The 72,089-nt window shown below is 41.0% G+C and overlaps 1 protein-coding gene across 1 annotated transcript; it reads left to right on the top strand.

The window, feature by feature from the left end:
* The first annotated feature begins 26,434 nt into the window (after nucleotides 1-26,434).
* LOC148010968 (26S proteasome regulatory subunit S10B homolog B) lies at nucleotides 26,435-70,668 on the top strand. The gene is made up of 9 exons (XM_087671633.1): nucleotides 26,435-26,685; nucleotides 27,076-27,195; nucleotides 68,737-69,035; nucleotides 69,199-69,285; nucleotides 69,390-69,476; nucleotides 69,551-69,688; nucleotides 69,768-69,959; nucleotides 70,096-70,194; nucleotides 70,297-70,668. Exons 1-9 carry the CDS (start codon nucleotides 26,586-26,588, stop codon nucleotides 70,369-70,371), a joined length of 1,197 nt encoding a protein of 398 aa, XP_087527759.1. The 5' UTR covers nucleotides 26,435-26,585; the 3' UTR covers nucleotides 70,372-70,668.
* The last annotated feature ends 1,421 nt before the right edge of the window (nucleotides 70,669-72,089 follow it).

Below are 72,089 nucleotides of genomic sequence, written 5' to 3'. Positions count from 1 at the left end.
TTCAGAGAGATGGCAGATCAGGAGCTGTCTCGTTCTTCGTCAGGGCGCTCTGCTAGATCAGCTTCAGCACGATCCGATGCTTCAGCTTCGAGTAAACGATCTTGACGCTCGCGACTTGGGCCAGAGGGAGGGACTGCGACTGTAGGAGGATCAGGGGGGTTACTACTGTGGAGACACGGACGTGGTGTCTCCGTCTCGTCGTTCAGCTGGAGCTATGTCACCTCCAGGATTTGTCACACCTGTGGGAACATCCACTCCAGTTACTCCGGCTTTTGCGCAGCCGTCGGCAGATGGCACGCCTTTTGGTGGCACTCATTTTGGTGGCATCTCTTTGAGTGGCACTCCGGGAGAGGGTACCCCCGTCGGTACACCGGATGTACACGGGTCTCCTGGATATGCCCAGGAGCGTGGACGGAGATGGGAGAGGGCCCATCTTAGGCAGACTCCTAGGGGTTATGGTTACCTAGTGGATAGCAGGTCAGGAGCCATCATCATGAATGATGAGGGGAGGAGGGTGATGGCTCGCATGAGGGAGTTGTGCCAACAAGTTTTTCGGCACAACGTCCTGGATCATTGGAGGAACATACCGGAGGGGAGCAAGGACTACATAGTAGCATCCTTGCACGAGGAGTTCCCGGTGCTAGCCACAGTAGATAGATTCTCTACGGGCTGGATGATGGATTACATGCGTGCATACATGTCACATAGACGATCCGACGCACGTAAGGCAATCAAGAGTGGGGCTCCAAAGCCCGAGTGGTTAGATGCAGACGACTGGCACCGACTGAGGGAGGAGGCTACAAATTTGCCAAGACGTTGGAGTCAGCAGCGGGAGGCGGCGAGGGCACGAATCGAGGCCGGATCGATGCATCATCTTGGGAGTGGCGGCCACAGGACATATTTGGAGGACTTTGTAAGTTTCTCTTTTGTTTTGCTTATTTGTTTTTTTGAGATATTCTTTGTACTGACAATCATGTTTCTAACAATTAGCATTTTGTTTTCTTTGTAGCACTCCGTTACAAATCGCGATCTGCAAGGCCTTGAGACTCGATATGCAGAGAGGCATGGTCTCAGGGCATTGATCGACCGATTGTATAGACGCGGCGGCCCTGTAAGTCACTCATATTTCTTGTCCGTAGTTACCATGAGATATTTGAATGCATTATTGTATGGTGGATTGATATGTTGTTTCCTTTTCTGCAGAATCCGTTTGATGCTCCTTTGCAGCGGGACGAGCTTTCGAGGGACGAGGATTTGTAGCTCGCCCTTGGATCCTTAGAGCTCACACACCTTTAGTTTTTAGCCGTCTGATCTATGTAGACATTTTCTATGTATTAGTGATATCGTTTCATGATTGTACCAATTGCATTTTATGCGATCATGTATTTATTTCATGTATCAGTTTTATGATTTCAGTATACATTCTTTTTGTTTGCAAACGCTTTGTATGCAGCAGTGCAGAAACTATTTTGTATGGCTCTCATACAGCACACAGTGCTATGCTGCCCTGCCACAAAAAAAAATATTCTCTGTTACTGTCGCTATTTGCGTCGCAAATTTACTGCTCGCGTCGCTATTGGCGTCACTATAAGCGTCGCAAATTCTCTGTAACCGTCGCTATATGCGTCGCGACGGTTCTATGGCATCATCAATAACGACGCTTTTTGCGACGACGAGGGCAAATTTTGTTGTTTGTGTTTTCGTCGCTTTAAACGTCGCTATAAGGTCTATATCTTGTAGTGTTTGATAAGAAGTGTTAATGTATAAAGGGTTTTCCTTTCGTTGTATTTCTATATCAGATACAGGTGATAAGTTGGGGTCATGGTTGGATGGACTATTTTTTAAGAGATATTGAAGATCAAAGTTGAGCTCTTGAATGAACTTGTATTCCCTTTTTCCTGGGTCGCGAGGACACTTCCTTATTAAGTGTGGGGATACGTTGAGTGTTGAAATGATCTGTTTTTTTGGCTGATTTTTGTTGTATTTGAGAGTTGAATGGTTGATTTTATGAGATGATTGATTGGTTTGGAAGAGGTTTGAGAGTGTTTTGGATGATATTGATTATGTTTTGGAAGTTCATGATGATTTTCAGTGGAGATATGAGGTTCTGTGATGTTCTGATAGGTTTTGATTGGTTTTGTATACCTTCTGTATAGCTTCTGTTTTGTTCTAATTGTCTTCTGTATGAAGCATGGATTGACGATTGATGAAGATTGAGATCTTGTGAAAGCTTATTGAATAGTTTTTGAGAGTTTGGAATGGTTTGAGTATAAGTTATGAGGTTTTGATGACCTTCTGTAGATCTTCTGTAGAGCTTCTATCTCTGTACTGTAACTGTACTGTAGCTGTTCTGGTACTGTACTGTGACTGTTTTGTAGACCTTCTATAGGTGTTCTGTAGAATGTATGTGTAGCTTGGGAAAGTTTTCTAGCCTTGGAAAGAGGTGAATACAAGTGCAAAAGAGCTAAAAGAAGTGAAAGAAGTAGCTGTTGAAGACTCAAGTAAAGACTAAAGTGAAGTGACAGTAGTGAGCTATGAAAGGACACTGTAGTGGCTCTGGTGACTCGTCATATCAGACATACCTCTTAGGAGGGGTATCCACGACCTAAGAAGGATTATTGTGAGTAATTATGAGAGATTTTAGTGAGGATATGATGTATTATTGATGGAGAGAGAGAGAGAGAGAGAGAGAGAGAGTCAGAGATAGCCAATTCTACTAAAACAGAGTGCTTGTATGTGAGAGATTGAGAGAGAAGACTATGAAGATATTGAAGATGAATACTATGTGATGTATTTCCATTCAAAGATGGTGTATTCCTTTGTTTTCTTTGTTCTATTGATGGATTTTGTGAAGATGTTAAAGAATATGGTTGATTCTATCAAATCCGTGGGAGATCTACATGATGCTGCATGAAGATTTGTTGTGCCTAGTGTTCTTTTCTTCATTGTGATCATATGAACCCTAATAAACAAGCTTGTTGGTGTTACAAGATAGATTTTCTTACAAGAGAATTCCATTTTCCTTGGTGTTCCTCTTGGGGCTTCACCTTCAATGGACTCTTTGATGGCTAATGCTAGCAAAAGGAAATCCCCAAATCCTGCCTCTGTTGCACGTGCATTGCAAGGTGATGTAGCTAGCAATCCTTTGTATGAGGAGCCCACAATGCAAGGTGATAGGGAGACTATGAATAGAAAAAATAAGCGAACTCGAGCAGCTGCAAGTTCCCACAAGCCGGGATACATGATTGAGTCAAGGCAACGTAAAAATAGGGGCAGGCCATCAAGTATAGCGTTTGATGATGGTCAATTGGAAGAGATATATATTCAGGATGCTAAGGAGAATGAAGAGATACCAGTCAAGCCCTTGGAAAGTGGAGTAAATGTGCCACATCCAGGAACATTGACTTATGTAGAAGAGGTAGAAGTGGCATAGGAGGAGTGGGCTTTATGAAGGATGCCACCTAGCTGTGTGAGAAAATGTTTTGGTATGGACGGTAAAAATAGGTTTAGCAACAAGTTACAAAGTCGGCAAGTGGGGCTAGTTGCACCATGCTTTTGGTCCGAGACAGCCTATAAGGACAAGACCATTGGACAATGGATATGGTTTTACAATCATGATGTCACACATACAAACGCTATGCAAAAATAAGTAATAGTATCACCAATAGTTCCTTTTTTGTGGCTAGTTAATATAGGGAGAAGAATATTAAAGGAAGAGTGTAGCAGCTTCAAACATGCTCGTTTCAAGTTTGCTTGCTTTGCAACACCATCAAAGAATGAGAAGAGAAACCCTCTTACTTCTGTAGAGGGTGGTTCAAGTGGGAGGAGACACAAGTGGAGGCATGTAATTTCCAAAGATGCACAAAAGAGAATAGAGGCAGTTGCTTGCATGGTTGCAACCTTCTTGGAAGAGATAATGAAACTTGAGGGCAACATTCAGAATTTTGAGTCTTGATAGAGAGTTGTTATGATGTCACATCAAAGAAGAGCCTAGGTGCACTTGTCCTGATTTTACAAGAGAATCTACCCAAAAGGCATTTCTTACTGGCAAACATATGTATTATGTGTATGTGCACATATTTGGCCTTCAACCTAAGGAGCACATAGTTATCCATCAACCTGCAGTAACTCCCACTAACCTTGCCTTTGTGTTAGGGCAATCACGTAAGATATGCCCTGTCATGTGGAAAGCCCAAAAATAAGCACAATTCATTCATTGTTTTGGCCCACTCGTCATCATGCTCACATCAGTAGGGTGTGGCATGTCCTTTTTTATTGCAAAGAAGATTAGGGTGTAGCAATCTTGGAAAATTTCTAGATATTGTACTCTTTTTGAGAGATACAAAAGTTCTACACTGTTAATTGAAGGAAGGTTGCCCATACTGTTTCTAGATATTGCGCTCTTTTTGGGTGATGCAGAAGTTTTGGTTGTAGCAATCTCGGAAAATTTCTAGAATTTTGTACCGCAACTTCCTCAATTCTGGATAGTATACCTCTTGTTGCAAGCTTGAAAAAGCTCAAAAATTCAATTTCAATTACAAAAGAATGAAATCAAAAGCTCGCAAAAATAACACACTCAACCTTCCAAGCCTACGAATCCCAAAGGTGATAGCCCATCTTAGCTTTATCACCATATCTAAGAAATATACATTTGACAAACTTTAGATCTAGCTTTTTGCACGTCTTTGAAAACATGGTAGAATACCTTGTATCCAAAGGCTTACAAATAGGCATATGATGAAGGTTTTTCAAACCATACCTCCTCTACAACTCTACCACCAAGAATAGTGCATAGGGATCTCTTAATCAAGTGAACGGAAATAGTAATCGTCTTAGCCCAAAATGAATGTGGTAAGCCTACTTGACTAGGCATGTTGTAGAATTTTTCTTGAATAGTCCTATTCATCCACTCTAAAACACCAATTTTGGTGGGATGTAAGGGACAATCAACTAATGCTTAATACCCCTCCTATCACAAAACTGCTCGAAAACACATGAGACATATTCACCCCCCTCCAAATCTCAGGCATTTTAGCGTATACCTAGACTAGTTCTCAACCATAGCAAGAAGTACTAAAAAGTAGACAAAACTTTTAACTTGTACTTTATGGGATAGGCCTAGAGTTTATGTGAATAATCATCAATGAATATGATGAAATACTTTACACCATCCAAGGAATGACAAGACATGGGACCACAAACATCTAAATGAATAAGAGGCAAAAGCTCGCCTATACATGTAGAGCTAGACTTTTTATGCATGTTACAAGTCTGCTTGCCATATAAATAATGATTACATTAATCAAAATATGAAAATTCCAAGGGTGGAAGACATTACAAACAAGTTAAGACTTTCATTCCTTTTAGGGAAATATGCCTAAGATAGTGATGTCAACGGCATACATGTGAAAGATTATTCACAACCAAAACATAATCAGTAATGCTAGATATAAGGGATAAAGACTGCCGGCGGTCTTGGTACCTCTAGCCAAAATGAGGTTGCCACCACAAATGATTTTCCATGTAGAATCACCAAAGAAAACATGATATCTAACATTAGTGATTATGTTTTCTTTGGTGATATCTAACATTAGTGGCTAGTTCATATAGAGACAAATATATTAAAGGAAGAGTGTAGCAGCTTCAAACATGTTGGTTTCAAGCTTGCTTGCTTTGCAACACCATCAAAGAATGAGAAGAGAAAACCTCTTACTTCTGTAGAGGGTGGTTCAAGTGGAAGGAGGCACAAGTGGAGGTATGTAATTTCCAAAGACACACAAAAGAGAATGGAGGTAAATGCTTGCATGATTGCAACCTTCTTGGAGGAGATAATGAAACTTGAGGGCAACATTCAGAATTTTGAGTCTTGATAGAGAGTTGTTACGATGTCACATCAAAGAAGAGCCTAGGTGAACTTGTCTTGATTTTACAAGAGAATCTACCCAAAACGCATTTCTTGCCGGCAAACATATGTATTATTTGTATCTGCACATACTTGGCCTTCAACCTAAGGAGCACATAGTTATACATCAGCCTGCAGTAACTCCCACTCACCTTGCCTTTGTGTTAGGGCAATCACGTAAGATATGCCCTGTCATGTGGAACGCCCAAAAATAAGCACAATTCATTCATTGTTTTGGCCCACTCGTCATCATGCTCGCATCAGTAGGGTGTGGCATGTCCTTTTTTATTGCAAAGAAGATTAGGGTGTAGCAATCTTGGAAAATTTCTAGATATTGTACTCTTTTTGAGAGATACAAAAGTTCTACACTGTTAATTGAAGGAAGGTTGCCCATACTGTTTCTAGATATTGCGCTCTTTTTGGGTGATGCAGAAGTTTTGGTTGTAGCAATCTCGGAAAATTTCTAGAATTTTGTACCGCAACTTCCTCAATTCTGGATAGTATACCTCTTGTTGCAAGCTTGAAAAAGCTCAAAAATTCAATTTCAATTACAAAAGAATGAAATCAAAAGCTCGCAAAAATAACACACTCAACCTTCCAAGCCTACGAATCCCAAAGGTGATAGCCCATCTTAGCTTCATCACCATATCTAAGAAATATACATTTGACAAACTTTGGATCTAGCTTTTTGCAAGTCTTTGAAAACATGGTAGAATACCTTGTGTCCAAAGGCTTACAAATAGGCATATGATGAAGGTTTTTCAAACCATACCTCCTCTACAACTCTACCACCAAGAGCAGTGCACAAGGATCTATTAATCAAGTGAACGGCAATAGTAATCGTCTCAGCCCAAAATGTATGTGGTAAGCCTAATTGACTAGGCATGTTGTAGAATTTTTCTTGAATAGTCCTATTCATCCACTCCAAAACACCAATTTGGGTGGGATGTAAGGGACAATCAACTAATGCTTAATACCCCTCCTATCACAAAACTGCTCGAAAGCACATGAGGCATATTCACCCCCATCCAAATCTTAGGCATTTTAGCGTATACCTAGACTAGTTCTCAACCATAGCAAGGAGTACTAAAAAGTAGACAAAACTTTTAACTTGTACTTTATGGGATAGGCCTAGAGTTTATGCGAATAATCATCAATGAATATGATGAAATACTTTACACTATCCAAGGAATGACAAGACATGGGACCACAAACATCTAAATAAATGAGAGGCAAAGGCTCACCTATACATGTAGAGCTAGACTTTTTATGCATGTTACAAATTTGCTTGCCATATAAATAATGATTACATTAATCAAAATATGAAAATTCCAAGGGTGGAAGATATTACAAACAAGTTAAGACTTTCATTACTTTTAGGGAAGTATGTCTAAGATAGTGATGTTAAAGACATACATGTGAAGGATTAGCCACAACCAAAACATAATCACTAATGCTAGATACAAGGGTTAAAGATTGTCAGTGGTCTTGGTACCTCTAGCCAAAATGAGGTTGCCACCACAAGTGATATCCATGCAGAATCACCAAAGAAAACATGATATCTAACATCTTCCAAGTGTCATAAGGCTTTTAGTCAAAGTTAGTACATTGTGTGCATTATTCAACACAAATGAAGCAGAAGTAACAAATTGCAAACAAAGATCCTCAATGCCAACAATAAAATATGATCATTTCCCAATCTCATAGGACCTGTCACATCGAATAATAGGTATAGAACCAAGCATTATGTGGGGTCACATGAAAGGATGCCCTTGAATCAAGCAACTAGCATTGAGAGAAAAAAGGTTGAGTATCAATTAGGTGAACATTTGGTGAAGATGCAACCAAAATATACTTATCAGAATTGTACTCCAATGAAAAGTCTTGGCATTATCATGCACTTTCCCTTGCCTTTATCTCACCTATCACGGTGCATTTTACGGCGTTTAGTCGAATATGGCCTTGTTCCTTGCAATAATGACATGTAAGAGATGACTTGGGCCTGCTAGATTCATTGTGACCCTTCCCATGGGATCTAGACGATGACCTACTATGCATCTCTACCATGGTGGTCATTACCATATCTGCCATCATTATAGCCTCTAATAATGAGTGTATAAGAGACATAGGCTACATTAATATTATTTATATTTACTTCCTCAATAAGCAAGGCACCCTCTACATCTTTGAGCTTAAAACCACCTACAAGTGCATTAGTACTTATAGCAATGTGGAAAGTTTCCCAAGACTCAGGGAGAGTGAAAAGCAATAACATAGCCTTGAAATTTTTCTCAAAGGTAATTGCTTGCAAAGTAAGCTAACAGAAAATGGAATGAAACTCGTTCAAATGAGAAGACATAGTAGTGCCTTCCTTCATACAAAGATCCATGAGTTTTTAAGCTAATGTAATTGTGAAGAAGTAAGGCTTTGCTTATCATAAAGATTACATACTTTCTCCCATAACTCCCAGGCACCACCCTCAATCTTAATGATATTAAACCTACTTTGACAAAGACAGGATAATAGCGAGCTTGCATAACTCATTAAGATCAACCCAAGCCTCTACATCATACTCTTTGAGCTTTATCCCTTTAGTCTTGAATGGTCTTATTTGCTTCTTTTGAACTAAAACTTGTCATATTTGGGTCTTTCAATAGTTAAAAGTTATTATCATTGAACTTCTCTATGTTAAAAATGACACTATTTCTAGAAGCACTTGAAGTAAATGTTATGATGGTTGCAAAGCAAAGAGTGAATGGGTTGTTGTAATAACAATAAATCTACCCAAAACTGAATGCAAGAGGTGGAAGCATAATATAATGTATGGTTGTCCAAAAAATTCATGCACCAAAGTGCTCAAACTAAGTGTATGCTTGTAAAATAAACTAACTCAAAACTTAATTTCAGCATTGCTATCCATAAAATTGTCGAAAAAGAGTATGTAATTGTAGGAAAAAGTCCAAAATGCAAAGCTCCTATTTGTAGGAAATTTTGGGTAGCAAGCAGGTTGAAAATGCAAATACCAATGTACAAGAATGAGCATAAACATTTAGGTACCAAGTACTATCAGAGAACCAAAATATGTCAGGTTCATAAATACATCTCAACCAATAGGATAATCATATGCATATGTTGACTATGCATAAGAGATCTCTCAAGCAACAAGGAGACTTAACAAATTGCAATCAAACTCACTCCATATGAACAACAAAGCTCATGTACATAAACATAGCATGTATCCACTATTGACAACTCGTTTGATAGGAGGAAGTATCGAGGTATCAAATCAAATCAAAATCAGCCCATAGTCTCATCAATGTCTACAAAGACAGTACCATGCATAAACCCATGAGCACATAAGAGTCTCCCATTGACTCAAGAGTCCAAGCTCTACAAATAAATGTCAAAGTACTATGATTAGAAGCAAACCAGAATAGGAAATAAGTAAACCAAGCTCAATACACAAAGCTCAAAGCATCCGAGAACCCAAGGTACATCAACCATCTATCCAAGAGCATATATACATCCAATAGGTAACCAAGCATGTAAGTGGGAAATTATTGAAGCAACCACAAAAGCAAATAGCCACTACAAAATGTATGTAACTTATCTCAATGGTCCATACATATACATCATGCAAGCATCCATATAGCCAATAGACATCCCCAAAGAGCATGTAGGTATCAAATACATAAGCATTCATTGCGTATGCTTGCTAGCCATGAGGTATAATAACAATAAACCTTTCAAATGTTGAGCTAAACAAGCTCTAATTGATCCAAGAAGCTTTTTCAAGTATCAATACATCATCCCAATATCACAAAATTGTCCCATAATCATCATTGAAGCATTAAATAATCAAATATATGTTGCATCAAATAGTAAAAAATACTTTTCTTGGAACTGTGAATCAATGGTTGACTTTAATCTCCTCATATGATACTCAAGATCAAGCCAAACCACCCGGGAGCAAGTGCCAAGGTGTGCAAATGCTTGATGAGCAAGAGCTCAAGCTAGAAAGACTAGAGAAAATTAACATGGATAACATGCATAAATAGTGTGAGCTACCTAATGAGCAAGAGCTTGAAATGAAGTTTGAGCTAGAAAGACAGGAGAAAATTAGCATGGAAAGCAATCATAAATAGTGTGAGCTGTCTAGGAGAGGTTTATGGTTGCTACAAAGCTTGGGGATCACTTGGCAATGCAAAGAAAGTCATGGTGGGAAGGCCCTGGAGCAAGCCAAGATGAAGGGGAAGTTTATTGTACCCCAAACGAGTTGAATTGGGGCCACATAAGCTACAAGTGAAGCTCTCTTCTCAAACTGAAGTGAATGTGGATGAAGCTCCTCGAATGCCTACTCTAATACTAGTTGAAAGGTGAAAGGGCTGATGAGCAAGAATGAGAGCACAAGCAAAAGTAAGAAGTTATGGAGATTGGAACAAGAAGAAAGAGCAAGACTGTGCATGGAAACTTCAATAGTCACAATGTGTGATTGTGACCTACTTTGCTTATTCTATTGTCATAATAAAGAATAAATAATAATCTGATAGTCATGGGTATCCACCATCTACATTATATAGGTGTGCAAGTAGTAAGTACAAGATAAATATAAGTGGCTAGGCACATGCGGCATTAAAAAAAATTTTAATGGATGATGAACATATATACTCCTATAGCTGAAGTTTAGGGCAATACACATCCATTTCCATAAGCTATCCATGGATGGCATTGAGGGGGAGTATTGAAAGTTATTAAAAAACATGGATCTCGAGCATGGCAGGAGCTATGGAGGATGAAAGATGAAGAGAAGACTCATGTTGACATAGACAAAGATAGACCAACTGTTGCACAAGTGAATTAGGCTCCAAGATAGATTAGCTTGGACTCATAAAGACAATCTTGTGTAATGAACTGACACTGATGACAAGACACTAAGTGAAAGTACAAAGCATCACGATATTGTATTTGTTCCATTGTCAAGTACAATGCTTTATAGAAGTTGAGTTGTTCCACTCTCCTCACTCTACATATGGGATTCAGAATATCTCTTCTTGGAGCATATATCATTTTTTATTTCTCAACACCCACCCTCAAATTATAAGTTCCTACACTTGCTAGCTTTTGGCCCTCAACACGATAACATGGCCCATGAGACTAGCTCATAGGCAACCTAGTCAAATTGAAGCTTGAAACTTTACATCTTTGGCAAGGGCTTTTACAAAGAAAATCCACTAAGGGAAACATAGAAATCCACTATGGGAAAATACCTATGAAAGATACAAATAATTCCTTAGAACACTCTGTCAGAATTGTTGATGGTAGCGGAAGCATCTTCTTCTTCTCCTTCATTCACCAATTAGTTCTTGTGGTGATCATTCTGCATTTGTTGTGCTCTTTTCTTGTGGAAACATTCACTGGCTATATGATCAGTCTTACCACAATAATGACATGTCATCCGACTTTTGTTGTCCGTCTTGAATCCTCAACCTCTTCCTTTGGGTCCAGCACCTCCTTTGGTGTATAACACATTTTCCCGAAAATGGAATACAATCTTTTGCATTCTTCTTCTTTTGTTTTTTCTCTTCATCAAGAAGAGAGTGCCCAATATCTTTAAGTGAGAGACTTGGAACATTACTTAGGGTGGACACAAGATTCTCATATGGATCCTTGTTTACACTTGCAAGCAGTACAACTATTGCTTCATCTTCATTAATATTCTTCTTAAGAGTTGCAAGCTGGGTTTTTAGGCTCTTGAACTTATTAATGTGTATGGTCATGGAAGCACTCCCTTTTATATCCAATTTATAAAACCGCATGAGTAATTTTACCTTTGAATTCTTTGCTTGGGTACCAAACATCCTGTCAAGTTCCTCCCAAGCGGTTCTAGCATCTCTAATGTGAGAGATATGATGTAGCACATCATCACTTAGTCCCCAAGCAATGATGCCTAGTGCCTTGTTAATCATCTTCTTCCATTCTTTGGTTTTTGATGAAGTTATTGCAAGGATCCTAGTTTTTGAATCTTCTTCCCTGTCATCTACATCACCTTCATCATTTTCAAAGAGATCCAAGAGGTCTTTCCTCATGAGGTGGTACATGGTCTTTTCCTTCCAGGCATGGAAATCTTCTCCATTAAACTTTGCTATTTGCTCAAGTTCTACCATGTTGATAAGCCTCAATGATTAATTAAAGAGAGTTGTATTTCAATGTGTCAAGAGACACAAGTGCAAGGTAATGTGAAGGCCCACTCTGTAGTATCAAGAGATACTGTGTCCGATTTTTAAGCTTGAATCTTCTTCCTTCTTGATGTGGTGATTATTTGATGCTTGTCGTTTCCTTCAACTTGAGTCCCCTCCTTGCTGGTAAAATCACTGAGTAAACACTCAGATCAGAGTGACAGTATTTGCCTTGCCAAATGGAGAAAGAATGAGGCAAAGAAAGAAGCCTTGGGGTTGATGCTACTGCTCAGTCTTCAAGACTTTAAAGAAATCTTCAAAGTATCCCAAGTCTTGTTGAACCTTTCAAATTCAGTGCAATTAGAGTGGCGGTAGCCTTAGTGTACTGTAGACAGTGAGGGAGTGAGATGAGAATGAGCTTGTAGTTGAAGTGGCTATGGTGGAATCATGGTTAATCATGCAGGTGATTGGTTTTCCAGTTAGGGCAGCTCGTAGACATGCTTATATGGTGAATTGTTTGATGAGGAGAAAGCTTATCACACAAGCTTCCAAAGCACTGTGGCTATAGGGCATCCAGCATCATGCACGAGGAGATTCGTTTGTACGACAATTTGCTATTGTGTTTGTGTCAGCCAACTGCAATCTCTACAATGTGAGGTGCTGGGGTACACAATGTTGATGTTTGACGTGACAAAGAGGAGCACTAAAGCTGGGGAACAACTCTCTTGAAGAGAGGAGGTGAGATAGGCTCTGGTTAAGGAGATCCAAGAGCTCAACTAGACGTGGATGCATGTTGGTGTTAACCCTTAGACGAACAAGGTGGAAATTTTGAAAAATCTAAAGCAGAAGACAAGGCCAAGGCAAAAGTGAAACAGAAGACGGAGGCGCGCCAAGAAAAATATGGAAACACAAGAATTGCAAAAAATTCCTGAATCAAGGAGAAAGATACACAAGAGAAATCGCAAGTCAATACTTTTGTAAAAGAGTGCAAGCCACATGATGATTTATTTTAAGAGGACCGGCCGTGCAATTTGTAAAGGTAGATGGGCGATAGGAAGGAAGCTAGAAAGATAGGAGGACAATGGGAAAAAGGGCCTAGGCCACGGCCGACCATGTAAAAAAGGGGATAAGGGGATGACCGCCCAAAAGGGATTTAGGGTTCTATATATAAAGTTGAAAAGTGAATGAGAAGCTCATTCTTGTGTGTGGCCAAAAGTAATTGTCTTCTTCTTCTTCTTCTTCTTCTTCTTCTTCTTCTTCTTCTTCTTCTTGCTTGCTTGAGCTTGTGCTTGAGAGAGGGAGTGTGAGAGTGTGAGGGAGTGAGCATGTGAGGGTGAGGGACCGTGGTGGAGAAGCTCTTGTATTCTCTTGTCTTGCTCACAACAATGGGGCTTGGAGCGTGGAGCTTGAGGATGGAGCTCACTTGAAGCTTGCACTTGGATCGTGGAGCTATCGGAGTGCTCGGGAGAGGAGGCAACTCGGGCATGGAGGTTAGCCCACTACACTCGTAGAGATGGATAACGTGTCGATTATGTGAGAGGTAGCCATTAGTGCTTGACTTGGAATGCTTGAACAATAAGAGGTCCGTGGGTCTTGATGGTTGAGCTTGTGCTCGCCACTACATTTTGGCTCCATTGTCGGGACCAACGGATTCAAGCCTCGAGTGGTTGCGCACTTCGAATTGAACATCGAAGTAGTGTTTTCCTTGAATTTGTGCTTGAGGTAGATAGGTAGGAAGTGAGGGAGTTTGAAGAGGTATTCGATCTCCTTAGCAAGTAAGTTTTTGTTTTTTGGATTTGGAAAGGTAGGTTGGAGTAGTGTAGGTACTTTCTTTACGATTTTTGTTTACATTTAGATAGGATAGGAGCAAAACGGTTGAGCACATAGTAGGGTTTTTGTTGCTGTATAACATGCTGAAACAGGGAAAATAAGACCAGTGGGAAGACCTTGATTGCACAACGTGACTTATTCTATGCAAGTTCAATGAAAAACGCATCGTGTTTGATCACGTCCGAGTGACGACGATTTTGGGTCGAGTCCTAGAATCAACCCTCAGCCCACCCTGTATTCGGCCACTCGGCCAAACCCATTTGGACAAACCACTCCACCTTTGGCCTAGCCATTTGGCATGTCTAAATCAACCATTCGGACCAACTTGACATTCGGCCCTCGACCCTGACGACTCAACCCAACCCCACCCGGATAAGCTGATATTCGACCCAGTCGAAATCACCACTCAGACCAACTTTGCATTTGGTCCACCTGACTCAGCCTTCGATCTGATCGATTTGGCCCACTATCGCTTGGCCATCGGCCCTCAAACAACCACATTCAGATTGGCCGAATTGGACATTCGATCTAGTTGCATTCGGCCATTCGTACAGGCCGAATCGAACATTGGGCCCTTGCAATTTGAACCTATTGTGCCGAGTTTTGATTTTTCCAAATTTTAACCTGTAGACCCCGAAACTGACCAAGACACCCTAGAGAGCCAAAAGAGCATCATAGATCTATCACTAGATTGAAATCTAGAGCAAGTAGTTCAAAACTAGGCTTTGCCTCTCCTCACCTCCCCCAAGTAGGCTAGAGAGAAAACGCGTGCCGAGACAGACCCTCCAAATTAGATCCTAGTGCAGTAATGGCTCTGCAACAATCATAGATCCTCACTTGTGAAACTGTAACCAGAAGCCAATACCTGAACAAAGATAAACAGAGACCCTAGAATCTCAATGGGCCAATCTAGCCAACAAGGGAAAAAAGGCCACACCACAAAAGCATGTATATGTTGCATTCAGATTGCATCTAGTCAAAGCAGAATGGAACAATGTCAAGCTACAACTAGGAGGATGACTAGAAATGACAATCCTAATGATAGATGCACCTTGAATGGCACTACACAAACAACCCAAGACATCAATAGAGAATCCATATTTGGTTGTGCAGTCGAGGACTCAAGGGCATGTATTAGAAGGCTTAAATTTATAAGCCAAGACCTGGAAGATGAAGACATCGTATCGCCTGCTTATCTTAGGGTCAAACTCATCGCAAAAAGAGAGCATAGTGTCGATGCTCTCATCAATGAAGGAGCTGATTTTAATATCTTAACCTATGAAACATGGACCCTACTAGGCCAACCAGAGCTCACATCAATTGATGCAACTCTTAATACTTACGGGGGACACCCACAAGCACTTATAGGGAAATGCAAAATCCTTGTAACTATTGAAACGGAAAGCTTGCCTATACTATTCCATCTTCCCCCAAATAGTGCTAATAGTGAAAAGGAAACCCTCCTAGGAAGACCCTTCAAAAGGGCGACAAAGTGTGAGGTTGATTATATAGCACAGAGGATACCCTTGACACTACCAGGTGTGAGGATAATCACAATCTTTAGCAAGGGTGACCTCATCAAGCCTTGAGGGAAGGACAATGAACATTCTGACATACCAAGCAAGTCTAGTGATGAGAGCAAGGACTTATTGAAAGAGTTGATACAAGTGCATGTTGAATAGAGAGAACTAGTGAGCAAGGCCATGCTTGAAACAAGAAGGTAAGGAGACAATGCCAAGGATAGGCTTTGGACTTACAAATATCGCAGAAGACCACAAAAGAAGCCCAAGCCTTATAGATGAAGAAATAGATGGAGAGCCAGCATAGTGCCGCAATGGATATCCAAAGCATTGCTACATGCTCAAGGGTATTACGCAAGTAACCAATGGATTTGGGTGCCAAAACCCCCTACTAAACCACCTCTGCCAGTTGAACTACCAACTATATCAAAAATGAAGAAGTGCAGGAGGAAATCTAAATGAAAAACTAAGCCTTAAGTCAACAACATTGGAGTGATAGAGCCCCTCACAATTGAAATCAAGAAACCAAACATGACTATTTGAAGGGCAGATCCTCAAGCTAGCGTGCTTAACAAGTGAATATCAGATGTGACCATCGAGTGTACACGAAAGCCACTAGTGCCCAAGGAACCTTTGATTTTCAAAGAGGATAACAAGCATCATAGGCACAACATTGCTCATGGTAAGATTGATTGTTCAACAAAACAAGTGGCAAAATCATCTAACAGCCACGAGCAAATCTTCCAGCCAATGTCAAGTCCACTTAGGAGTCCCAAGTCTCCTACACCCTCTTTCCCTAAACGGACACAGGAAGCACAACAATAGTCGTCAAGTACACTCGCTCAATCCCAATCTCTATCTCCATCTGAACTTCCAAATGTCCAAGAGGTGGAACGTGACACTGCCCTTAGCTCTCAAATTAAGGATATGCCTATGCAAACCATTGTGACTAGCTCAACTATGATTTGCACAAGTAAATGCTCAAAGGGCAACAAAAGACAAAACCACTTCTGATATGCTTAAGGACTTAACACCACAATCTACTAATAGTAGCCAATCCACTGAACTAGCTGCTACTACTTTCAATCAAGAATCACAACAGTCACAGCCTTTGCCCATGACGATGCCTCTTGCGGAATGTGTCCTTAGCAATTCACCCGTGGAAGAGGTATCGCAACCAACATCCTTGACACATCCAGCACTGCCAAAGCACCTAAAGCCTAGGCTTGAGAAGAAATTTCTCAAATATTTGGCCAAGGAGATGGCGCATCTAACCAATGAAACAGAGATGAAGTGCCTGATGAAGCTTGATCACAAGCTAACAGCCATCATACATGTGTACATCCATGTGGACATTGAAAGGCCAACATTGGAGCACACAAAGCTCATAGCCGAACCCCTAACTTGGGATGAGCAACAACATGTTTGCTCCTGCTATGTAGCTATCATTGAAGAAGTCATAAAGGACATCCCAAAGGCCACAGCTAGCCCTTAATACCCTCACTCTATACTGCTCAATGCGAGACAAACAAGGAAAAGCTCGAAGCAATCAAACGAAAAGGGAAAGGACAAGGTAACTTTGTGCAGAAATGGTACTCCATAAGCAGAGTTTGGAAGCCAAAATTGGCCTTCGACTAATGACACTTGCTAAGCAAAGAAAAGCCCTTTGGACATCAATACATGATCCCACATATATTGCCCCAACCTCATTATGAGTATTGGCAGTGGTCCATGAGGTCCAGCTTTCTGCCAACTATCCAAAAACGTCCCTTGTACACATGACTAGCAAGCTAGGAGTAGGAAGCATGATTCTTGATGCTAGCACATATGTCTTTTGCCTCACTCAAGACCCTACAATCCTGGATTTCTATGCTTCCCATCAATACAACCCTGACTTCTTTAATCAGTTCCGTCCAAGCCTACATGACAAGAACCCTAAACTGTCTCTTGGTTCTACACTAGAGTCACTCAAACCTCTAGAGAGTAAGAGAAAAACAGCTCTAAACACAACACTTGCTCTGAAAGGAAGCAATGGATGCATGTTCCAATGGGTAAGGACAAGAGTCTAGAGCAGATGCCCGACCAGAAGCGAATGCCATTGCACTTGGATGAGTAACTAGATGGAGGGGAGTTAGCTGAAGAGCTAGACTCTCCAAAAAGAGAGACAGTTGTATCCTCACAACCTAGCGAGGCTGTTCAGCAGGCCGCAACTATGTCCCATAAGGACACATTAGGAAAAGAGAAGGCTGAGGCCCCAACCAAGCACGTCAATGGCTAACCTAGTTGAGGGTCAGAATCTTTAAAGGATACACCTCAATTTCCCAAGAAAAAGAGGAGAAAACAATGAAAACAATGGGAGTTGCAAGTGGTTGTGGACACCAAGAAGATTGAGACCAAGAGTGCTGAAGAGCTGATGAATAAAGCATCAAGTTCACCCACGAATGAACCCATGGCCATATCTCCTAACAATAGTGAAAACCTAGACACATCCATGTGTTCCGATAAGTCAAAGCAACCATTAGCATCAACAGTTGCTTGCAACACTCAATCCACCAACAACAAAACTTGCATTAACCAATCAAGAGTGGATACAACACTATCACAACAAGTTGACAAAAGTATACCAGTCACACCCGAGGAGAACCATGACACAATAACAACAAAGCCTCAGGAGAAACATGAAAACCCCAATGACATAAGCAATCCTAGCGTTGACCAATCTTGCTCATCTAGGCCTGAGCCCCCAGCTATGCTAAAGCCTAGGGAAACTCCCAGAACCTTGCATGAGATAGCAATCGAGCAAGCCCTCATTGAACATAGAAGTGTCACAAAATACTTAACTAAGTTGGATACTAAAATCAAATTATTCGCACGTGTTTAAGTCCTTGCAAACATGGGCACATTCCCTAAGGAGTAGCTTGAGGAATACTTGCCATATCCTCTATCCTGGGAAGAGCAAAAATATCTTGACGACCACTATGACAAGCTCCTACATGAATGCATGCACCTCATCTTTGACAAGGAGGCCGACAAACTATGCCTAGCTGTGACATTCAACAAAGATCTTTGCCAACCAAATCTCTTAAAGATAGAACAACTAAAGTGACAATCAAAGGGTCCAAGTCAATTTGAAAAGCGTTGGTTTGAAAATAGCACTACAATGGCCGAACTTGGAGCCCATCTCAGAGGAGCGATTGGCCAAATGGCAAAGAGACCCAACCTATGTGGTGCCAGCTTCCTTTTGAGTACTGACTACCATTCGGGGTATGGACTTAGCCAGAACTAGCCAAGAGAACTCTCTAGTTGATAAGATTCTCACTAAGAAGGAGGTACATGTTGCCAGTAGACTCAGACAAGGTACCATGCTACTCGATGTTGCAAAATATCTGTTGCTATTGAGTAGGTTGCTACGAGTACTAGATGTGTGTGCTACACTCCAGTACAATCCTGAGTTCTACAATTGGTTTTTATCCTCATGAAGTGACATGGATTCATAAACGTGTATATAAATAAACAATGAGTTTTGTGATTGTGTATAAATAATACAAAAAAAAGCAAAGCCAGCACACACAAGCAATGCTAATCAAGCACATGTGATATGCATCGAAGTCAACACCATGGAATCTTTGAGCTGCACCTGTTCATTATGGTTGAAGCATATGACTTGCATGTACTCTCACGAGTTGCCAAGTGAATGCAGAACGACACAGGTCTTTGTACAAAAGCGTTCAATGTCCAAGTCACCACAAGACCACCAACCCCACAAAGAACCATTATGGAGAAAGCAAAATAAGTGCTAAGAACAAAGAGTCAAGATGGAAGCCCCACTGCTGGAAGAGAAAGTCACCCCTGCAAATAAAGCACACATTGCATTTGAGCATGGCCAAACTCTACATCCGGCTCACTCCAGTTGCTACCTCAATTGTACCGATGTCTCACATGTTACAAAGAGGTTTGCAAAATCTCAAGTGTATCTCTCCATCTCAACAAATGTTCCTCTAGCATCAAGGCTAGTAACACAATCATCATGTAATATTCATTTTTCATAGCCTTTGGATCTCGACATTTCTCAGTCCAAATGAAAGGCTGATAGCCTTAATGTATTACATTGGTTGTATTCATTTTATTCAAAAAGAGAAAAAGAGAAAAAAAAGAGAGAAAATATAAAAAAGGAAAAAAAATGCACTCACGATCACAGCACAGCACCTAGGGGTCCTTAAATTGGGTACGTCTAGTGACCTTGGTCGACTAGACCATTTCTAGTCCCCTAGCCCTTTCCACATTCCCCACAATTGTTTAGGGCACATCAAGGGCAGGACATGCCTAGGGAGCTCGTCTCGCCTATGGTTAGACCTGTCACCCTCAACCATTTTCACAATTCTTTTTCGCACTCCATCTCAGTGCCATTGCAATCAATAGTGGTAAGCAAGGCATGGAAGACCATGGAAAGTACATTGTACTCTTCAACCACTACAAGTAGCCACTAACTACAAAAAGCTAAGGCGTCAATGAGCTCAAGTATGCTCCGTCATGATGTCAAAATCACAAATGATGTCTCAAGAAGCCTTTAAGTGTACTTCTCCTCAACATCGACAATTTTTTCCACCCCATTGAACCCTTGCTTAATCCACACACTACTACGAGGAACCTAACCAATTGTCTTCTAACTACGTACTATCTACGTATGCACATCCACTCCCACAATATCTGCACCACAATCTATACACAGTTTGGGTCCTCAAGTGCAGGACAATACTCTCAGCTTGCTTAGAGTTCGACCTGTCTCCCAAACTATTCAAACTATGTCTTGTGCACGATAATACGACTAGTACTAACCCTAGGGAGAGACCACATATGAGAGGTTTCTAATTGTTGCAGGTATTGAAGAATCCAACGAAAGTGTCATCATCCCTTCATCAACACTCAACTCTGAATTCTTATCCTTTATCATCATGCAAGCCCACCAAAGAATCATCACACGTAGAATCCCTAGAACACCAACACCTATGACAGCCATGAGTGCAACTCCCAACAAAGAACAACCGTATCTCCAACTACAACAACCCTATCACCATCCAATCCTACCACCAAAGTACCACCAATGACCTTCATCCGCACCACCACCACAACTCCTCCAAGGCAAACTACAGCAGTCCGTTTCAACCATATCTTTGATGCATGCCAAAGCCTACTACCTATGACAGTGAGTGCCATGGGATGATTGGCACTCGTCTAGGAGGGGGGTAATGTTAACCCTCAATCGAACAAGGTGGAAATTTTGAAAAATCTAAAGCAGAAGACAAGGCCAAGACAAAAGTGAAACGGAAGACGAAGGCACGCCAAGAAAAATATGAAAATACAAGAAGTGCAAAAAAGTCCTAAATCAAGGAGAAAGGCGCACAAGAAAAAGCGCAAGTCAATACTTTTGTAAAAGAGCGCACTCTCACTCATGAAATTTGTAAAGGTAGATGGGTGGTAGGAAGGAAGTTAGGAAGATAGGAGGACAATGGGAAAAAGGGCCTAGGCCGGCCATGTAAAAAAGGGAATAAGGGGATGGCCGCCCAAAATGGATTTAGGGTTTTGTATATAAAGTTGAAAAGTGAATGAGAAGCTCATTCTTGTGTGTGGCCAAAAGTAGCTCACTTCTTCTTGTTCTTGCTTGCTTGAGCTTGTGCTTGAGAGACGGAGTGTGAGAGTGTGAGGGAGTGAGCGTGTGAGAGTGAGGGACCATGGTGGAGAAGCTCTCCATCTTCTCCTCTCTTCTTCTCTTCTCTTCTCTTGCTTACAGCAATGGAGCTTGGAGCATGGAGCTTGAGGATGGAGCTCGCTTGAAGCTTGCACTTGGATCGTGGAGCTACCGAAGTGCTCGGGAGAGGAGGCAACTCGATTGGGCACTTGGAACACTTGAATAATAAGCGAACTATGGGTCTTGGCGGTTGAGCTTGTGCTCCTCTATAGTTGGCTATGGTAGCCACAATGTCAAGCTAAAGGTAAACCTGGAAATGGAATCATGATCTGATTGTGAACTGAATAGAGATGACCAGAGGTAAAGAGAAACTAGAAGAGCAATGTATGGAGCTATGCCATGCTCAATTGAGCTCTGATACCATGTTAAAAAACATGGACCTAGAGCATGGCAGGAGCTATGTAGGATGAAAGATGAAGAGAAGACTCATGTTGACATAGACAAAGATAGATCAACAGTTGCACAAGCGAATTAGGTTCCAGGATAGATTTGCTTGGACTCATAAAGACAATCTTGTGTAATGAACTGACATTGACAAGACACTAAGTGAAAGTAAAAAGCATCACAATATTGTATTCATTCCATTGTCAAGTACTATGTTTTATATAAGTTGAGTTATTCCACTCTCCTCGCTATGCATATGGGATTCATGACATCTCTTCCTGGAGCATACATCATTTGTTATTTCTCAACAAAAGTGGTCATAGGAACCACATTAAGGCTTGTTGATAAGGGATGATATATGAATATAGCCCTATTCTTAGGGGCATGTATGAAGGCATTTAAGTTTTCCTCCCTCTGTATATAAAGGATCCAAGTGTCATTCTCACATACATAGGGATGTGTGGAGATAACTTAGTTATACTTGAACAAGTTAATAAGCAAGGAGCCTCTTCTTTGCATATAGTCTCTTTTGAGTCTTTATAGTGGTTTCTATCACCACTTTCAACATGTAATGACTTGGTGAGTTTGCTTGTGAGAGTGACCTAAGAGTCACTCTCACATATAGAGATATGTGCAAATGGCCATAATCATGCAACTATTTGATTTAGAACTATATGTTGTTCTATATCCAATGAAATTGGTACGCAAAATACCAATGAGATTGAGAACCACTTGGATGCACAATATATTTTTGCTTTTGAAACATGTTGGTGGGTATTTGAATACAAACTTCATGATGAGAAACTTGATATTCACTTATTATAGATACATTTACTTGGAGAGAATAATGTATTCTTTCATGACTCTAATAACATTTATCATATGTTGCAAAATAAAACTCTCAAAAAAATGCTAAAACAGTTTTGTAATAAGACTTTCCAATGTATTGGGTTTGGAATGTAAAAAAGAGAATGTGGATAAAGAGAAAGTAAGGAAATACATGTGGTTGGATGTATCATATTGCTCCTAAGTGTAGAGAAAAATACTTGTGTTTGCTTCTCGCTATATGTAGGGGGTGTACTTCATTTGAGGAATTGTGTGAAATTGATAATGTGGCGTATTCAACTTTTGAGGAGGTTTGCATAGCAATGATAACGTTGGAAATAGATGCAGAATGACAAATGTGCTTATGTGAAGCTATATTAATATAAACTAGTGGTTAGTTGAGAAGTTTATTTGCCTCAACATTGGTATTTTGTTTATCTGCCCAACACAGTGCACTTTGGGAGGAGTTTTTAGTGCCACTAACAAATGATATAACACATTGACTATCTTTGCAAAATAGACAAAACGTTGAGATGCAAGATGAAGTCAATAATCAAGCTCTAATGCATATTTAATAGCTTTTATATCAACATGGACATACTTTAATAAACTATCATGAATTGTCAGAGATGCAAGGTGAAGCCATATAATCAAGATTTAATGCATATTTAATCAACATGGACATACTTTAATAAACTATCATGAATTGTCGGAGATGCAAGGTGAAGCCATATAATCAAGCTTTAATGCATATTTAATGGATTTTATATCAACATGGACGTACTTTAATAAACTATCATGAATTGTCAAAGATGACAATGCAAGCATATGCAAACACTTTGCTCCTTGATGAGTGAGTCTATAAAAAGGTAGAACAAGAGAAAGTATTTGGAAGTTACTCTAAATGATAATCAAAAGAATTCCTTCATGACATAAATGAATGCTATTGATAGGGGTTTAGGCGAATCATTTTTCTTAGATGGTCCATGCAGTTCTCGAAAAACATTCCTATACAAATGTTTACTTGCAAATCTTCACAATCAAGGTCACATTGCTATAACTACAACATCCTCTAGTATTGTTGCATTACTTTTGTCACATGGTTGTACAATTCATTCATTCAAAATTCAAAATACCATTGCAATCGAATAATCATTCTATGTTACAATATACCTATTTAAAGTCACTTACAACATTATTAAAAGAGACCAGTCTTATTTTGTAGGACGAATTAGCTCCCATGATGCATTGTTATACTTTTAAAGCACTTGACAAAACTTTAAAGGATATTTGTAGTGTGATATGCCCTTTGGTGGTAAGATTATTCTATTGGGTGGAGACTTTAGGCAAATACTAGCTACTGCACAAAGGATACCTACGAGGATATTGTTAATGAAACTATATGTTGTTCCAATTTATGGCAATATTTCAATGTTTTGAAACTCACACAAAATATACATGTGACATTGGATCAAGTCCACTTTGTTGGATGATTGCAAGTCATTAGGAATGGAAAAATTTTATCGAATGGAAATAACATATTGCAAATTTTATCTAGAATGTTATTGAGGGGAGAGTCAATGCAAGACTTGATGATTTTTGTCTATCAAGATTTAAATTCTGTAAATGATTATAGGTTCTTCTTCAATGAATGTGCCATATTTGCACCTCAAAATAATAAGGTGGAAATTTTAAATGATCATGCTTTGCGATTGATGTTGGGAGAGGTTAAGCAATACTTTGATGTTGATTTCGTCGGTTGATAAGACAAATGAGAACTCCTTCCTCTACTTCTTGGAGTATCTTATCTCCCTTGACCTTGGTAGAGATATTCCTCCTCATGTCTTGCTATTGAAATCAAATGCTTCAATAACGCTACTGAAGAATTTGAATCCTTCTAAAGGGCAATGACACTAGGCTTATATGAAAGGCTTGCAACAATAAGGTCATTGATGTAGAGATAATAACGGGGACCAATTTTGGGAAAAGAGTATTTATCTCGAGAACAACTTTTATTCCAACTACATTATAACTCCCTTTCTCAAAGAGACATTTGCAATTCCCTTCCTGTTTAGCATTTGCAATGACAATCAACAAATCTCAAGGGCAAATGTCATCATGTTTGGGGTTATATTTCATAACCCCAGTCTTTATTCATGGTCAACTCTATATTGCATTCTCAAGAGTGAAGTCTCTAGACAAATTGAAAGTCTTATTTGATGAGAAAGAGAACATGGTAACCTCTTATTCTCTCTTCTACAAGAAGTTATTTGAATATACTACCTCAAGTGTAATCTTTATTTTCTTGCTTTAAGTACCTACTCTTTCTTAGATTATGTTTACACAAAGTTTCGATATTAGCACCATCAATATTTTTTTCTTATTTGTTCACATATGTATAAAAAAGGAAGTATTATACCCTATTATGATATTTTTCAACATGAAGTCATTTGAATAATGTCGGCACTTCATGCTACTATTTTTAGGAATATCAACAAAATAATAACAATTAATTTATTTAAAGCAAACTTATTTTCTTTGGTTTTTTGTTTTTAGGTTATTTATAGAATCTAAGATGTACATATTAATTGTATCTTAAATAACGTTTCAAAATTGGTTAAAAGCACTAATTAATTGTGTTTTATTATTTTTTAAATTAGATGCTCAGTTTGTTTTTGAATATTATCCTACTTTACCTTACCAAATGCAATAGCAAGAGAATTTATGCCCATTATCTATGAATGTTATCATTCATAGAGATCTTACAAGAGTAATCGAAAGATTACCAAGTGACGGGCTTACTAATGGAAATTCTCCTTTATATATAGAAAGTTCTATATAATGGATAGATTCGATGGTACTATGTTAAATAAGCAATTGATGATTACCATATATATTGCTCCCACAGTAGGTAGACACTAAATGATTGGAGAAAATGGGAGTTCCAGGATTTATCATGCTTTGTTAATTTACATTAGTTTTGTCAAAATTATGCCAATTGCTCTACAGATGCTAGAGTTCATTGTAGCATCACCCCATGTAATACTTACTCAACTTCTTGATAAATATTTTATTGTATAAATTTGATTAAGTAAATACTATTATTTATAACATTCTTTTTCATTTTTAGGTGTTGCTACACAATCTCAGAGGGGGTGTGGCACAACTTCACCTTTCCATGTTGTGGAAGTTAAATCTAATTTGAATAATTCAACTAAGAAGAGGAAGCTATCTTTTCAATAATTGATTTAGGACAATGGATCAGCTTACTTAAAACGTTACATACTTTTTTCTTCATTTAACTTTGCCTATGGTTGGCATACTACAATCATATGTAAAAATCACTTTTTCTCATTCATCCTTTCGTATGGTTGAGATACACAAAATTGTATCATATAGTAATTTATTTATGGCACTTTAGTATTGTGATATGTAGAGATGTACGATGCTTACATGCTTGCATACATGTATATGTAAAAGTTAAATTTATATGATGGATGAAATTGAACAATATTATTGACTTCATTTTAGATTCATATTGAAAAAATATTTAGATGTCTTAGTACATTTATAGAGCATGTTCATGTATGTGTGAAGGTATGTTATTGATTATATAAATTTAAGCTACTTTGTTCCATTCAACTTGCCCTAGGGATACATATTTATATGTCTTAAAATCGAACCTTCAAAACCGTATTATATATCAAGGCTATAGAAATATCATAAGCATCGGGGGCAAGAAACTTGGACAAGACACAAACAATACTGTAAATGGAGAAATTGCCAAGACATAAAGAAAGCCATCAATGGATTGCATCAATTGTGATAGTGATGCTTTGAACACTGATGCGAAGCACTGGAAGAATCTAGAGGCAAAGTGCTCAGTAAAAATTAATGTGGCGCAACACTAGTGCGAAGCGCAAGAAGAATCTAAGGGTAGAGTGCCTACTAAAAATTAATCTAGCTCATTAGTTAGACCTGGAAAAGAAAGGTGAAATGATTAAATATTTTTCTAAGAACTTCAAAAGTCGAAGGTCTAAAGAGAACATATTTGCATTTTTTTCAATTGCACATCCTTCACAGAGGGAGCATAGCTTGTTGCAGAAGAAAAGTGGTGCAGGGTTCGTCTTCCATAGACAGACCTGGAACGCCGTTCGGTGAGCCTGCTTTCCTAGGGTTTGTTTCTGCAAGGGTACGCCTCGATGGCCGAAACTGATGAAGCAGCTCGACACGTCGGGGCCATCGTTGATCATCGGAAGAAGCTCCTGCAGCACAAAGAGTTGGATTCAAAAGTTCGAACTTGTGAGTCTCGGGATCTACTTCATGTATTGATAATACTGTCATTCGTAGGGAAAACTATGCAATTGTTAGTGGCAGTTTGGAGCATTTTGTTGAAGCTTTTGTATCTGCTTGTTCCTCCAAGCTTTCTTCAATTTCAAAATGATAGTTTAACCAGATTGTTGATATACATTGCATGCCATATATACCATCAAGGTGTGTACACATCAGGGACTTTTTGTGCAATTACAGCTCGTCTTAGTGGCAAAGCACTTGGATTTTGTGCTGTGACTTTCATTTTTAGATTCAGACAAGCAATGTCTGTTTTTGAACACCACACTATGGTTTATGGCTGTGACTACGAGTTTTTGTGGTATTGGTTGCATTAATGGCATGTTTGGTGCTTCTCTGCAGTGCGAGAGAACCTGAAGAATGCAAAGAAAGAATTTGACAAAACAGAGGATGATCTTAAAGCTTTACAAAGTGTTGGCCAAATCATTGGTGAAGTTTTGCGGCCACTTGACAATGAGCGATGTAGGCAATTCACAACTTCACTTCATTTCTTGACTCTCCTCTTTTGTAAAGCTATGATTTAGCCCATCACAAATGATAGCATGTGTAGATTATTCTAGTGTTTATTATTACAACAAGTCTCGTTTCTGCAACATCTGATTTGGCCACATTCGTAGTGATTAACATGTAATTTAAGAATGAGCAAAGTAATCTAATTAAAGAGCATGCTATTTTTGAACAACAATCACCTACTCCTAACCTCCTTTGGCTAGAGTAAATGTGCTGACCTTTGTTTTGGCTGTGAGAAAGCCCTAAAAATAGTGTGTCCCACTTAGATTATCTATCCTTGAATATTACGTGTGCAAACTTTGCCATTAGAAAAATTTGTGATCATACATTGATGTTGCTACATGTATTGTTTCAATGCACAAATGCAAATGTGCTAGTTGAATGAAATTAATGATCGTTAGGGCTTGGATATTTGCCTATTTTGACACCTTGACCTTGCATGTAGCCTTTTTTAAAAAATAGGTTGTCTTGACTTGCCTCTATATAAATGGTTGTCATAGATGAAAATTTGAGCATCCCTTGGGAAAAAAATGATGCATCTTATGAAGGAGACAACCCTTGCAAATATGATAGAGAGGCATGTTCACTTTTGGAAGATCAAGAACCATATTATGAGTGTGTAATTGCTTATCATACAGATCAAGTGTACAAAGTTACCAATCAAGAGAATAATATAAGAATATTTGATATTATATATTGCACATGGTAGGCTCTCAAAGATAGTTTGAAAGCTGGAAGTGACAATGGCTGAAAGAGAAGTTAAATTCTTCTAGAACATCTTGCAAAACCATAGGAGTACTAGAACCAAGAATGACTTGTACCTTGGTTAGTGCCTTTTACGGTTGAAGGTGCATTGTTGGCACATAGAACAATGCCACCCATAGGTCTCATGAGTAGCATTGGTCATTGCTAGAGTACAATCCCACTTGTTTTCCTTTGTAGCAATGTGCTTATGACATTCAATAATGTCGTGTCTTGGTTTTTTGCAATAATGACATCTCTTCATCTTGGCTGTTACACTTTTTGGGGATGGGCTGAAGAGTGATCAATATTGGAAGAGGCTGATTTTGGACCAGCATGTGAGGATGATGAATCATAACCAACATGTATAGTGGCTTGTTTTGGCCAGCATACTTAGATTTGGCTTGAGATATGCCCTTTTCTTTGTGTTTATGGATGATTTTGCTTTGCGCATAGTGGTGACTTGGTTTTGCATAGTCACTAACTTTTGAGTTGTAGAAAAGCCTTGATGAGCTCCTGCATCCATGCAAAGGTCTTTGAGTACAAGCAACATATGCCTCATTCCGCACTTGATGGAGAGTAGCAAGCTAATCCCAAGCTTGCTTAGTTGACTTGCATGACCTAATGTGGAGAATGACTCTCTTCATTGATTAAGCAATTAAAGCATATGCTTGGGTATCACGACCATCCTAATGAACCTAATCTTGAATTTTCTTCATTTTTTGGGGGTGGGGGGTGGGAGGGGGGACTCAAGTGGAGGAAGATGATTTTGCATCATGAGCATCATCTCTTTACGTGGAGTCAGAAGTGGCTTTAGGAGACATGTGCCTTTGTTTGCAATGTATGTGTCATGGTTGTACTGGCTCATTGTCTGAGTTCATTGCATTTCTAAGGATGGTATATTTATTGTTGGATGACCTATATTTTTGTCCTATTTTTAAGGCTAGCCTGACTATTTACAAGCTACTTGTCCTCCATCTCACACTCATGTGTGCACATTGCATCTTGTTGGAGGAGAGAGGGAGTTTGGAAGCAGTTTGCTGGTTGTCCGCAGCCAAGGCCCTTTGTACACACTCTTGTGCCTTGTTATATGGATTCCATTTCTTGAGCTCATTACGTCTAAGATTGTATTCTTATTCTTTTGCTTAGTTCTTCATGTTTACAACAGCTCTAGCTTCCGTTGCTTCACATTGTCCTAACAGCTTCACCTCTATGCTAGAAATAATATTTCATAGGTTCCCCACGATGAGGATATGCTTGATCGTATAAGCCCACATAGAGTAGCTAGTGCCACCAAGCTTGTTGGTGGCCCTAGACATGCCAAATGAGTCATTAATATTATTGGTCATTGTGATGGATTAGCAATTAATGATGCAATAGAAGAGAGAATATGTTCACCTTGAAGCACATGGTTGGCCAAAACTAACCTTTCTTGCTGGAGAGGGTAGTGATTTACCTGATTAACCAGTAATGTTCAGCAAGCAATAATTTAGTAAATAAATAAAACTAACATTTAAACAGATTATGAGAGATAGTTGACACTTGATTAGCCCCAAAACGAGTTCCTCATGTGGCATTTCTTTTAAGTTGTATTCCCAATATCTTGTTGTACAACCGAGAAAATGATTGAATCCTCGAGAAGATGGAATTCCTTGCCGCAAACTTGATATGTCTGCCATGGAGTCTTCTCTCACGCTATTGACCAAGCTGATTCTATTACAAATTCTAGAACATGTGACTGCTCTGAATGACCAGCAGCGAATTCCCCTACTTTTCCCCTTGATTTGGTGTGTTTGGGATACCCAATTGGGTCTTCTTCAATTGCATGCAAGCCACTCTTGCTATAGATGACCAATTCTTCATAGATTTGCTGCAGATCCTAGAACTAACTAGCAAATTTCCTTCATGCGTGGCTGAGAATTTCTTACACGCATCCAAAAGCCACTGATAAACCCTGATTTCTGTTGTAAATCAGATCTGATTTAGAAAAATTCACTACTGAATGGCTGAGATTAAAGAGTCCAGCTTCATTTGAGAGAGAGAGAGAGAGAGAGAGAGAGAGAGAGAGAGAGTTTGAGGGAGAGAACAACATTTGCAGCAGTCACCTGTCTTTAGAACAACAGCAAATCACGTGGGCTATTGTCCTTGAAAGTTGATGACCAAAGAGCTGTCACCTGATGCTAGAATGCTGGTGCTAGCTGCCAATTAACTCTTCTCTGCTTTCACCAACTCTAGAGCAGCAGCAGTTGTCAAGCTAGTCTGCACCTTCTCTCTCCTCCAGCCAGCCCAAAATGGGTCTCATAGGCTGCCCCAGCCTTGCATGGCATGTTTACTCTCCTTGTGCTAAGTTGCAAATCTGCCCATGCATTCTCAGCCTCTAGAAATTGAATTTCCAATGAATAATAATTTGTGGAAATTAAAATTCCTTGAACTTGCCTAAGGATTAGTTACTACCCATCTCGATTTAAAATCCTAAGCCCTTTGGACTTGAAAGTGCTTAAACTTTCATAAAGCTTAGTTAGAGGCATTAAAATTTTTAGTTCTCTAACCCCCATGACACCAAAAGTCATTTCCAAGGGCATTGCTAATGACTTTGGCAAGATCTCCAAGGGTACTCATTTGGCACTTATTGATATCAACTTGTACCAATGTGGAATTTGGAAAGGTGGTAATTGCTTGATTAAGTACTTAATTACAACAATTAGCAAATGAACATAACTTAAAATGCACAAATTATCTTAATAATATTGGACATTGGACACCCTGTTGACCCCAAATTGGCGCCCCTTTCGGTATTTCTTTAACTTGATTGCTAATGTAATGAGTACAAGTTGAGATTTATGATATCCTTTGCTGTTCCAAAAGCCTCTTTGTTGTAGCAACAATTAGCAATCAATTTGGGCCAATTGCCCCTTGATTTTTCACCCAAGACTTGCACAAATGGAATCTCCAATTGGCCAAATGCTACCCCAAATTACAATGAATGGGCTGGCATTTGAATTCCTTGACAATTACACAAATTTTAGGTGTTGAATTCAGTATACAATGCCTTCACCAATTGGCATGGGTCTCGAGGTAGCTGTCAAATCCTAATTTTTGTAGAAATTTAGGGTTAAGAGCAAAGATCTCTTTGTTGTCCACCAAATTTGGCTGAGATTTACTTAAAATGGTTGAGAAATGTTGAGATCTCTTGAGAATGGGTTGGAAAAGGTGAGAGAAAGCCAAGATGAGAGAGAAATTTGATTTTCTTCACAAGAAAACCCTAAATTCTACTTGTTTCTTGCTCTAGCTTGCATTTAATGTAGTCACCTACACTGCAAGACACTTTCAAAATGTTGTCACTTGATCAACAATGTTGTTGCTAGCCCCTAGAAGGTGACTTCTTGCTGTCCCTTGCCTGCTGGGGCCCCTAGATGGCTATCTTTTGCAGCAAATTGCTGTTTTCTGGTTAGAGAATGGACCAGCAACTCTCTCTCTCTCTCTCTCTGTCTCTCTCTCTGTCTCTCTCTCTCTCTCTCTCTTTCCCCTCCTCCCCAAAAAAAGAAAAGTTGTAAACCAAGTGAATGGTTGAGACCCAGCCCCCAAAAACGTTTTCTTAGTTTGCATGGGCATTTTTTAGTCTTTTGGCCTCAAATTTCAAGTCGGCTAGTTTTTGGGTTTTTAGGCTATTTATAGCCATTTCTCACTTGGCAGTCAATTGTATTATCATCTTCCCTCCTTCCTTGGCAGGTACACACTTCGTCTCTGTCATCTTTCTCCGTCTTCGGTGCTGCCGTCATCAACCTGATTTGGTGTTCTCATTGACGCTCCGGGCTGCGTGCAGGGACTGATCAATCCACAGCTTTGTATTCGGCATTCATTTCAGTCAATGCAGTATTTCTTCCTTCATTTTCTGCTTCCTTTCTCTCTCTCTCTCTCTGTGTTTGTGTTCCTTTTTCTATTACGCACTCTCACATGGCATCAGAGCCTATCTAAGAGCACGGAGGAGAGCTTCCATTGCAGAGGACACCATCAAGTAAAGCCCTTCTTCCCTCCTTTTCAACCCTTGGCGGTGCTGTCCAGGCTGAAACACAGCCTTCCATACCTCCGTTTTGTTGTTTTGCAAGCATCAGGAGGAGTAGGCAACAGTTTTCTAGGTGTTTGCAGCCTGCGTTGGCATCAAACACAAGCAATAGGAGGTCGTCCACATCAGCAGAGGAGGCGTCATCATTTGGAGGATAGGCAATAGTTTTTCTCTCCAGGCGGCAACATTCTCTCTCTCCTCTTGTAGGCGACATCATCTTCAGGTTCTTTTTTGACAAAGGCGGCTCCATCTTGACTATCCGAGATCATCTTTAGGTTCTTTTTTGACATAGGCGGCTCCATCTTGACTATTTGTTGGTTGTAGATTGTTTGGTGATTGTAGATATATACGAAGATGTCTTATCACCAGTTCTTTGCTGATTCAAGAAGATGAGATCTCTATTCCTTCCTCTTCAGAGACGGAGAGACTTTCGTTCACGCGACGACTAGAGGTCACCTAGCCCATTTGTACGAGATCCCTCTATTCCCCATTCTCTCCATGTTTCATAGAAGGCTCGTTCTATTGGCCTTCATATGCCTTCCATGGCACCCTTTATATAGGTGCCCTTACTCCCTTCTTTGCCCAAAGGAGACCGGCTTGATGGTTCCAACTACTTGCTTTGGTCATGTAAGGTGGAGTGTATCCTTGATACCTTCGATCTTTGGGAGTTTGTTACCCACCCTATTCCCTGTCCAGTGGAGGATCCCATCATTGGATCACCGATGGATTGTGCGGCCTTATGGGATTGCCTCAACTCGAGAGCTTGATCTTTCCTCTTTATGAGCTTATAGGATTCTGTCCTAGTGTATGTGCGTAGGTTGCAGAAAGCAGTGGAAGTGTGGACAAAGCTTACTTCTTTGTACCATCAAAAGATATTTGCCCATCAGATAACTCTCGAGAAGAAATTATGGATGCTCGTTGTTGATGATTCTTCTTCCATGAAGGATCATATCAATAGGTTGGAGGACATGAGGGATGAGCTTGTGTCCCTTGGTAGGATCATGATATGGCCATGATTCTTTTGACTCAACTGCCATCTCCCTATTTTGATGTCTTCTACACTAGCCTTCTTACATCGAGGACCCGTGAGAAGCTTCTTTGGGAGGAGCTTGCCCCGCTTGTTTTGAAGCATGACGAGCGCACCAAAGAGGTAGCTAGTGGATCCACCTCCATCAAAGCTTTTGTTGCAGGTTTGGGAGGGGGGACACAGAAGAAAGGGAAGTCATAGGCTAAAAGACAGGAGAGTTCTTTACGTTCTAACTCCAACTTAGAGAAGCCTAAATGCCCATACTGTGGGAAGGAGACACATCCAAAGGAGAAATGTTAGAAGAAGTACCCTCACCTTTGTCCGGGAGCAAAGGATGGAGCTAAAACATTCGAGTCTTCTACCTCTACTCCGGTGGTTACCCATGAGTCAGTGTTCCTTCATATTGTTGACTTGGAGGAGCCTTCTTCAGTGGTTGCCTCATCTTCTGAGAGGCCTTGGCTGGTTGATAGTGGAGCTTCTAGTCATATGACTCCTCGAGGTGATTTGTTGCAGGATTTATGCCCTTCTGAGGGTTGAGTCACTGTTGGTGACATTGTTTCGGTGCCTATTTGTGGTGTTGGCACTTTGCCTTAATTTCCCGACCGTGCATCGAGCTCCCTTTCCCAGGCTCTTTATGTTCCAGACTTGGGCTTTCCACTCTTCTCAGCCTATGGCCTTACTAGGCTTGGTACTCGGGTTGTCTTCACCGAGCAGGCCATTTGTATTGAGGATTCTTCTACAGGGGCTGTTATTGTGACTGGTTGGCAGAAGAGCGGGCTTTATAAGCTCCATTCCCCTTCTCTTATGTAGGGTTCTTCGAGGCAATTGTCTATTGCTACACCCGTTCCCGCTTGTGCACCCTATTTTCCACAGGTTCCTTCCTATCCCCCACCCTCTCCTCTGGTGGTTTCCTCGTACTCCCCATCCCTTTCAAAGGGGGACGATCTCGGTGATGCGGCTATGGATTTCTTGGCCCCTAGTGTTTTAGAGGGGGTTTTCTAGGATCGTGAGGAGCTTCTTCATCAGCAATCTTCTTCGACGTACTTCATCGATATTGGCATTCCTCTTGCCACCCTAGGATCCGTTTCTACCTTGGCCTTTTGCCACATCCCGGATTTGAGAGGGGATGTTAGCAGTCATGTTTGTCATGCCTTGTCATCTCCTGCCTATGAGTCTCAGTTTGAGTCAGACGAGGACTTTAGGAGCTCTGACTTGTCTATCACTTGTTTTGACGGAGGAGGTTGCTCATTCTAGAGCATTCAGTTTATTGCATTTCAGTGCATTTTCTCCTCTAGTCAGGATTTTATGTGCGTTTCCTAGGGCGGTTTTTGCATTCTTTAGCCTGCCTCACCTGTCGGACATTGTCCACCCTTTCCGGGATTTTTTTGAGTATTCTTGGCATTTTTACTAGCATTAAATGCTGGTCGGATATATTTTTGGCCTCAAATTTCAGGTCGGCTAATTTTTGGGTTATTTAGCTATTTATAGCCATTTCCCACTTGGTAGTCAGTTGTATTATCATCTTCCCTCTGTCCTTGGCAGGTGGACACTCGGACTCCGTCATCTTCTTTCGTCTTCGGTGCTACCGTCGTCATCAGCCTGATATGGTGCCCTCATTGACGCTTCGGGCTACGTGCAGGGACTGATCAGTCCACAGCTGTGTATTTAGCATTCATTTTATAGCAAAGATGTACACATGATGCTCGTGTAAAGTATACACAAACCACACATAATGGATGCTAAGGTATAGTTTCATTTCCATTACAAATGACAATCGCTAGTACGTCAAATAGTAATTCCATTGGTGGAGATATTGTTAGCATACAATACTCTAGATGCAAGCAAAGTATATCCAACATCCACTATATACATGAGTTATCCATCTCTAGAGGAGTGGAAGTGCTACAATATTAGGCAATACATGCAGCCCCTTGCTCTACTGAACTTGAAGTTGAGGTTCGAGGTGAGAGCCGGCTTAAAGGCAATGGCTTAGAATGACAATTGGCCAAGGGTGGAGCTCAATGGCAATGGCAGCAAGAGCAAATGGTAAAAAGCAACATGTATAGATAAGTTGGTTGTGATACCACTCTTGTCCTAGATAAGGTAGAGAGAGAGAGAGAGAGAGAGAGAGAGAGAGAGAGAGAGAGAGAGAGAGAGAGAGGCCTTTTGATGCCAAAATCGGCCTATGAGACAAAATTATGTACAATGTTGATTGTCATTGGACATCAAAATGTGACGCGTTGGAACATGGTCAGTGATATACTCTAAAGAAGCTAAGGTGGTGTATAAGACAAAATAGTGCTTATATAGAGATACATTGGGAGGATGAGATGATACATGTCTAGCTGTGTGGTTGAATGATACTCGTATATTTGGATCCACTCAGTCAGGATTGGTGGATAGAGTATCCATCTCAGATAAAATAGTACGAGGGTTGTAACTAGCCTTCCTTCCGTGGGTGGGTGGTAAATCCCTGATAACAACTTAATTACAGCAGCAAACAGTTAATGCAAATCTGAAAAATACAAATTTACCTATTGATCTTGGACATCGCACACCCGATTGGCCCCAAAATTGGCGCCCCTTTCGGTATTTCTTTAGCTTTATTGAAGAAAAAGTTGATTTATAATGGGATTCTCCCAATCCCTTTCGGTATTTCAACTCCCCTTGCTGTACAAATTGACCAGCAAGTCTTCAATCTATTTTGCCCCTTGATTCGGGCACTCGATTGGCCTTCACCCCCTTTGATGGAGATGGAAAATGCCCCAAATTCAATTATTTGCTCCACTTGAATAGGCTAAAATCAGCTTCAGCCTTGTTCAATCCAAGTCTTGGAGCTTCCAATTTTTGGCACGATTCTCGAGGCTGCTGCTAAACCCTAATTTCTGCTGCATATTAGGGTATACAACAGAGAAATCTGAAATTTCTCAGTCTCCAAGGGTCCAAATGCTGAGATCTTGAGAGCAAGGCTGTGAAATGGCTAGGAGATGAGAGGGAAAGTTGTAGAGAGAGATAATTCAGAGTTTAGTCGCGAAGAATGATTGAAAATCAATCAAATGCAGCTGTTGCCCTGCCACAACAGCTTGTAGATGCAAAGAACTGAAGAAAATTAGTCATTTGCAGTTGCTGTCCTGTCTCAACAGCCTGTAGATGCTGCCTCCTGCTGTTGATTGGTCTTCTCCTGCCCTTGGCAGCCTTAGAAGGTCCTCCAATGGCTGCAAATCAGACCAGCAGCCTCCCCTCCCTCTCCCTTGCAGGTTGAATTTATAGAAATGCTTCTCTTCAGTCTCTAAAGACGTTTTTTAGTCTTGGATGGGCACTTTTTACTAGTGCAACCTTCCCAAAGGGTTTTTTCAGCATTTTTCATAATTGAATATTAATTTTCAATCTTTAAATATTGAAAAGTAATCTAATAATTATTTCGATGCCCTTAAAAACAATATGACTGGCCAATAATTAAATTGGCTAGGCAACTTCCATTCCTGAGTGTCTCTATGCCATCTTTGACCATTAGATTGGCGTTAGGTGCCATTAAACGCCAGTTCTCTAGTATCACCAACTAACACTTATGGCGAAATGGATGATCTAGGCCAATAACTGGCACTGGATACCAGCAAGTGCCTGTGCGGTATAACTTATAGCAACTTTTGCCTTTGACATCCCGTGATTTCTTCGGGTCTCGGGCTCGTAAATTTACTTTAGCCCCAGTTCCATATCACATGTGCAACATTTACTTAATCATGTGATTAAGAATTAATCCACATGTTAAGTGAGGTTTCAAAAATACATGTCCTCATGACAAGGGTAGCATTTGGACTAGGCCCTTAACTCTATTAGTTGTTGATCGTGTTGCTAGCGGATCTCCTTTATCTCTCTCTGATGTATTATTTGTGTTTGATACCCTTGTATTTGCGGCCGGTGTGCTGTTATGATTTCCTTACCTCTATGGGTTGTCACCTCTCTGTGTGTAGATGCTATGCTTGTGGTCACTGTTTGGAAGAAATTAGTAAGGTGTGATTGACGCCCCCCTACGTAGTTTCAATCTGTAGTAGTGATGTGTAGAGCCTTTGAATTGTAGTGACGGGTTAGGCACGGAGATCGAGACAGTCAGTCGTTATGTGTAGTGAGAGATAGAGAGAGTGAGATAGAGCAGAGTAGAGAGTGAGCACGTTTGTAGGTACAATGACAAGTGTACCTTTAGGTTTTTAGATAGATATATATGTGTAAGTACAAGTGCTAAGGGTGTGTTCACACCCGAGCACATTAAAAGGCACGAGGGCCTTTATTCCCAACAACCACCCAGCTAAAGGCAATGTGCTTGAAGAGAAGAAAAGAATCAACTAAGTCTAGGTATGTACAAAGCTGAAATACATATATCTATCCAACTCCCATCATCTGTCGGCAATGAGCAAACCGCTTTGCTGAAAGACCCTTCGTGAGAAGGTTTGTAGGATTATCATCTGTATGCACTTTGACAAGCTCAATGCCCTTGCTGTCAAGTACATCTCTAATGAAGTGGTATTTCACGTGTATGTGCTTTGTCTTTGTATGAAAGACAGGATTGCGTGCTAGCATAATAGGACTTTGACTATCACAATGGAGAATAGGTAACACTCTGAGATGCCAAGCTCTCCCACCAGACATGAAAGCCATAAAGCCTCCTTACATGCCCAAGTGGCAGCCACATACTCTGCCTCTGTAGTAGACAATGCAACACACTTTTGTAGCTTGGAGATCCAAGAGATTGCTCCTCCTGTGAAAGTAAACACATACCCAGAAGTGGACTTTCTGCAGTTCGCATGACCAGCATATTCTGCATCTGTAAAGTCAACAACAGATGTCTTTTGCTTTCCAAAGCAGATGCACAACTTCTTTGTGTCTTTGCGGTATCTCATAATACCTTTCACTGCATCCCAATGCTTCTTGCCAGGGGTTGCCATGTATCTACTAATCACTCCCACTGCAAAGGCAATGTTAGGACGTGTAGCAACCATGGCATACATCAAACTGCCAATAGCTGAAGTATATGGTATCTTGGCCATTTCAGCCTTCTCATCATCAGATATAGGGTTGTCCTCTGCACTAAGTTTCACATATGGAGGCAATGGAACCCCAATTGTTTCCCTTCCCTCCATATTGAAACGTTGCAAAACCTTGGAGATATACTCGTGTTGAGATAGATAGAGTAAGCCTTTTGATCTATCTTTGAGTATTCGCATGCCAAGAATGTGATTTGCATCACCAAGATCCTTCATGTCAAAGCTACCATGAAGACTTTGCTTCAGTGAGTCCAAGGCATGAGTATCCCTGCCAGCTATCAGCATGTCATCAACAGACAAAATCAAGATAATCATGCTGCCATTTGCTGCCTTCTTGGTGTGCAAGTAGTGATCCACTTGACTTCTATGAAAGCCTTGGGACTGCATGAATGTATCAAACTTATGATACCATTTTCTTGGTGCTTGTTTCAGCCCATACAACCTCCTCTTGAGTTCACATGCCATCTTTTCTTTCCCTTGTTCAACAAACCCTTTAGGTTGCTGCATATATATGTCCTCATGTAGATCACCATGTAAAAAGGCAGTCTTTACATCCATCTGTATAAGCTCCATATCCTCAATTGCAACCAAGCCCAAAATGGTTCTCAATGTAGTCATCTTGACTATAGGAGAGAAAATCTCATAAAAGTCAATTCCATGCTCCTGCTTGTACCCCTTTGTAACCAATCTTACTTTGTACTTTGGTGAGGAACCAGAAGTGACCATCTTGTAAACCCATTTGCATGGAAGTGTTTTCTTCCTGAAACCAGCCTTCCTTCTTGGAATGGGTGGTGATAACCTGATTTAAGAGTTAATTACAACAATAAATAAATGCACATTAAATGAAATACACACTTTACCATAACATTCTTGGACAGTAGACACCTTGTTGGCCCCAAAATTGGCGCCCCTTGCGGTATTTCTTTAGCTTTCATTCAATTGGAAGGAGTACAACTTGAGATTCTTCAATCTCCTCTTGCTAACCAATTGCTCTTGCTGTCATAAATGTCCAACAAGCCTTTTAGGTCATTTGCCCCTTGTTTCACCCAGGACTTCTTCTCCAATTTGACCCTTGGCTGGCCAAATGCTGCCCCAAATCAATTCGGGATGGGCTGGCTCCTGAAATCCCTTGATAACCTTCAATTATCAGCTGCTGATTTCAGTCCCTTGAGCTTTCAATCTCTGGCATGGATCCCAAGGTGACTGCTAAACCCTAATTTTTGCTGTGAATTAGGGTTTACTGCAGAAATTACAAATCAGCCCACCCAAAATGGCTGAGATCTCCTTCGAATGGCTGAGAATGGCTGAGCATAGGCTGAAGGAGATGAGAGAATGCTGTAGAGAGAGAAAATTTTGAGATTTGTCGCGAAGAACTTATCAAAATCAGTTGCTGCCCTGCTGTACCAGCCCCAAACGGATGCACCAACAACAATAGGAGCATCAGAGACTGTGATCTTCAGGAGAAAGTGCATCAGCAACAATTGTTAGCTTCCCAAGGTCAAGAATATGCAATCTCCATCACCAAAATGGTCTCCAATGGCTGGGAATTGGCCCCAAAAGCTGGCAGCAGTAGTCCAACACCTCTTTCCAATAGCTCCAAAATGAAAAAACAAGATTTCCCTCTCCCTTCAGCCCTATTTAGCCTTTCCCCCACTTGCATGAGAAAGTTTTGCCAAGTGGCAGCTTTCTTAATCCATTTTCAGCAATTTTCAGCCATTTAATTAATTTTCAGAATTAATTAATTTTGAAAATTAATTCAGCCCTTAATCCATGTCCAGAAAATTGACCTTGCCCATCCAAAAATTAATTGGCTAGGCCATTTGCAACCCAAAGTGGTCCCATGCATTAATTGACCCTTGGACAAGCATTAATCCATTAATTAATGCCTAGTCCCTAGTGTTACCACTGACACTTAATAGCCAATTAATGATCCTAGGGGCAAACTGACACCAAAATTCACCTAGAATCTAAAGTGTAACTTGTTACAACTTTTGTTGTTGACACCCATCTTTTTCACAGGGTCCTTCGGTCTTCAACTGTGAGAAAGTAGCTTGCACCTCACATGTGCAACACATGTGCATCTTTTAATTGCACATTTGATTAATCCTTTAATCAAATGTCAATTAAACATAAGCAAAGCATCAAATTTTCATGTCCTCGTGACAAACCACCCCCTTGAAATCCTTGCAATCGTCCTCGATTGCATTGTAATGTGTCAAAGCAAACAATATTGCACTAGAATTTTCACAAGGCATCATAGTCAACACAACATTGGCCACTGTTGACTAACTATCTCATATGCCCACCATTTGCTGAAAATTTCCAGCCAGCATAAACATAGCATAAAGCTCAACAATAGTCCAGGACTGTTGCCAAAAACCCATCGGATGCATCCCAAACTCTTGTTTCTCAACAGTGCTGGCTACACAACCATAGTAAAGCATAAACCAAGCCGAAACTATGGCTGAATTGTCAATGACATTCGTTTACATGCGGCTGTCCATGGAATCAGCTGTAAACTATTAAAAATTGAGCATGACCTGATCATAAACTGATCATGGACTGATATGAGAACTGGTCACAAATGGTTGTAAATGTGACTCCAAACTGATCGCAAGCTGATGGTAAAAAAAAACTGATCAGAAATTGATGCAAAAGCTGATGCATAACTGATCCCAAAGTGATCATAAATAGTTCTCAAACTGATCAAAAACTGAGCTGACACTAATCAGAAATTGATCTCAAAATTGAGGCAAAAACTCATGCCAAACTTGTCCAAAAACTCATGCCAAATTGGTCCAAAAACTCATGCATAAGTATAGTCTCAGAGCCGCCGTGACAACCATACTCATATACATGTATCTCACAGTGACTAGTACACCAAGTAGTGACCTCATGGCAGACATACTGTCAGCAGAGTACCTTGGATGCATGCGGAATACATCCGAGATCCACTACATACGAGAGCTGTCCAAAACTGGTGGAGTGGAAGTGCTACCTTCCTCTTGAGCATCAGGCAATGCTCCGAACGCCCGCTCTGCTGAACCTGAGTAAGCCCGATTCAAAGTCGGCTCTAACTGAAAGGCATCGAGATAAAGTTGCAACAACTGAGGATGGTCTGCCAAGTCATTCTCTTCCATCCATTTTGCATTCATTGGTGAATAAATTTGAAACTTCACCAAATATCTTCTGGAAACTTTACCTTTGACCTTCCTTTCCTTATGTGCCAAAATCTGCTCGGGTACCAAAATCTCATCTAGTTCCTCAATCTCTTGCTGAATTTCAGCAGATACATCTTCTGGCACATCACCACGAAAAGGTCTTAACAAACTGACATGAAAGGCATTGTGTATCCGCCAATGTGGAGGTAATTTCAGCCGATATGCAACATCGCTGACCTTTTCCAACACTTGAAAGGGCCCATAGTATCTCATGCTTAACTTTGGATACAACCTCTCTCTTCCCTTCATCTTTTTCAGCCTTGCCTTTTCGAAACACAGCAATACATAATCGCCCTCTGCAAACTGCAAAGCACGTCTATAGCGATCAGCTGGCCGCCTTTGCTTGTCCTGTGATCTTTGAAGTGCATACTTTATCTTTGCAAAGGCTGCATCCAAGCTATCCACAAAGCGATCAGCCTCAAAGATCTTATCCTTAGTGTGTAAAATAGGTGGAACCTTCTTGCCACCCTCAACCACCTCAAATGGAGCCTTGCGAGTGGAACTATGCACCGTATTATTGTATGCAAACTCAACCAATGGCAAATACTGCTCCCACTGTGTCTTGTGGTCTGAAACATAGCACCTCAAAAGATCCAACACTGTGGAATTTGCTTTCTCAGACTGACCATCTGTCTACGGATGGAAGGATGATGAGAATTTCAGCGTGGTACCCATATTCTCAAACAGCCCTTCCAGAATAGACTGGTCATTCGAGGGTCTCGATCACTGATGATCGACTCAGGCATACCATGATACTTGAAAATGTGTTGCATAAATAATCGTGCCATATGATCAGCCTTTATCTTCTTCCTCACCGAAATGAAATGGGCTTGTTTGCTAAACTTGCAAATAATAGTCCATATCCCATCATTCCCTGTAGGTGTCTTAGGAAGCTCAAAGATAAAGTCCATAGCAATGCTCTGCCAAGGCCTATCTGGAATAGGCAAGGGCTACAACAAGCTCGGCATCTTTTGCCTATCATGCTTTACCTTTTGACATATGATACATGCCCTAACATACTGCTCTACATCATGTCTCAAAGCTGGCCAATAAAAGAAATGCTTCACTGCCTTGACTGTGGCATCAATACCTCTGTGTCCTACATACGGAGGGGCATGACTTTCAATGATCACTCTAGGCCTCAATTGCTTTGTGACACACAATCGTCCATGCATCAACAAAAATCCATCTCTTAGCATAAAATGCTCATGCTTTTGGCCATTGCAAAGCTGATCATAAACATTAGCAAAGTCCGAATCAGCAGCATATTGCTTTTTCATGGCATCCAACTCAGTGTGATAAACCATAGTGATGGCTGAAATTTGTGGCTTACGTAACAGTGCATCAGCCATAACATTCTTTTTACCATCAATGTGTACAATCTGAAAATGAAACATAGAGAGAAAATTTGCCCATCTCATATGCTTCTCTGACAACTTTGTTTGCGTTAGAAAGTACCTCAAAGTCTGATGTTGTTTTTTCTGCACTGTAAAATCAGCCCCCAACAAATAATGTTTCCACGTAGACAGTGCATGAATTACAGCCAAGAGCTCTTTCTCATGAACTTGTAAATTCCTCTCTGCACCGTGGAGAATTCGGCTCTCATAAGCCACAACTCGGCCATCTTGCATAAGGACAGCCCCAATGCTGTTACCACATGCATCACACTGAACCACAAATGACTTCCTTAGATTAGGCAACACAAGTACAGAATCTGAAGTCATCTTTTCCTTTAACTTTTCAAATGCTGAAATTTCCACTGCTGTCCATCTAAATGGCACATCTTTCTTTTGCAAAGCATGCAATGGAGATGAAATTTTAGCAAACCCACGTACATACTTCCTATAGTAAGAAGATAAACCCAAGAAGCTGCGGATCTCATGAACATTCTTCAAAGCTGGCCATGAACGTATTGCTTCAACCTTAGCAGGGTCCATACGAATACCATCAGCCAATACAATATGCCCCAAGAAGTGGATTTCATGCAAAAAGAATTCACTCTTCTTGTCATTGATAACCAACCTATGCTTTCGTAGCTCATTGAAAACAATGTCCAAGTGCTTTCTATGCTCCGTCTCATTCTTTGATTAGACAATCATGTCATTAAAGAAAGTTCCCACAAATGCTCTATGTGGCCGAAAGATGCGATCCATCATCCGATTAAAAGTGACAGGAGCATTTGTAAGTCCAAAAGGCATGACAAGAAATTCATATAACTCAAAAGATGTCCTAAAAGCTGTCTTAGGCACATTCTCCAGTCTAATGCATATCTAATGATACCCACTTTTCAAATCTATACTGCTGAATATTGCTGCCCCTTGCAATCTATCCATAATATCATTGATCCGAGGGATCGGAAAGCGGTTCTTTATTGTGATCTTGTTCAGAGCATGATAGTCAATGCACATACGCCATGAACCATCCTTTTTGTGCACCAAAAGCATTGGAGAACAAAAAGGAGATGAGCTGGGCTGAATCAGCCCTTTTTCTAACAGCTCATTTACTTGACTCACTATCATCCTTATCCTTAGCAAAAACTAAATACGCTGAAAGATGATTTTTCATTACTTTAGAAATAGCAGCTGCAGATGCAACAGGGACAGATTCCCCTTTCAACTTTACATCAAGTGTGAGTGTCTTTCCCTTGTGTTGAATAGTGATCTCTTTTGCATATGAATCAATCACTGCATGCATACGGTGGCACCATGGTATACCAAGCAACACATCATAACCCTCAAGTGGAGAAATATAAAACTCTTTGCTGTCCACATATCCCTGTATGTGCAACCGAAGCTTTCTAATGAGTGGTGTGACAGGTTCTGCATGACCCTTACATGCCATTCCAACTTCCCCCATGGCTCCCATCTCATCGTCTTTGATGCCTAGACGGGCTGCCATGTCAGTGGAGATGAAGTTGGCTCGCGCACCATTATCAAATAAAATCAATGCATGTTGATCCCTAATTTTGCCCCATGCTCTGCACAACTCAGTAGCATCATCATTGGGCTAATAACTAACGACATCGGGCACCAATCCCACTGATGTTTTAGGCCTTTTACCCTCACGATCTCCTTGATTTTCTAATTTTGCAGCTTGCTGCCTATTGGGATAGTTCTTTGCAATATGACCCTCGTGTTCACAAATAAAGCATTTATTTGCAGGCCATCAATTCCCTACGTTGTGCCAATGTTTTCGAGCCCTTTCTTTGCTGTTTGGGCCTCTTTTCATGCTGGTTTTCAGATATGCCCCTTTTCTTAGCCTTAAACAACTTTTTATTCGTCTTCTCCCTGCTCTCTTGGAAGCCCGAATCCTTTCCACGCAGCAAAGCATCGGCTGTAACAGTAGTCCCTATGAGCTGAGACATGCTAGACACGGTGGATTTTATGCAAAAATCCCTGATTCCTTTGGGCAACCCACATACATATTTTTCCACCTGCTCATGAAGGGGTACGGCACGATAAGAAGTGACGGGCAGCAATGCATCCCAAAACTTCTTATTGTATTGCTCTAAATTCTTGTATTCCTTAGCATCAAGCTTGTTCCAAACTGTCATGATGTCCACCTTAAAGGTACTAGTCAACCAATTCGATGCAAACATTTGCTTGAATTGTATCCATGTTGATGGTGCTCTACCTTGCATCAAGAGCGTGGACCACCACTGCAATGCATTCCCCTTCAAGAAAGTGGCTGCCTTTCAAATCTTTAGAGGATCCGGTGAAGTTTCCCCCTGAATAGGCTGCATCAAACTGCTGAATGAAGGTCAAAGCTTTCAGCCTATCTTGTGCACCATTTAAGGACTCAAACTTCACTGCTTTTCCACCCTCATCATAGTCTTTTGCTTCCCATTTGGGAGTCAAGTTGGCATACACTAGCTGCCGCAAAAAGGGTGCATTTGCTGTATTTACATCATGACCAAGCCCAAATGAAGCATTTGGATGACCAGCAGTCATTTCTTGAGCCCCATAAGCATTTGGGGGTGCAGATGTATTGCCAAACATTCCACTTTGTGCCCCAGGCATCAAGCCAATGCTACCATACATAGGGTTTTACACATTTCCAGCCATACCCAAATACAATGGGCCTTGCACACCATGCATTGGTTGTTGCATACCATAGGGATTTGTGCCATGCATTCTCGTATGTGGCCCTTGGCCAACCATTGCATGAAAAATCATATTACCACCAAAGTATCCTAGCTGCCCCATCATAGCATGCATGCCCGGCAGTCCAAAATCCATTGGATTAGCACTTCCATAATGGCCTTGCATTTGCATTCCTTGCCCCATAGGTACCAACTGTTTAGCTTTATTGGCCTGTTTAGGAGCTTCAAGTGAAGGATTTGGCACAACCTTCGGTGCACCTTGCTGTCCCGAAGGTGTAGAAGTTGACTTCTTCTTCTTGCCCTTGCTGTCCTTCTTTGGAGCATTCAAAAATCGGGTGAACTGAGGATCCTTTGCCAATTCAGCAAAGAGATTTGATGCTATCCTCATCCGATTCTTGAATTGGTCATCGAATTCCTCTTCACTTTGCTGGTCATCTACCTCATGACGGCTTGAAGGCCCTGCATCTTGCCCAACAGCAACATTTTCAGCTTGTTGCCCATCATGAGAGCCTTGTCTAAGATTAGGCATTGCATTTTCTTCATTCCCATGAGAATGTCCATACTGAGAGGCATCATCACTGCTTGATTCCATCTCACAGTATGAAGACATGTTGCTGTAATTTCTCAGCTGAACACAAAAATTAGCACTAGCACAAAGCTTTGGCTTGCAATCAGGTGCCTCGGGCCCACCAAATCAAGAGATTTGATGTATCCCAGCAATGGAACCATGAAACCAGCCTTTCTTCTTGGAATGGGTAGTGATAACCTGATTTAAGAGTTAATTACAGCAATAAATAAATGCACATAAAATGAAATACACACTTTACCATAACATTCTTGGACAGTAGACACCCTGTTGGCCCCAAAATTGGCGCCCCTTGCAGTATTTCTTTAGCTTTCCTTCAATTGGAAGGAGTACAACTTGAGATTCTTCAATCTCCTCCTGCTAACCAATTGCTCTTGCTGTCATAAATGTCCAGCAAGCATTTTATGTTATTTGCCCCTTGTTTCACCCAGGACTTATTCTCCAATTTGACCCTTGGTTGGCCAAATGCTGCCCCAAATCAATTCGGGATGGGCTGGCTCCTGAAATCCCTTGGTAACCTTCAATTATCAGCTGCTGATTTTAATCCCTTGAGCATTCAATCTCTGGCACGGATCCCAAGGTGGCTGCTAAACTTAATTTTTGCTATGAATTAGGGTTTATTGCAGAAATGACAGATCAGCCCACCAAAAATGGCTGAGATCTCCTTTGAATGGTTGAGAGTTGCTGAGAATGGCTAAGCATAGACTGAAGGAGAGGAGAGAATGCTGTAGAGAGAGAATTTTGAGATTTGTCATGAAGAACTGATCAAAATCAGCCTGCTGCCCTGGTGTACCAGCCCTAAACGGATGCACCAACAACAATAGGAGCATCAGAGACTGTGATCTTCAGGAGAAAGTGCATCAGCAGCAATTGTCAGCTTCCCAAGGTCAAGAATATGCAATCTCCATCACCAAAATGGTCTCCAATGGTTGGGAATTGGCCCCAAAAGCTGGCAGCAACAATCCAACACCTCTTTCCAACAGCTCCAAAATGAAAAAACGAGATTTCCCTCTCCCTTTAGCCCTATTTAGCCTTTCCCCCACTTGCATGAGAAAGTTTTGCCAAGTGGCAGCTTTCTTAATCCATTTTCAGCAATTTTCAGCCATTTAATTAATTTTCAGAATTAATTAATTTTGAAAATTAATTCAGCCCTTAATCCATGTCCAGAAAATTGACCTTGCCCATCCAAAAATTAATTGGCTAGGCCATTTGCAACCCAAAGTGGTCCCATGCATTAATTGACCCTTGGACAAGCATTAATCAATTATTTAATGCCTAGTCCCTGGTGTCACCACTGACACTTAATGGCCAATTAATGATCCTAGGGGCAAATTGACACCAAAATTCACCTAGAATCTAAAGTGTAACTTGTTACAACTTTTGCCGTTGACACCCATCTTTTTCACAGGGTCCTTCGGTCTTCAACTGTGAGAAAGTAGCTTGCACCTCACATGTGCATCTTTTAATTGCACATTTGATTAATCCTTTAATCAAATGTCAATTAAACATAAGTAAAGTATCAATTTTCACGTCCTCGTCACACTACCCCTTACGCAATTGCACCAAGTCCCAAGTGCCATTTTTCTCAAGAGATTCCATCTCTGACAACATGGCTTTATACCAGTTCTTGCTGTCCTGTCTGTCCATTTCTTCCTTGAAGCAAGATGGTTCACCACAATCTGTCAACTTGACATAGTCAACCACATTATTTGCACCAGGAACAAATCTGTCAGGTTGTTTAGTAGCCCTAGACGATCTCCTAACCCAATGGTCATTGTTTGCTGGCTGTTCTTGTAAATTTTCATTTTCAGCATGCTGTCCTAGCATTTCAGCCTGCAAATCAGCATTAACAGCTTGCTGTCCTGGCTGTTCTTGCACATGTAGGGTCTCATTATCTTGGGCAATAGCTGGCTGCTCATTTTCTGCATTTACAGGTTCATTTACAACAGGTATTTGCTGCTGTACAGTGGGGATATTTTGCTGTCCAAAAGGTATTTCTTCTCGGAATACAACCCTATAGACCTCCTCAGTCTTTTCGGGCTGTTTGTGCATGCGATCTTTCCGGAAGATAACGTCATTGCTGCGTACTACTTTCCTTTTGTCGGGATCCCACAATTTATATCCCATTTCACCCTCGTCATCATATCCTAGAAAAATGCATTTATAGGACTTTAGCTCAAGTTTGCTGCGCTTTTCTTTACGAATGTGCATAAAAGCCTCGTAGCCAAACACTTTAAGGTGAGCATATGAAGGTGGCTTTCTCGACCACGCTTCTTGGAGAACTCCCCCTCCTCCCCTCCTCCCCTCCCTAAAGACCTGTTTTGGTGACGGATTAATTAAGTGAATGGCTATCATAACAGCCTCTGCCCAAAAACCATGGGGTAATGCAGCATGAGACAGCATCGTATGGACCTTATCCTGTATGGTCCAATTCATACGCTCTGCAACTCCATTTTGGGGCGGATTATGAGGGGCAATGAGCTCTCTCTTTATCCCTTTGCTGTCACAAAATGCCTGAAAGGCCTTGGACACATATTCCCCACCATTATCAGAGTGAAGATACTTAAGTGCCTTATTTGTCTGATTTTCAGTCAATGCCAAGAATTTTTTAAACTTGTCAAGCACTTCATCCTTGCTACGAATAGGATAAACCCATACTTTCCGTGTAGCATCATCGACAAAGGTGACAAAATATTTCTTTCCTCCTAAAATGAGAAAGCACTTTCATTCCTGTTTGACTCATGTGTCCCAACTGGCCATGCCACAAAGAAACACTTGGTTGCTCGGTCACGGCAACAACATGGTCACACACACTAGATACATGAAGTGGATACAAAGTATCACTCTTGCAACCTCTAGTAATAACCCTAGATCCCTTACAGATCTTCCATTTTCCATCACTAAAGGTGGTTATGAAAACCATCATCATCTAGCTGCCTTGTGCTAATCAAGCTCTTCTTGAGCTAAGGTACATGCCGTACATATTGAAGTGTAAAGATAGAGCCATGCTGAAACTGTAACCGCACACTACCAATACCTGCAATTTCACATGCATAGTTGTTCCCAAGATGGACAATACCATGTCGACCCCGTGTATAGGCGGAGAATCACTCACGATGAGGGGTGACATGAAAGGAAGCACCTGAATCAAGAATCAAGGTATACATGTCATCATGTGTATCTGCAAGTAAAGCATGTGCACCAAAGGGTGAAGAGACAAAGAGTACGTCACTCCCACTGTCACTGTCATGAGTGACTACTTTCACCTCTTCAATTTTTACACTGCTCTTCTTAGGCTGATTGTTCTTCTCTTCCTTGCTATCATCTGTCTTCTTGCCTTTTCCTCTCTCTTTCTTCCATTTGTAGCAATCACGTTTAAAGTGACCCTTCTTGCCACAATGATGACATTCAACATCTTTGCCACGTGATTTATTGCATCCCTTGCTATCATATTTTCCCTTTTGCTGTGATCTGCCCCTAGTATGCAAAGCATTGGAAGACTTATTGGATGCATTGATCTGCCGATTCATCTCTTCCATAAGTAGAGCACTCTCTACACGTGCATACAAAAGGATTACATTAGAATTGCTCATAGCAGTCCTGAATGTATCCCAACTCTTTGGTAGATTGAAAAGCAAGAAAGTAGCTTTAAATTCCTTATCAATCATGAACTTCAAGGCAACCAGCTGGCTGAAAATGGAGTCAAACTCACTCAAGTGAGTAGACATTGCTGTACCCTCTTTCATATGCAAATCCATAAACTTTTTCAGCCAAAACACTTTTCTTGTAGCACTCTTTTGTGCATACAGTTCTTCTAGTCCAGTCCATATAACATATGCAGAATCCAAACCTTCAATGTTGAACAACAAGGCATCAGAAATTGATAGCTCTATGGTTGAGCATGCAAGCTCATTCAACTCATTCCAATTGTCCTGTTCCATGTCCGTGGGCTTTGCCCCTTTGGTTTTGATTGGCTTTGCGTGCTTCTTTTGCAACAAGATATTGTAGCACTGCTTTTGCCAAACTGCAAAGTTATGCGCCTTCAAGCTTCTTTATGTGCATCAGATTACTGCTGTCATTGCTGCCAGCCATGATTTTCAGCCCAAATGTGACAAAAAAACCAGCAAATGCAGGCCCAAACTGTCACCCAAGTGACCAAGGTACAAACAAGTACCAACCAGCAATAAATGACCACGTAGAAGCACAGATTTCAGATCTGTCAATAAATTTTCAGAAGCACCAAACCATGTGCTATAGCATTATCCAACTGATTACAGTTGTTCCAAGGGCATATGCATCACATTACATGAGAAATCCCAAATTTCAGCTGCAATTTCTGTTCTGCATGTACCCACGGGCATAAAATTTGACTCGATCGGTCAAAAACCCCAAAATTTTTGTGCTCAAAGCATTAACCACACATCTGCATTCTCTCTGCCATGCATAGAACATGCCAATTTTGCCAAAACAGAGCAATTTCAGCAAAACCCCCAAATTTTACCAAGTGTTGATGTCCAAATTGCGTGGAATTCAACTTGCATGTACATAAACCGACCAAATGCTGCATAGATTTTGCCCAAATTGCAAAAGCCCCAAATTGCACGGGGTCCAATGTGCATCAATATGGAGAAATTGGGTAAATTTCAGCCTAATTTGTGCATGCACATGAAAAGCCTCAAATGTTGGGGACAAAATGTCACAAATTTCTGCAATTTTTGAGACAAATTTGCTTGTCTTGCATAAAATTTCCCAAATCTGGAAAAAGCCCCAAATTTTATGGGTCCAATGTTGAGAAATTTCACTTAGATAAGCAAAATTTCAATAATTGTGGCGAAATTTCCAATTCAAATGCACACAATGTTTGCAATTTCTGATGCAGATGTCTCAATTTTGCATGAACAGTACTCAGTCTGGAGAAGCCCCAAATTTTTGGGCCAAATTTGCACAAATCTGACCTTTTGTGCTTGCACGCGCGAACCCCGGTTAGAGGAAGGAGTTTGATAAAAGATTTTTTGAAGATTTTTTTTTGGATGACGGGTCCGTTGACCCGTCAGGCTTGTCCTTGCCCCGTTGGTCCAGTCACTCGCTAGACCATCACGCACGGACTGCTGCCCGCTGCTCGCTTCTGTCGTCAGCGCTATAGTCGTCCGTCGCTCGTCACGCCTTGGCTGCCGTCCCGTCCACTGTTCGTCAGATGCCATGCTACAACGCTTGCTTCCTGCTAGTCGCCCCCGCTGATCATTTGTCAGGTGCAATCACTTCACTTGCTCCTTGCTAGTCGCTCTGGCTGTTCTTTAGCTGCAGTCGCTTTTGCACTAGTCGACTGTCGACTGCTGGTCGTCGAGTCCACCTGGGACTTTTGCAGCTTATGACTTGCTGGCCTGTCCCGCTCAAACTCCGAGAGGTATGAACGCCTCAACTGTAGCTCTGATACTAGTTTGTAGTGACGGGTTAGGCATCGAGATTGAGACAGTCAGTCGTTATGCGCAGTGAGAAACAGTGAGAGTGAGATAGAGCAGAGTAGAGAGTGAGCACGTTTGTAGGTAGAATGACGAGAGTGTACCTTTAGGTTTTTAGATAGATATATATGTGTAAGTACAAGTGCTAAGGGTGTGTTCACACCCGAGCACATTAAAAGGCACGAGGGCCTTTATTCCCAACATGAATCTCAACTAGAAACTAGCTTAGGTGGCGTTGGTGTGGGGACTTTCATAACTAGTCTAAGCTTGGGATATCTAGCTTGAATTGTGCTATAGGCTTTGCATTTGCAAATGTAATACTCCTCGCTATCTACCTCCTCTTGGCATAGTTTGCAGATTTACTCAGCTCTAGGGATCTGGGTTGCTCTCCCGATCTTGATCTCAAGCTGGTAAGAGGATACCCTAAGTTGGCCAATGGCCACCGGTCTCTTATGTGGCATGTACACGTTTAGGTATCTAGGTTTCTCAATGAAGCAATTTATGATAGTCTTCATGAAGTGGTCTCCGTAATAAGATATCTTTGAGGGAAGGGGCTTCTTGAGTAATAGCCATGTATGTTGTATGTACAATTGGTAGAGATCTTGTTGCATGATGAAGTTTCTCTTTGTGTGGGAGGGATGCATGTGTTGGGTGTAATGTCCCTTTGTCTTTGTGTAAATAGACTTGTGGGTGTGAACACACCCTTAATGTAGCCTAATATATAAATACATTCTTTTATTTCTTTGTATACCATCACAATCGGTATACTTATCTTTGTGTTCACTCTCTCTAACTCTCAATTGTGCTGCTCGCTCCTCTATCTCGCACTTCATTACGCACTCTCTTCCCTTCAAACTGGTATCAGAGCTGCGGCTAAGGTGTGTGCGCTTCCCGGAGCCCGTGCGAGACATCTCCAGTGCTTTGTTTGGGAGAAATTAGCAAGTCGTCATTTCTGCTAGTCAGGCAAGAGCACGTGCGAGATAGGCGACAGTGCTTCAAGCTCGTTTTTGCTCAGACTGTCACCAGATAGGTCACGCACAGCCTCTGTAAGCCAATACAGGTTAGGTCGTCGTTGTTTTGACACACGTGTGTTGCCAAGACAGACAATCGACAGTTCCTAGCTAGGTGACAACATGTGGAGTCTCAAACAGTAGGCGACAACTGATTCTAGTCAGCGCAGTAGTTTTCGTCACTCCCAGCAGGTCAGTGACAGCAGGTGCAGTCACGAACAACAAGCAACAGCTCATGAGGGCATGTTGGGTATTTCACTCACTCCTCACTTACGCCTACGCACACATCGGAGTATCGGTGATCAGTAGGACACTGGGGCACTTTTTACTCTCGGTAGGAGAGGTTTTTTTCCCCAGATTTATGGTATTATTTCGTATGTGCTTATGACACAACCTTACGGTCACTTACCATGTTCGGGTGTGAACACTCCCTTACAACCCTAAGGTTTAAGAGTTGTACCTTGTACTTTCAGTTTACACTCTTTCAGTCTAGTGCATTGGGTGTTGTGCTTCACTCTCTACTGTCTACTGTTTTCTATGTTGAGCTTCGATCCTGCCATCCTCTCTCACATTTGGTATTAGAGCAGCATTGGCTCTGTTCAGCCGAGGCTCCATTCAGCTCAGCTCCGCTCATCCTATGGGAGCTCCCCGCTCAGTCCAACTCTGCCCCGTCGGATTCGACATGACTGCAGTAGCTCGACCAGCCTTGTCCTGCAGTACTTTGTCTTGCACCCGCCAGGCCCCGTGTGCTGCGCCATGCCAGTCTGCTGTACACGCCAGACTGACACCTGCCAAGCTGCTGCGCCACATGCCAGACATCTCACTTCCCACACCTGCCTGCCTCATGAGCTACTCCTCCAGCTCCTGCCGCCTGGACCTCAGGCACTTGACGCTTCCTGTCCGCCCCTGTGCCGCCTGTCGTCAGAGTCAGCACCGCTATTGAGCCAGCGTCTGCCTTAGTCGCTTGCTCTCTGCCTCTGCATCGCCGTTCGTCTGTTGTGTCTCCTTTGCGCTGCCCGTCAACAGCTTTGTCAGTTGCGACGCCTCAGACGTCTGGTCCCTGCGCCGCCACGCCCCGCCAGTTCCTGCCTTGTGGTGCCTGTCTGTCCTGTGCCCTCCCGCCACCTTGCTTGCGGCGTCAGCCACGCTGACCACTCCCACACCCGCTTGTCGTCAGCGACAATTCGTCGTTTCAATTGTATTTTTAATTTTTTTTTTTGCTTTTTTTCTAGCAGAATTAATTTCTAGAAGAGAGGGTTCCCATGGCACAGGCACAGAATTCAGGATGTGTGTCAAGGACACGGTTGATGCCAATTTCTGGGTACATTCATAAATTTTTTTGGGCTTTTATGTTTTCTGGGCACATGGGCATACGCACTGCAGTTACAGTTACTAATAGACTGTTTTGACAAACCCGAGAGGCAAGGAAATTTTGGGGATTTTGCCGGTACAGTGTTGTTGAACCTTGATTGCACGTTGGACTGCGTGCATAATAGACACTTTTGACAAGAGTGCACCTCTGTACACTAATTGCAGAAAGTTATTTTCTGCAATTTCTGGAAATTTTCAGATCTCCAGTGAAGTTCTGCTTCAACATTGCTCTTTTGCATTTTTTGGTAATTGAAAAATCATGGGTCTTGACAGGCACTTTATGTCATGGGTTATATGAGTTGGATGCTCTTTGAGTTGATTAGTCAGTGTATTTGACATCCATTCTTACTCTTGCTATGATACAGACAGAGTTATGGTATGCTAGGATGGGGCATGTGAACTTTGGTAGCTTGATGCTCTTATAGCGTACGCAGATGCTAGATGGATTACCTCTACTGGAGAGACCTCCCGAGCACTTGTGCGAAGGATGTATTTGGGGAAAATGCATCGTTTTTTGTTTCCCCATGATGTTACTTTTAGAGCAACAGCCAGGTTGCAGTTAGTGCATTCAGATGTATGTGGACCTATACAAACAAAGTCATTGGGAGGATGTTACTATTCTGTGACTTTTATTGATAATTTTACTCGATTTTGCTGGGTCTACTCTTTGGTAAAAAAGTCAGAAGTGTATGATGCCTTCTTGGCTTTTATTGCACTTGTTGAAAACTAGTCTGTTCGTAAAATTAAGACTCTCCGTTCGGACCGAGGGGGGGAATACATGTCCTTTATGCTGAAGTCCTTTTTGAAGCAGAAGGGCATTGTCCATCAGTACATTACTGCTTATACTCCACAGTAGAATGGGGTTGCAGAGAGAAAGAATCGGTCACTCATGGAGATGGCGAGATGCATGCTGAAGGCAAAGAGCTTGCCTCACAGTTTCTGGATGGAAGACGTCATGTGTGCTTGCCATGTTTTGAATAGATGCCCCACCAAAGCATTGAAGAAAATTACACCTTTTGAGGCTTGGAACAGCCGGAAACCTTTTGTTGGACACTTTCGTACCTTTGGGTGCCTTGCATATGCACATATTCCAAAGGTACTCAAAAAAAAGTTGGATAACAAGGCTGTTAAATGCAATTTTATGGGATATAGCAGTGAAAGCAAAGGCTACAGACTCTATGATCCTGTTTGGAAAAAGGTGTTTGTCAGTAGGGATATACTATTTGATGAAAAATCAGGATTGTCCCTGGCTGGTTTAGACACATATCAGGCTGCCCGTGATGTATTTGAAGGGATGCTGCCCATTACATTTGGTGATTCAGCTGGAGTTTCAACAAGTGAACTCAATGTCCAGCCAGCTACTCCTTTGGAAAATGCAGAAAATCAGCCATTGGCTGATCTGAATATTCAGCATAGTGCTGAAACTAAAATTCAGCAAGAGCTTATGCACAGTCAAGAGGCAAGACAAATGCCTAGATGGTATTTACAGACTATGAAAGATAGTCATTTGGATGCACCCATGGCTGGTCATACTAGAAGGCAAGCTCGTATGCATGATACTGCACATACCATGGAGTTTGTTATGGCAGCAAGCACCCTTGATGAAGAAGAGCCTGAATGTTTTGAGGATGCACAACAGAGTGTGCATTGGATGGCAGCAATGAAAGCTGAATTGGATTCTATAACTAAGAATCAAACATGGGATTTGGTGTCTTTGCCATTTGGGAAGAAAGCCATTGGAACAAAATGAGTCTACAAGCTAAAACGGAATGTAGATGGATCCATTGACAAATACAAGGCAAGGCTTGTAGCTAAAGGCTATGCACAGAAAAAAGGCATTGACTATGAGGAGACATTTGCTCCTACTTTCCGTATGACGACCATCAGGTCTATGGTTGCTTTGGCTGCTCATTGTGGATAGACTGCGCATCAATTGGATATTAAAACTGCATTTTTACATGGGGAACTTCATGAGGAAGTATATGTACAGCAGCCCATTGGTTTTGCAATTGAGGGCTTGGAACACTTGGTCAGTAAGTTGAAAAAAGCTTTGTATGGTTTGAAACAAGCTCCTAGAGCTTGGTATGCAAAGATAGATGCTTTCTTGCTTAGCCAAGGGTTCATAAACAATTCATTTAAGTCTACCCTTTACGTATGTAAAGAGGGGGGGTCCATGCTGATCATTTGTCTTTATGTTGATCTCTTGCTTACAGGGATACATGCTGATGAGATTTCAGCATTTAAACTAAATTTGTAGCTAACTTTTGACATGTCAGACTTGGGGTCTTTGCATTATTACTTGGGCATTCAGCTCATACATGATGCTAGAGGTATTGGGTTATCACAGTCAAGATATTTTGGTAAACTTCTTGAGAAGTTTGGCTTACAGGATTGCAAGCCAGTTTGTACACCAATGGAACTTGGACTTAAACTGTCATTACATGATGACAGTGATTTATTTGATATACACACATATGCTCCAGCAGTTGAATGTCTTATTTACTTATGCAACACTAGGCCTGACATACAATTTGCAGTTTTAGCCCTGAGCAGATATATGCATCAGCCATGCATGTCACATTGGTAAGTTGTTAAGCGTGTCTTCCGTTATTTGCAGGGTACGAGATCTCTTGGATTGCTTTATGCCAAGGGGGATCATTGCAGTTACATGCTTACAGTGATTCTGATTGGGCTGGTAATTATGATTCACGTCACTCCACTAGTGGCAATTGTTTCTTTCTTGGCTCGTCTTGCATATCTTGGCTTAGCAAGAATCAGTCCACTGTTGCCACATCGTCATGTGAAGTTGAATACAAGGCAGCTTTCACTACCACAGTTGAATGCGTATGGATTAGACGCTTGCTTGCTGATCTGGATGTATCTGTTGCGGAGCCTACTCCTTTGTTCACTGACAGTCAGAGTGCCATTGCAGTGGCATGGAACGCAGTGTTTCATGCATGCACGAAACACATTGAGATACATTATCACTTTGTCAGAGAGAGGCTACATGCAGGTGATATGAGCCGTGTCTATTGTCCTACCACCAGTAATGTGGCACACATCTTTATCAAAGCTCTTCCTCGTGAAAAATTGAAGCATTTCGCCATGCTTTAAATTTGATCTCCTTTGGTGGTGGATGATCCTTGTACTCTTGATCACTCTTCACTCCAAGGGGGTTTGTTGGGTATTTCACTCACGCCTCACTTACGCCTATGCTCACATTGGAGTGTCGGTGATCAGTAGGACACTGGGACACTTTTTACTCTCGATAGGAGAGGTTTTTTCCCCCAGACTTATGGTATTATTTCGTATGTGCTTATGACACACACTTACGGGCACTTACCATGTTCAGGTGTGAACACCCCCCTAACAACCCTAAGGTTTAAGGGTTGTACCTTGTACTTTTAGTTTACACTCTTTCAGTCTATTGCATTGGGTATCGTGCTTTACTCTCTACTGTTTTCTGTGCTGAGCTTTGATCCTACCATCCTCTCTCACAGGGCAGGCGCAAGCAGATTTGTTATGCGACAGGCACGCGGGACAGGCGGTTGGTCAACGGCTGATGTTTTCGTCATGTTATCAGCAATTTTCGTCAAATTTTCATTAATTTTGCAAGGAGGCTCCTTGCTCACTGACGGGGGGTCGCACGCGCAAGCACAATGCGCAAGTTTGTGCAGATTTAGGCCCAAAAATTTGGGCCTTTTTCAGATTGAGTGATGCTCATGCAAGATTGAGGCATCTGCGTCAGAAATTGCAGACATTGTGTACGTTCAAATCGGGGATTTCGCCAAATTTAGTGAAACTTTACTCATTTGAGTAAAATTTCTCAACATTGGACCCATAAAATTTTAGGCTCTTGCTGTATTGGTGAAATTTTGTTTAGTTGAGTCAGATTGGTTGACATTCGTGCACACTTGGACCCGAAAATTTTGGGGCTTTTGCAAAATTTTGTGAAATTTTTCTAAATTTGCCCATTTTATGCTCTCGGGAACATGTATTAATGCAATTGGGGCAGATTTCAGAGTGCAAATTTTGGGGCTTTTGCTGAAATCTGTGGATTTTGGCAAAGTTAATGCGTGAAATGCACTTTGGGAATATTGCTGCAGCAATCTTGCGGTTATAAGCAGAGTGATTTGAGCATTTTTATCTCCCGCTTGTGTGATTTTGGAGAAATTGCAGAGATTTCTTGGTGTTTTGGGTATCAGAAGATGATACAAGCACATACATATGCAATACACTTGCTGGACAGCTCCCATTGAGTTGATGTATTGTTGATTATTCATGTTGTAGCAGTCTTAGTGATCATTTGCAGATTTGGGATTGGTGCAGATGTATTTTTGGTGATATTGCTGAAGTGGGAGTTACCTGGCAGTGATGTATGCATTTAATGTATGCTGAATTTGCAGTCATACTGCTGAAAGTCATTCGTTCTATTGCTGTACATGTACTTGAACTGAATCTTGCTATTATTTGCTGAAAAAATTGGGCTGAAATCAGCTGAATATTCAGCTTATTTTTTGCTGTCATAAATTGCAGCGTTGAATTTTAGGTTTATTGCTGGAAAGTGGCTGCAAATGCTTCTAGCAGCAGTAACACTAAATCCCTCTTTGAAATCAAGAGGTTTGATGCCACTGGCTTTGACTTGTGGAAGGATAGGATGCAAGGCATTTTGTTTCTCAAGGACTGTGAAGATGCTCTCTTGGAGACTAAGCCTGTAGCTATGACAGATGTGGATTGGGCTAGACTTAATAAGAAGGCCATTGCATACATTAATATGGCAGTGTCTGATGATGTACTCACAGACATCAAGCGTCTTGATATAGGTTATGCTATATGGAAAAAGCTTAAGGACACTTAACGAAAATACAACTCCTGTGAATCAAGTGCATCTTATGCGTAAAGTTGTGAACATGGAGTTGGATGAGTTTAAGCCAGGATCTTATGCGTAAACTCCTGTGAATCAAGTGCATCTTATGCGTAAACTTGTGAACATGGACTTTTGACACTTGAGTCAGTTGTAGGACTCCGGTTTGGCGGCTTTCGATGATAAATTGAAAGCTATTTTCTTATTGATGACTTTGCTTGGTAGCTGGGAATCTTTGGTTGTGTCACTTAGTAACAATCCTGCTTTGACTTTTGATGGTGTAAGAGGTTCAATCCTTAATGAAGAAATCAGAAGAAAGTCTAGTGGTGAAAGCAGTGGCTCAGTTTACCATGTGAGAGGCAGGCCTGAAAAGAGGGGTAATGCAACCCGTAAAGGTAAAAGCAAAAGCAAAAGCAAGGGCAAACAACAGGATGTCACATGCTATCAGTGTGGGCGTAAAGGGCATAAAAACCCCGATTGTTGGTACTTCAAGAAAGAGCAAGAAAGAAAGAAACAACAGGGTAAGAAAAAGAAGGATGATAAGAAAGATGATGACAACTCTTCCTCAAAAGAAGTTGCAAAGGCAAATGTTGCATCTTGTGTGGTCATTGAAGAGCTTTCTGACACTGAAGAGATACTTGTTGTAGTCTCATGTAATGATGCAGATATTATGGCAACAATAAGTGATATGCACATCATAAAAAAGGAGGTAATTGATGCCTTACTTTTAGCTCATAATGGGCTGTCACAATCATGGATAGTGGACAATTGTGTCTCTTTTCATGTTACTTCCTCTTTGGAGTCATTTTTTGAAGACACTGCAAGTTGTCTAGGCAAGGTTTACTTAGGTAATAACCATGCATGTGAGATACAGGGAGTTGGCACTATTCACTTGGCTCTTGAAAATTTCAAAGTGCTGATTTTGCAGGATGTCAGATATGTACCTAGCATAAAGAAAAGTCTACTATCAGTTGGGTAGCTTGATGCCAAAGGGTATTTTACTACCTTTGGTGGTGGGTCTTGGAAGGTCCATAAGGGCTCTATGCTGATTGTCGAAGGCAGCAAAAGGGGGACTTTATATTACTTGCATTGTAAAGCATTACTTGGTAAGTTCTTGGTTGTGGTTGAAGTCCATTCACAGATGGAGCTTTGGCACAAAAGACTTGGTTATATGAGTGAGAAAGGCCTTCAAGTTCTCCTCTCTTTAGGGAGATTTGATGTAAAAGGCTTTGTTATCGAATTTTGTAATGATTGCTTATATGGAAAACAAGTGAAGTCTCCTTATTACTCTGGTGTCGTTAAAAAGGCTAATGCTCTTGACTTAGTACACTTTGATGTGTGCACTATGTCTGTTAATTCGTATGGGGGTGCACGGTACTTTGTTACTTTCATTGATGATTTCAGTAGAAAGTCATGGGTGTATGTACTTAAGAGCAAAAAGGAAGTGTTGGATTCTTTTAAAAAGTTTCTTGCTTTTGTTACCACACAAAAAGGGCTTAAGTTGAAAGCCATAAGAACAGATAATGGGGGTGAGTATGTCTCAAAAGAATTTAACAAGTTTTGTGAGATGCATGGCATTAAGAGGGAGTTGACAACCCCTTATAATCCTGTATCAAATGGCATGGCTGAAAGATTTAACCGCACACTTTGTGAGAGAGTTAGATGCATTCTGTCCATAGCTAATCTCTTGCAGCAGTTTTGGGGAGAGGCTCTTAAAACTACAATTTACGTATGCAATCGCTCTCCCAATCGTGCATTGGAAAATGGCATTCCTGAAGAGGTTTGGTCTGGCAAACCTGCTTCATATGAACATTTGCGTGTCTTTGGCTGTGATGCCTTTGTGCATGTACCTGTAGAACAGAGGACCAAACTAGACATGAAATCCATCAAGGGCATCTTCATGGGATATGGAGATGAGGAAGAGATGGGTTATAGAGTTTGGCTTCCTCAGGGCAGGAAGATAGTACACAGCCAAGCTGTAGTATTTAATGAGGCAAAGTTGCTGAAAAATGCTACACATGGTAATCCTGACAAAAGAAGGTCAAATTTCAGCATGAACAGCCAGCCATTCAATCGCTCTCCCAATCGTGCATTGGAAAATGGCTCTTAAAACTACAGTTTACGTATGCAATCGCTCTCCCAATCATGCATTGGAAAATGGCATTCCTGAAGAGGTTTGGTCTGGCAAACCTGCTTCATATGACCATTTGCGTGTCTTTGGCTGTGATGCCTTGGTGCATGTACTTGTAGAACAGAGGACCAAACTAGACATGAAATCCATCAAGGGCATCTTCATGGGATATGGAGATGAGGAAGAGATGGGCTATAGAGTTTGGCTTCCTCAGGGCAGGAAGATAGTACGCAGCCAAGCTGTAGAATTTAATGAGGCAAAGTTGCTGAAAAATGCTATACATGGTAATCCTGACAAAAGAAGGTCAAATTTCAGCATGAACAGCCAGCCATTCAATAGCCGTTAGCTGAAAGTTCTGTCCCTTTTGATACTGAAAATGAGCAGCAACCTATTGTGCTACAGCCAAAAGATCATGGACAGCAAATAGATGCACAGGATGAAATAGGACAGCAAGAAGAACATGCTGAAAACATATTACAGTAGCAAGAAAATGCTGAAATTTAGCCACCTGGTCATGGTGTGCACATCCCTCAGGATGTAGGTCCACTGCCTGATAATACTGGTCATTGGGTAAGAAGATCTACACGTGTCATAAGGCAGCCACAGAGGTTTCAGCCATCTTTGGATTACATTCTGCTGACTGATGAGGGTGAGCCTCTGACATTTAAAGAGGCACAGTCATGTGAAAACAAGAGAAAGTAGAAGCTTGCTATGCAGGAAGAGATGAAGTCTCTATATGCAAATAACACATGGGAGCTTGTACCTTTGCCCAAGGATAGGAAAGCTATTCCTAATAAATGGGTTTACAAAGTGAAATGTATTGATGGGAAGCCCAAGTACAAGGCACGGTTGGTTGCTAAGGGCTATACACAGAAGGAAGGCATAGACTTCCATGAGGTCTTTTCACCCGTGGTGAAGATGACTACGCTCCGTGTTTTGTTTGCTCTCACTGCATCCTTGGATTTAGAGTTGGATCAGATGGATGTGAAGATTGCTTTTCTTCATGGTGACTTGGATGAAGAGCTGTACATGAAGCAGCCAGAAGGATTTGCTATTCAAGGAAAAGAGCATTTGGTTTGTAAGCTGAAACACAGCTTATATGGGCTGAAACAAGCCCTTAGACAATGGTACAAAAAAATTTGATATCTTTATGCTCAGCCATGGATTTAAATGTAGTCATGTAGATCACTGCTTATACACTAAAAAGGCTGATGATGGCAGCCTTATTGTGCTGGTTTTATATGTGGATGACATGCTGATTGCATGACAACATAAGAGTACTTTGAATGCTCTTAAAAGGTAGTTGGGTTCAGTCTTCTCTATGAAAGATTTGGGGGCAGCTGAACACATTTGGGGCATGCACATTGAAAGAGACAGAGGACAACATTTGTTGTTTTTCTCATAGGACAAGTATATCAGCAAAGTACTTGGCATGTTTAATATGGCTGATGCTAAGCCTCTTGGTGTGCCTTTACCGCCACATACAAAGCTTAGCAAAGCTGATTTCCCTAAGGATGATGCAGCTGCTAGTGCCATGAAGGGTATACCTTATGCATCAGCTTGTGGATCTTTGATGTATGCCATGGTTGCAACTTGCCTTGACATTGCTTATGCAGTGGGAGTTGTTAGGAGATTTATGTCTAACCCTGGCAAGCCACATTGGGAATCAATGAAATGTATCTTCAGATACTTGAAAGGTACACAAGAAAAGTGTATATGCTATGCAAAGGGTATACTAGAGTTGCAGGGATTTTGTGATTCACACATGGTAGGAGATCTTGATACTAGGAAATCTACCAGTGGGTATGTTTTTACTTTGGTTGGTGGGGCTATCTCTTGGTGTTCAAGATTGCAGAAAATTGTGCACTGAGTATAGAAGCTGATTATATTTCAGCCATTGAAGCTTCTAAGGAAGCTATTTGGCTTGGCTGTCTGGTCAAGGATTTTGGTCTTTCTTCACGTACTCCAGTGCTTGGTTGTGATAGCTAGAGTGCAGTATGTCTAGCTAAGAATGCCATGTTTCATGCACGTACCAAACACATAGATGTTCGGTATCACTTTATTCGACAGTACTTGGATGACGGTCTTGTCACACTTACTAAGGTCAAAACCCAAGATAACCCTGCAGATGTTCTCACTAAGTCTCTTGCAAAGGCTCAAGATGAGCATTGCATTCGTTTAGTGAGAGTTGGTTAGCTTAAAGGTACCACTTCGGGCCTTTAAGTGGGAGGTTGTTGGGCGTAAAGTCCCTTCGTCTTCGTGTAAATAGACTTATGGGTGTGAACACACCCTTAATGTACCCTAACATACAAATACATTCTTTTATTTCTTTGTGTACCATCACAAATGGTACGTCTACCTCTGTGTTCACTGTCTCTAACTCTCAACTCTGCTGCTTGCTCCTCTATCTCGCACTTCATTGCGCACTCTCTCCCTTTCAGTATGGAGGGGGAGTCAGGATCATATTGAAAGAGGAGAGAGAGTCCATGTCGATTCCATATCTTGTAAGCCATTGCTCAACATGTGTATACCATGAAGTCTCTTATTTTGCCTAAGCTAGCTGCTGAGAGTCCTTGAAGGTTCTCTTAGGTAGTCTATTTGGATACATGTTGTGCACTCTATGTATGAAGCTGCTGGTCTGAAAAAGGGCCTCTATTGTCATGGTGGGTGTAGTAAACTCGGCTCTAATAATCTAATGTGGTATTGATGGTTTGCTACGGATCATCTGTGAGAGCATAATGATGTGTGGCCTCTTGATTTGTGTCCATATGTATGTAGCCAAGCTAGGGGCCCAAATAGGTGCACTATACATCATGGTTGGTGTGACCAGCATGTCAAATAGCCATCTCCATGTGCAAGGCTCTGGAAGTGTGTCTGGTGGCACTGTCTCTCCATCATGGCTAATGCTACGTACCCTCATGAGGTGGGTTCCATGGTGAATCTCCTGGTAGATGTAGTGAAAGTGATCCCTAAGTAGACATATGAGTCCACAACCTCCATTTATCCAACTCTTAGAGTGAAGATTGATCTTCTCCTCATTGGGACTGATGTGTGGAAGATCAAGATCTTGGTTTTTCTAAGATTAACCGTCAATCCATCCTATGTATAAAAGTCATGAAGGGCATGGAGATGTTGTAGACTCTCCTGTGATTTGGAGACGAGAACAATATTGTCAGCATAAAGCATAATGGAGACAAGTAAACCTGTCTCAAATGAGAGAAAAGAAGGCCACAAACATTTAAGATCAAGTTTTTAACTCAGCAATCAATTGCTTCTTAATCCAATGTTATTTTTGGTTAAGAGCTAATTAATGACTTGGTCAATAATTATAAGTGAGCTACTCATTGGACCAAACTTAAGCTCAAGACGTGTGTTATAACTTAAGTGAGCTACTTATTGGGTGAAACTTTTAATTTAACTCAATTCCAATGTGCAAACTTTCAATTAGTGAAAGTTTCATATTGCACCTTCTATTATTTGCTCTATCTTGGTATGTGGTTACACTTTGCCCTACCTACATGCCAAGATGTAGTATTATGTCTCATGTGCTATCTACTCCCATGTTGTGCAATGCTTAAGGTGAAAGGAGGATATGCAAAGCCAAAACCCTCTTGTGAAGGTTCTTGCTGTTAGGAACTAGATGATGAGCCCCATTTGGTCATATATCATCTTAAATTTTGTAGGACCTGGATGCCTTTGCTACATGCTTGCTGTCATATGGAGGCATAGCCTTGTTCGTTGGGGGCATTTGGAAAGTACAGAGAGTCTTGTTTTTGTTTTTTTAGTTGTAATACATGAGTTTTATACTCTTGTGAAAATGAACTTCAATATGCTATTATCCTTTATAAAAAGGAAAAAGAAAAACAGAGAGAAAAGAGAAGAGATGACATGATGTTGAGAAGGGAGTTGGCGCCTTCCCCTTTACAAGATTTTATTGAAACAAACCATAGGGAACCAGATACAACAGGCTATTGTGCCACAATTTTGAAAATTAGGGTTTTGAAACCCTAATTTTTACATACTCTAGGCAACAAGCCAATTTTATTTCTTAGTGCTTGGATTTGATTAAGCTGAGTAGAAAGTGCTTATTGGATGAGTAATAGATAGGAACGTACAAAGAATATAGTTGAAAATTTCAGTGTTGAAACCGATTTGAAGTGAAGAGAGAGACCTCCAATATATAGGTATGGGGCTTTCGTGCTCAAAAGTGAAAAGTGGAGGTTACAAATGACAAGTGTTTGCTGAATTGACATTTGTTGAGCAAAACGCCAAGTGTAGGGATACTTGTTAGATGCCTATTTTAGATGCCACATGTCAATTTCCTAGAGAAAGAAGCGTCTAAATCTACTCCCAAATCCTCTCAAATAGTTAAGAATTTAAGATAGTTGTTGAAGATAAACTTGTTCCTTACGAAATTTTGGAGCCTTTGATGCGAATAAAATTTTCATTTGAGTAACTTCCAAATTTAGTAATCTCCTAAATATTAGGAGTTGCGAGATTTGGCTCTAGAGCTTAATTGTATAGGTTCATTGGTCCATGGTTTGTTTCTTTGATCACTGGCATTTGATTTCGCCTTTTGAAACCCCTCATTATGTGGGCTTCTAGTCAATGTGACCACTTGAGTGAAAAAGTCTTAGTCATTTGGGCTTTTTGGTCAATCCCAACTAAAATTTTGATTCCTCTCGCGGATCCGGTCGATGACAACCCAAATATAATTACAGGGCGTCCTAGCCATTGGCTACTCTTGAATGATAAGATAAACATGTAACTGTATTTTGAAATACTTAAATAATGGAAAATCACCTCGCAAGGCCTATGAGCATCAAATTAATTTGAAATTTGAATCATTGAGCCAATATATCTTGATATTAGTTGATATACAAAAGGTTGGTTACCTTTGGTACTTGTGGTCCCCTTGTATTGAAAAAACGGCAGCTCATTATCATGGGAAGGAAGCTTCCTGTCTCTAGGCTGAGTGGCCCTCGAAGATTGAGGGGCAGTAGATGTTTTTTTTTTTTTGGGGGGGGTGGGGTGGGGATGCCAAAGAAGAGGAAGGGGTGCTAAGAGGTAACCTAGAAGGAAGGTGCAGTGTCGAGGTGGGGGAGGGGAATCATTGAGGATCCACCTGTTGTGGCATCATTAGGGGAAGTGTTTTTGGAAAAAGTAATGTCCTTATCAAAGACAAATTCCCAACTCACCACCACTTTGTTGGAATTGGGATCATAGAGCCTATATCCTTTGGTTATGTGGCTATAACCAAGCCACGTGCCACTTATTGAAGAAGAAAAACCCTCTAATTTTGGTGTGTTTTGCTGTCACCAATAGGTTAACTTATCCTTGCAGCCTTTTTGAATGTTAATGATACCCTTTTTAATGATTTAATGCTATTGACCGTGTCAAGAAAGTTAATCCTGCAGTTGTCTTCTTTTTTCCTGCAGTTATGGCAATTCCTTGCAGTTGAAACATTTCTTCTTGAGTCCTGTTCATGTGCAGACTCTTATACCAATAAAAGATGGGTGAGAGTGATTGTTGCAACAAATTAGGGCTCAACAGGAAATTCAGATTGAAGAAAAGTGGACGAAAGCTGCCACAATTCTCCTCCCAACCATACACGGAATTTTTTTTTAGTTGATTGTACCCTAATCCTTAGTGAGTTATTGCATGTTTGCCACATCACAAACTTACTTGGCCTTAGCCACTGTTCAAATTTCATTCACACATTACTAGTCAGCCTTGGCCTGTGTATACACTATAACTGTGCATAATAGTCATATCCATTGAAGAATTCGGTTTGTGCATAACTATATACATGGATAGTCATAGCATTCCTGTGTTTCATGTCCTTGTAAGGAATGGGTAGTGAGGGAAGCCAAACAGTGAAAATTCTAACATTTTGGGATCATTTAAAAATAATATATATACTCTTTGTATCATTGGTTTGTCTCTTCTTTTCTCATGGTTTGCTACAGTTTACACATGTCACATGCATGCATGTATGCATGCACGCGAGAGATACCATGGATTAATTCATTACAGTTTTGGTCTCACAGGTCATTTTGGCTTTCAGTTAGAAACCCCCGCCCGCCTGGCCCCCCCTTCCCCAGGGGAGCGGCCCTGGCGAAAATAATACACTTCTCATGCACTCTTTGTTAGTGCATGAAGAACTTTAAAATGGTCCCTTTAAAGTGTCTTATGTGTACTTGTTAAGTGTTTATTTAAGAAAAATGGTAATTCTCAACTTTACCTTTTTTGTTAGTGCCATTCTTGGGACACGACCTCCAAATGTTCCAGGTTGCCCATTCGTGCTGCTGGTTGTGCACACATGTCATAGCAGAGTGTTAGGAGGACCAAGTGTGTACTTTAGAGGTGGGGTTTCCTAGTCTATAGTGCAGGTATCCATTTGGAGCAGACCTCAACAGGGTGCTGCTGAGTTTTCCAGCTGCAATTCAAAGGTTCTTTGCAGCATTAGTATGATGATGCGCCCTGGACAGTATTCTTGGGTTTTAAAGTCGCGCTAAGATGAGTGTGAGCATAGGAGCTGCTCGTCCATGGCAGGTTATCTTGTCGTCATGGGCTGCCCTACATCATACACACTTTTGGAGAGTTGTAGTTTAAGGGCCAAATTTAAGGGATAGAGCCTTCTAGCAATCTTCCAGCAGCTGGTTTCAGGTCTGTGGGGTTGGAAGGTGCAGTGCAGCTGAGGACAGCTGCAGTTCTAGTGGGGGAGAATGTAATGTCAACTATTGCCCACAGGCATGGGGTGTTGCAGGCATCAAACTCAGTATGGAGAACCAGAGGCAAAAGTTCATCATGAGCAGGGGTGTCTGTGGCTGATTGTGGATATGTCCTGGACAGGGCAGATTTGAAAGCAATGTATGTGCAGTGTAAGAGACTAGAGTGCTAGATGGCCTGCACGCTGGAGTCTAGAGTACAGCATTGATATGGACTTGAGCAGCCTCTACCTTGTATTCATTGTATTTGCTGGTGTAAATGTGAGTAAAATCACCATTTCTGCCTTCAGATTTTCCTCTCCCTTTTGAGTTGCATGCTTTCAGGATATTGGTGTCTGTTTATTTCGCTCATAAGGAGCATTTACTTGCTGCAGCATACTGCAGTGGGGCCTATAATCTGTATGCTTTGATGGGAACACTTCGATTCGATTCGGTGGCAGGATAATCTGTAGACATAGTAGATTCAGGTTTCAGTTTCTTGGCACTTCACATGGTTGCACTCTGAAAGCATCGGATGAGACTAACGCACCCTTCGTAGGTTGTAGAGGCAGATGGTGTAGAGCAGTTTATACATGCCCTATGGGACATTATTCTACCTGATGTGGAATCAGACAATTCGAAACTTTGACAAGTTAAAGCATGCAGCCTCTTATACAAGGCATACAAGAAAAACATTGAGAGTGGCAGTGTACCTCTCTCATTGGATGGAAGTTAACTGAAGTGCATGCACTTTGTATCTCGTACAGCTTGCATGTCTTTAGAGCCTAGACTCCTGTATTGGCAAGCCTTCATGAAATAGTGTTCTGCCCCAGTTTGCATCAAAGTTGGTGATGGCATTGGATCCTCTGTCATGACAGTCTGTTGAAAGTAAATGTGGCCTGATTTTTGATGGGCCTTCTCCCTTCAAATCAGCATGATATGGTCTCGATTGAGAGTCTGAATTGTATCTTTGTACTGTACTTATTAAGCGTCTTTATGTACCTGGTTAAAGCAAAGGAGGTAATGCCAATTCAGGTGTTACACTGTTTTGTCCTGAAAAAAAAGAGCTCTGATTTTGTTTGAATTTACCAAACCTTCCTATTTGTTTTTGGTAAAAAGACTCAAAGCCCAGTGCAAGCTCTTATTAAATCTGTTCCATGGTATAACAGTGATTGTCAAGGCAAGCAGTGGCCCACGGTATGTTGTTGGCTGTCGCAACAAAGTGGACAAAGAGAAGCTAACCTCTGGTGTACGAGTAGCACTTGACATGACAACACTAACAATTATGCGAGCTCTTCCAAGGGAAGTAGACCCGGTTGTTTATAATATGTTGCATGAAGATCCTGGGAATGTAAGCTATTCTGCAGTTGGTGGACTGAGTGATCAGATAAGGGAGCTGCGTGAATCTATTGAGCTTCCTCTAATGAATCCAGAGCTGTTTCTTCGAGTTGGCATCAAACCACCCAAGGTATGCTACAAAGATTGGTACTGAGGCTCTCCATTTCCAAGCTGGTAGCAGCATCCATGATCATTAGGTGCCTGTAAGTTGGGGACTGAAGCTGTAATTTTGGTTCTCCACTGGCACCTGCACCTGGACTGTTCATGACATGGCTTTGATCATGAATCTGCAGGGTGTGCTTTTGTATGGACCCCCTGGAACAGGAAAGACATTGCTAGCGAGAGCCATTGCCAGTAATATTGATGCGAATTTTCTCAAGGTATCCTGATTCCCTCTTTGATGTGACTGTTCTACGTTAGAACTAGAGTCTTTTGAAGATTCATTATGGTTTTAGCTCTAATTTGGTCATGTGCCGTGATTTAGGTGGTTTCAAGTGCTATAGTAGATAAATATATCGGTGAAAGTGCAAGGCTTATTAGAGAGATGTTTGGCTATGCACGTGACCATCAGGTATAATTCCAGATTGGTAAATAAACTTGTATGCATTTTGTTAAACTTCTGATATGTAATGGTGTGACTCACAGCCGTGCATAATATTTATGGATGAGATTGATGCAATTGGTGGACGAAGGTTCAGCGAAGGTACTAGTGCTGACCGTGAGATCCAAAGGACGCTTATGGAACTTCTTAACCAGCTTGATGGGTTTGATCAACTTGGAAAGGTAAGAATAATATGCAAGTACATTTGAGCATTCATTGCAGCCATATATACAAGAATTAATTGTTGCCAGGGGACTGCAGGTAAAGATGATCATGGCTACTAACAGGCCAGATGTCCTCGACCCTGCTTTGCTTCGTCCAGGTCGTTTAGATCGGAAGATAGAGATCCCTTTACCAAATGAGCAATCGAGAATGGAAATTCTAAAAATTCATGCAGCTGGTATAACAAAGCAGGGGGATATAGATTATGAGGCTGTTGTAAAGCTTGCTGAGGTAATTGCTCTTTTTTTGTCAAGCATGGGATTGGCTAAGATACCTGCTTTGCCCTGGCACATTTTCTTTACATATTTCTGCATGTTTCTTGGGTGTTTACAGTCTTTTCATGTTTCTGACGAACTGTGTTGTACAGGGCTTCAATGGTGCCGATTTAAGAAATGTTTGCACAGAAGCTGGCATGTTTGCCATACGAGCAGAGCGGAATTATGTGATACAGGAGGATTTTATGAAGGTTATTGAATACAATGTTTTAATTAAACGATTCCATTGCTCAAGTTACACACGCTTATTTCATTGGCATTACATTATTTGACATGTGACTGTGCTATGGCAGGCTGTTCGAAAATTAAATGATGCCAAAAAACTGGAGTCAAGTGCACATTACAGTACAGATTTTGGCAAGGAGTAGTCTCCTCATGCGAAAATCATGTTTGAAACTTGGAAGCTTAGTTGTGGCTAATGACACATGTGCCATAGTGACGTTTATGAGACAGTGTTATCCTATTAGTTGCCTACTTTTGTCACACATTGCTCTCAATTTTGGAGAGTTCACAACATCGAGGTGAAATCACCCTACTGGGTTCAGAAGCAGTCAAGATTTAAGCCTTGCTCACAAGTTTGCATGGTTCTATATGGCATATTTGAGATGCATGGACAAATTTTGTTGTGGATGTTTATTAACCAATTCAATTTGCCATTTTGCTTAGTTTGTTGTCACCTGGATTCTCCACGAGAGGTCTAGAATCAGCTTATTAACTTTGGAGGTGGTGGCAGTTAACTTGTTCCTGAAATCTTTTAACCTTTTGTAACAGAAGAGTCGAATTCTTTCAAAGTTGATTGTGACCTTCTGAATGATAACAAAGTGTAGAACATAAGCAACAAGAAAGGGGCACTCACACGCGTGAAACAGACACTTGAAAAGAAGCTATGGAAGATGTGCTACTTGAGATGAAAGTGTGCAAAAAGGAATTATGGGCTACTTTGTTTAATTGATTCATTGTTTCAAGGTCATGTAAATATCCATGTGAGTTCACTTTGGTACACAGATGTTTTTCGTAAGCACTATTAACTTGCTAGGAGGGGTAAGAGCAAAGAGCCCCCAATCCTGGCCATGCATATAGCACAGCAAGGGCATCTTGTGAAAGGACCCATAAGTTTGTGCAATCCTTCCTGCAGGAAGTTGGAGTTTCTTAAACCTTGCTTCCTCACACTCGTAAAGTCGGAGCACTGTTCTCACCTAGCAAAGTTGGAGCACCGTCATTGATAATATTATTAGGATGGTAAAAGCTCCTCCTTGCTTTGCGTGTTAAGAGTGAATCAACTATGTATCATAATGCGTAAAAAGTTGGAATCAAACAAGTAAATCAAGACAAGTAAAACTTGTTTGTGGATAATCACTAATAGTTGATGGTTGAGCAAATGTGAACTTAGGATTTCGTATCAAAGGGGGCCCCTTTAAGATGTTTTAGATCAATTGATCAAAGGGAAGTTGTCAAATTTTAACACTCGTTAGGAAATGTAGCCAATTGTCAAAAAATTTATGATATCAAGATAGAGGATATGGTGTTCAATTGAGAGGTTCAGCAAAAAGAATCGTGGTCTTGCTTTCCAAAGCTCTGGATATTGAAGCTTTTGGATATCATTATTAATAAGCTTTTCAGGTGGACTTAGTTCAAAGAGTTGAAATGAAAGTTTTTTGGAAAGTATGAATCATGATAGTGATGGCCATGTGTTCATAGAATGCAAGTTTTGGAAGTTCATTCTCTTTCGAATATAGAAGTATGCATAACTAAACGATCTAAATATGAACTTGGCTTCAAGACTCAGAAAATAATAGCTAGAATCTCTCTTTGGAGAGTGGCTACAATTAGTACTATGAATTATTGGCATGATAAAAATGTGGAAACAAAGATGGCAGCACCAATATATTAGTATTATTTAGCATAGCATACAATTTCAAATAATGTAATCCTGCATCAAAGGCAACTCCAATGCATGATTACTACCTCAAAGAGGTAGTGGACAGAGTTGCATCAAATATTTTAAAATCAAACCACCTCTTTATTTCCATTATGGATGCTAAAGATTTTGATATCCAAGAGGAAAGTGAAATTTAGGACAATTCGT

The sequence above is a fragment of the Lygodium microphyllum genome, chromosome 29 (assembly GCF_053477565.2).
Source record: "Lygodium microphyllum isolate KBCC chromosome 29, Lygodium_microphyllum_v1.1.10, whole genome shotgun sequence".
Classification (NCBI taxonomy): domain Eukaryota; kingdom Viridiplantae; phylum Streptophyta; class Polypodiopsida; order Schizaeales; family Lygodiaceae; genus Lygodium; species Lygodium microphyllum.
This window is presented reverse-complemented; position numbering and strand designations above follow the sequence as displayed.

Coding starts and splice junctions, on each gene's coding strand:
- LOC148010968 (XM_087671633.1), top strand. CDS start 26,586: ATGGCCGAAACTGATGAAGCAGCTCGACACGTCGGGGCCATCGTTGAT. Junction 69,689..69,767: donor GGTTTGATCAACTTGGAAAG/GTAAGAATAATA, acceptor AGGGGACTGCAG/GTAAAGATGATCATGGCTAC. Junction 69,960..70,095: donor CTGTTGTAAAGCTTGCTGAG/GTAATTGCTCTT, acceptor TGTGTTGTACAG/GGCTTCAATGGTGCCGATTT.